General features: G+C 45.5%; 3 protein-coding genes across 6 annotated transcripts in view; 2 read left to right on the top strand and 1 right to left on the bottom strand.

Annotated features, from left to right (window-relative positions):
- The window catches only part of LOC139048728 (uncharacterized), a 1,701-nt gene extending 1,039 nt beyond the window's left edge, over positions 1 to 662 (top strand). Inside the window, exon 1 of the mRNA XM_070523263.1 lies at positions 1 to 662. This exon is cut by the window's left edge and continues 1,039 nt beyond it. Within this exon, the coding sequence (XP_070379364.1) occupies positions 1 to 662 (662 nt within the window).
- Positions 663 to 29,837: 29,175 nt separating this feature from the next.
- On the top strand, positions 29,838 to 42,995 carry LOC135900160 (uncharacterized). Of its 4 annotated transcripts, none has more exons than XR_011507825.1 (7): positions 29,838 to 30,681; positions 30,743 to 30,812; positions 31,229 to 31,340; positions 31,649 to 31,781; positions 34,539 to 34,663; positions 37,956 to 42,376; positions 42,588 to 42,995. XR_011507825.1 is itself a non-coding variant. In XM_070523045.1 (6 exons), exons 1-6 carry the CDS (start codon positions 30,264 to 30,266, stop codon positions 38,109 to 38,111), a joined length of 1,014 nt encoding a protein of 337 aa, XP_070379146.1. In that variant the 5' UTR covers positions 29,838 to 30,263; the 3' UTR covers positions 38,112 to 42,565. The 4 variants fall into 4 exon arrangements, 2 of the variants coding, with proteins under 2 accessions (XP_070379146.1, XP_070379147.1); XR_011507826.1 differs by lacking the exon at positions 42,588 to 42,995 and adding an exon at positions 42,483 to 42,534; XM_070523045.1 differs by lacking the exon at positions 42,588 to 42,995 and having other exon boundaries at positions 37,956 to 42,565.
- A 1,562-nt stretch (positions 42,996 to 44,557) lies between these two features.
- Positions 44,558 to 44,995, bottom strand: LOC139046751 (putative nuclease HARBI1). Its single transcript, XM_070523262.1, has one exon. The coding sequence runs from the start codon at positions 44,993 to 44,995 to the stop codon at positions 44,558 to 44,560; it is 438 nt and encodes a 145-aa protein (XP_070379363.1).
- Positions 44,996 to 70,483: the final 25,488 nt, after the last annotated feature.

Here is a 70,483-nt window from a genome sequence, read left to right as displayed (position 1 = left end):
GTTGTTGCAAGAGAAGCCTCAGCAGGAAAACGTCACCAACACGTGAGCGAGTGAACTGGGTCGACGCAGCGAAAGGAAACAACATAAGGAACGTGCAGAAAATCACCGAAACCACGAAGAAAAAAGATATTAATAAGGTCCGGGTGGCAAATGAGCTCCCTAGACAGGAAAACGCGGCGTTGCGAGCGACCATCAACAACCTTACGAAAGAGATCGCCGAGATTCGTCAGTTGCTGCTACGCAACAACGAGCCTCTACAGAGACCCACGCCAAGCACAAGCAAGACCGAGGAAACGACAACGAACATCCAGGAGAAAGCCATAGAGGAACCGGCATCAAAGAAGCGAGCCATCGAGGCCACGCGCACGCAAACAGAAAACGATCGCATCGACAGCCTCGAAGCGAAATTCGAAGCGACATTCAGCAAACTCGAACAGCTAATCACGACAAACATCGCAGCAGTGACAGCACTGAAACAAACAATGGAGACCTACCAAGCCGATAACACGAACAGATTCGCCTACATCGAAAGGACCCTACAGCCGATGGTAGGCCACCCGACGTTTGCGCCCCTCTTCGCGCATCATCCACCCAACCAGGGAGCCCCGTACACGGCAACGCAATCATGGCCGCCAAAGCAACACCAGCAGCAGCACGTGTAACCGCGTGGCAGTGGAACTGTCGCGGCTTCGGAAGGAAGAAGGCAGTCATCCAACAGCACAACGTACATGCCGCGCGCGAGCCAGACGTTATAGTACTACAAGAGACACTAACCGACGCACCGTCCCTCCCCAGCTACAGGGTGAACAAGGGACCGCCCGACGGCAGAGGCCTGTGCACCCTAGTCAGGAAGGGACTCACGTTCGTCGAACATGAGCTGCAAAGCAATATCAAGATCGAGCACACACTCACCAAAATCATCGCGGGCAAGAAGAGAAAAGGAAGCATATTTCTGCTGAACGTCTACAACAACCCATCTCAAAGAAAATAGAGACTCAAGACATTACTGCACAGAGCCAGCACCGCAGCGGGCCGTAACACGCTGATCGGGTGCGGAGACTTCAACGCGATGAACCCTGCCTGGGGCTACAACAAGTATACAGCAAAGGGCCGCGACCTGCACCAAGACGCCACGGAACTCGACTTCACCCTCATAATGGACCCGACACATCCGACGAGAATTGGTAGCTCCGTGTCCCGGGACACCACTCCGGACCTCACGTTCGTCAAGAACAACATCCGGGGCGCGATCACCTGGAGAAACACGGGGATCGACCTAGGCAGCGACCACACCATCGTAGGTAACTGCTACAAAGGGAACGCCTGTGGGTTCCTCGAAAGAAAAACTTCGCACTTGAAGAAAAATTCGACCTGCCCGGCACTCGAACTCAGGCCACCGCCTTTCCGGGGACGCCGCTATGCCATCTAAGCCAACCAGGCGGCTAGCAGATGGCTGGGTAAAGTCGAATTTAATAACAACTCAAAGCAAAAGCAAGAGTTTGACGTAATAGTTCTGCGGGAGCCCGTAAGGTTGATAGAAGTAATTGATAAAGGGAAAATGAGACATCCACCCAAATGAAGGTAACTGCTACAAAGCGAACCCCTACGGATTCCTCGAAAGGAAAGCGTCGCATTTGAAGAAACATTCTTCCTAGCCCGGCACTCGAACAAGGGACCATCGCCTTTCCGGGGCAGCCACTCTACCATGTGAGCTAACGAAACAGGCAATAGATGGGGGCGAAACCAAATTTATCAACAACTCGTAGCAAAGGCAAGAGCATGACAGAATAGTTCGGCGGAAGTCCGCAAGGTGGACATAACTAATTAAAGAGAAAATGAGACATCCACGCAAACTTTTTTGAGGAAACCCTTGCGGGTTCCTCAAAAAAGCAGACAGCGGAGTCTTGAGAATGAAAAAAATTACAGAGACGTATAAAATTACTAAAATTAAAAAAAATTATGACATACCTCAATAAATCAAGCCGGCTAGGTGGTTGTTTATCATCGCCGCGGTTTAAACGGGAAGCCAAATAATCGTCATCAATATCATGAACATTACCTTCATTAGCAACATATCATGCCACTTGACATGCTATGGGAGATACATGCCGCGTAGCGTCGATACCCGCACAATTTGTATTGCAGTTCCGTATTATTACACGAGGTGGTACGCCATGCAGCAGTTGCACGTGTTTTTCTCTTCTTTAACTTAGCTAGGACATTAGGCAGTATATTAGGAAGATATTGGTGGCGCAACCCGCCACCCCTTTCCGAAGGAGACGCTCATAGCATCCATCCGTCCATCCATACATCCAGTATAGGTAATTGTACAACGTAGATAGAGAAGGAATGCGGAAGAAAAACCAGATTCAGGAGATGTATACAAAAGTGCTAGAACGAAAGACATGTATAGCTTACCTAATTGAATGAGGCAGGCTAGGTGATTATTTGTCAGCGTGCGGTACCAAAGGGAATGTCAATAATGCATATTCAATGTCGTCATTAGCATAGTGTCGTGCAACAGGTCAAGCAATGCGACACGTGCGCCGTGTAGTCTGGATTCCTGTGTTTACTTGTCAGTGGACGTTATGGCGCCTCCTCGCAGGATACAAACCGCTGCTGAAGAGGTGAATCGTAGAGCTACGTGCACGACTGCAATGAGGTTACATCTAGGTCCGCAGACCAACTACGTGAACAGCGATATCAACCATAAAGTTACACCAAGATAACGAAATGAAAACAATCCCAACACATACATCAGGAAACACAAGAAAACCTAAATCTCATATCGCAAGTGCGGTCGGCCTTCATGCCTTGCGCAATTTACCTAACTTGCGCGCGGACAGTGATAGCGACGACGCAGACATGAGCAGGAAGCAGCACAAGTGACATCTCGCCGTCGACGCCGGGAGGACAGTTCAGATCGTTGTCGTAAACACGAGGAAAAGAAGCTTCCCCGCGAAGAACCTTTAGTGCGTTGTGCCGAAAATGGTGCTGCGACGATGCGGTTCCTGCAGCTTACGCTGTGACTGTGCGGCGCGTGCTGCGCCGACCTAGGACATTTTTTTATGAGGTGTAGCTCAACACGACGGCGCCCGATTGCCACACAAGTTTTCTGTCTTGGGTAAAAAAGTGGTAAATCATGTAATGTCAAGGGTAAATAAAGTCTTCTATGCCGGGATGTTCCGTCAATATCGACAGAAGAAAAAAAGCTACAAGCGTGTTTGTTGTAATGCAAGAAAACCCGCCGTACAAGTATAGACACGCGATTATACGGGGCTATTTCGTGCCGAGTGCTTAAGCCAAGGTATTACACTTTTTACAGATTTCAATAATCATACTTCACTGGCCATTTGAGCTTTCTTTTCGCAAGGCAGAAGCAAGCTTTGAAAGACATGGCTCCATGATTTTACCTCAGGCCGTACACATGCGAACGAGTGGAGCATGAACGCCACGCACATGCTTATTATCATTGCGGTGGCACTCAGGCACATATGCGCAGTTGGGTCTGGACCCTTTCGGCTCGAGCTCCCTGCGGCGAACGTCTTGCACAGACGCAAAAATGGCAGGTTTGTTTAATGTGGCGTTAGCAGTACATGCAGCACCTGCGCCCGGGTCCTGTACCGACAAAAATTAACTGCAAATGCGTAGGCATTTCCATGCCTACCCACGAGGAAGCGCGTACGTCCATCCGTCCATCCGTCACGTAAGACGTTCGTGTTCAAGATAGGGCCTGCAGCAGCAAGCGAATTCCCCTTCGTGCTTCGTCTCCCTTCAACGCGAATCGTATGGCGAGAACACAGTGCACATCAAACTATCAGCACTCGGCGCACTATGTCCCCGTCGCAGATCACTTTCGAGATAGGGCCCGCGTGGCCGCGCCATACGCGGGTTAATCTGGGTAATACTGGTTCGTCGCAGATGGGTGAGGCGCTGAAGAGCGACAACGGCTTATAATGATTGGGAACATTATCAGCGCACCTGATGCTGTCACCCGCAGTAGTTTATAGACGGGGGTGGCGATATGGGCTTGTTGGTCGGTCATCAGTGAAAGGTATCTGGATAGCGCAACAAAGCAGGGACTTAAGAAACGAAGATGAAGACAAGCGTGCAAAACTATCAACGCAGTGAGGAAGAAAAGGCTCGTGTGTGATAAGGACCACAAAAATCCGTTCGTAGGATGCGAGGTAGGAGTGCTCTATCACATTCCGCTGTCATGTTGTAGATGCTACATCGGCGAAATCGGAAGATGCATTAATGAGTGCTTAAGAGAGCTCAGAAATAGGTGTCCGATTGTATCAGGCGATAGTTTCTTGCTTTCCATTGCAACCGGCGTCCAGGTCGGCCATGTCACCCACTGCTGGAAGATATGCCACTATTACAGATATGGATAAGTGCGAGTGTGTAATAATAATAATAGAAACTGAGAAAATTATCTTGGCCGCTGACGAATGCCTCAGCAAAACGTCGCTATCACTGTCCGCGCGCAAGTTAGGTAAATTGCGCAAGGCATGAAGGCCGACCGCACTTGCGATATGAGATTTAGGTTTTCTTGTGTTTCCTGATGTATGTGTTGGGATTGTTTTCATTTAGTTATCTTGGTGTAACTTTATGGTTGATATCGCTGTTCACGTAGTTGTTTGTGTGTATGAGTACGACCCATCCGAAAGTAAATTTTCGTTGATAGTTAGCGCTTGTCTTCGTCTTCGTTTTTTCTTGTGGCCTTGTTTTGTTGCGCTGTCCATATACTTTTCAAAGCAGTAGTTTGCTTGCGCTATGAACTCACCTTGTGCCGCCATCCGCAGGATGGCGGCACAGTCCCTGTTATTTATACTGGTTGGATCAGCTTTCATAACAATAATAATAGCACTGAGATGCTTGGAGACGAGCAAGTGGCACAATGCTTAGGTGTACCTATGCGAATCCCATAGAAGTTTCTGCGTGAAATTTTTCCTACGCTTTAAATTCAAAATCAACCAAAATTTCAATCGGCATTTCATTTTGATCCCCTGCAATACGAAAAAGTTTCAATGATGTTTCTCCGTAATATGGAAAGTTGGGTGATTTTGTTATAATTATGATGGCGTGCTGGGGAAGCAGGGCACTGATGAGGGCAAGCCGGAGAGACACAAGAATACACTTGCTGCCCCCAGGACTACTTTTTTTAGAACAAACACTTCATATTTTTTATACCTGCGCATCCTGAGATGTGAAAGATACGCAAGGCAAGAATAAAGGCCTTTCAAGTTCCTTTGCCAGCGCATACTCGCGCTTCAAGGATAGGCAACATGTAAATAATTGTGTGCAATCCTATCGTATTTGTTGCAAAATTTAAGCATCGCACTTGTGCACGTCTAACACTACAAGATGCGAATTATTCAGTATAGATGTACAGCATTTGTATTACAACAAGCCGCATGGTCCCTGCATTGGCATCGTATGGTGGAAGACAACGATGAGATGTAATTTGTCAACAAATGTGGCTTACCACTTAAAACCTTTCTTGAACTTTCTAACTTGCGTCCACTTTTGTACTGTGTAATAATGCTGTGTACAGACAAAAGTCTGGTTTGTTTGTTGCTCCGGTACTTAGCACAATTTCACTCGGTAACATTGACAAAGCAATTGATTCAAGCATTATTGCCCTTGCAGTAATGGTGTTCCGTTTTGTAGATGATATTTTGGCTATAGTATAACATTGTTTTGGAGAGAATAGTGGAAGAGGTAATAAAAGTGTTCAAGGGTTGCATCAGTCAGCCACCTGTTCTTCTAAGCCATCATGAGGTCGCTTTTTTGGAAGGACACTAGAAAAAATTGTAATAAAAGCTCAGTGCCATTTCGCTCTGTTAAGAAGGATGACCAGCGAAGCTACATATGTGGGCCCCTTAATGGCGAGCTGCAACTCCGCCGTGGGTCCAACCTGCATTGCACTATCTTCGGGATCGCCTCGCGCATGGGGAGTGTTTAACGCCTGCTGCACCTCCGCACACGGGTCCGCCCATCATTGCACTATGTTCGGGGATTTGATTCTCCACGCGGACACGATAGTGGGGAAAGTAGCCCTTAACAGCTTCGCTGTACAATTTTTTAAGGGTGCAACAAATAGGACAGATTGCACGCCATAATGTATACGTTGCCTATATTTGACGCCCTAGTATGCTCGGGTAAGTGGATTTGGAAGTGCTTTCAATCTTGCCTTACTTATCTTTGACGTCTGAGGTTGCGCAACTATATAAGTATGAAGTGTTTGTTCGAAAACCAAGTGCTTGCGAGTGCAGTGAGTGTCCTGTATTCTTGTGCCTTTCCGCCTTGTCCGGGTCATTGCGCTGCTTCACCAGCACGATATTACATTTCTTCGTGAACGCGAGTTACGCACGAGCAAATGGTCATTGTTCTAGAGTTCCCAAGCTTTGTCGTCTTGCCTGACACACCCTCATTGTCGCAATGCGCCGAGCACGTTCTTCGCGAGTCTCCTGGGCATGAATAGCCTGTGTCTTTTGCCTGTCTTGTACAGCTTGTGAGCGGCGCTCGCTGATGACTGCCGGGCCCATCAACTCGCGCTCAGCCTCTCGATCACGAGACGAACCCGGAGCATCCATTCCGCACCCGAAATCCATAGTAACTGCTAGAGGAGGTGAGCCCAGTGCGCCTCCACCTACCCTTCTCTCTGCGAAACTCCTTCTCCTCTCTCCCCTGCACGGCTGCAGCGGGCTCCTCCCTACGTTCCCGTCGCGCTATCCTCCTTTCTACCTCCTCCTCCGGTGCTCGTTTCTGTCTTCCAGATCCGCGGCCTCCGACTGAAGCTAGCCGATTATAGACATGGGGTGTGCACGCCTACGCGTAACACTCTACCAGCCCGTGTTTTCTAATATTTAACTGCACTCGTCGTACCTCACTCAAGCTTAGTGAAGAACATATCCTTGTCTTGGCAACTCTCTGCAGTTTGCGAATTATCAAGTGACAATTTGTTTTAGTACACCAGGGACCAAAATCAAAAAGAAAATGCCAGGAACTGCTCGCGTACTTGCTTACAAAAAGTTTTCGCATATATGCAGGCATTGTTCCTGCAATTGTCCCCTAAGCTATGTGGTATAACAAGCAGGCGTCGTTTTCTGCAAGTACTCATTGCCAGAGAGTTGTGTACCACGTGTGCAGTGTTCCACCTCTTCTCCACTTTTCTACAAACCATGCTTATCTGTTCTTCGCTGTGTAAAGTTCGATATTTACATTAAAAAGTGCTGCTTTTCTTCCCCCACGCTTTGTTAGAAATCTACCTTGTATCTGTCTCCAATACTACGTCGAACGCGAAGCTCTACGGACAGCACAGAGCCAGCTGAAGTGTAGGCGAATTTCGGCAACGAATATCCTTGGAGCATGGGCGTACGCGTCGATGTCACAAAAAGCCACAAAAGCGCTCTTGAAATACTGCTAGTCACTGGACTTGAAAAACTGCTAGTCATTACGTCAGTTTTTAGCGAGTTCCAGGCGGCGGCACTCTTTTATAACAGCATCCACCGTCACTACGTTGTTGCAAACGAGCAAGTTAAAGGCGTCATCGGCAATGCCTTTGAGGATGTGGGCAACCTTGTCGGACTCAGTGATGTGGGTGTCAACTTTGCGGCACAGAGCCAAGACGTCCTGAATGAACGTGACATAAGGCTCTGTTGACGTCTGCACACGGCTGGAAAGCGCCTTCTGCGCGGCAAGTTGGTGACCGTAGGGGTTGCCGTGGTGACCGTAGTCTCGAAGCTGTGTCCTAAGTGAATCCCAACTGGTGAGCTCATCTTCGTGCATGCGATACCAAACTCTAGGTGTGCTACCGAGGTTAAAATACTACGTTGGCGAGCATAATAGTAGGTTCCCGCTGGTTAGTGCGGCTGACGTGTTCATACAGGCTGATCCAGTAATCGACGTCTTCCCCATCTTTGCCCGAGAATACGCGCGGATCACGGGGAGCGGGGAGCGTGATGTAAGTCGTCGAGGTGGCAGCAGGTGTCGGAGCCGGCGGAGTCGGGTTGTCGTCGCCGGGAGCCATGAAGGAAGGCTCGACGTACCGTCCACTGCGAAGCTCCGTGACGAGGTACAGGGAACGTCCACCTCAACCAGATATGTTACGGAGGAAGACGCAGACGAAAAGCTATGTACAAGTATATTTACAAGAAAATACGCTGCGTTTGGCCAAGAGGCAACAGCCCGCGCTAGCTTCTAATCATCATCGTCATCTTCTTACTGCTCTCCTCTTCGTCATTGGAAATACTATCCCGTAGCAACACTAAAAGGAAATTGTCTGTGATAGCAAGAGAAAAATAGTCTGGGGAAGCTTTCACATGTCACATCCGAAATTTGCGTGGCATAAACATCCGCGTTGTCCATGCTTCCTGATTCGGCACGGAAATTTTCTAACGTATTCAGCTTAACCGCTTGTATTAAGGTATCAGTAGCAGTTGCTCGTTGACATCTGGGGTACAGATTCAGAAATATGGGCACAAGGCCGCTAAGGTCGCCGGAAAACACCCCCGATTTAACCTAATTTAATGCAATGTTTGTAATGAATGCGGCGATATACGTAGATGTATATGAATAGTTTTGGCAGATGCTGGTATGATATTGAAGCTACCATAGGCGTGTTTAATTGCGTCAAATATTCACTTCCAAGTATTGTCGGGCATCATATTGATATTGAAATCACGCAACACGAGTTTAAATTGGAATCCAAACACACACAAAAAAGGAACTTTTCAAGAAACTGCCAGAAATGATCTAAATTACTGCTTGGTGGATGGCAGAAAACTGAGTGGACAGGTCGAGCATTCAGAACTGATAGGACTTAACAGTTATCAGTAATAGAGCGAAATTCATTGATGCACTTTGCATCAATGTTATCATGAACACCACCTCAGCGCGACGTTTCTCTGTTTTAGGTAAAGCATTCATGTTTAGGAAGTTGCCTTACGACTGAGTGCTGGTCATGCTAAGTTTCAGACAGCATGATGAAATCAAACTGAAAGGTCAAGCTGCAGAAGCAAGGCAGAGCTTGCCATGCTTGTTCCGCACTGACTGGCCACTGAGATGGAAGTATGGAGTAGATTTCTTATGGTCTGGTCCAACAGAATAGAAAAAGTCAGACGGGGATAAAGAGTCAACAGAAGCCATGTCAAAACTGGAAAACGTGCGGACAGCACTCCAGTATCACAATTTCAGCTTTCCCAGATCACTGTCGGTCTTGATTACATGAACATTGGCATGTTCTTCTTTCTGGAACAAAATTCTTCCATTACCATGCTACACAAATCTGAAATTGTTTACGAAGGTTCATTCCCTTGAAACCTTTGGCAACGACATATTATACCCGGTTAGGTTTGCGGATATGAAGGTATCAGATTCTAGTCTTCATATAGCCTTCGTTTTTTCGAGCCACTTGTCTTTCATCGAGTGTTGCGTGAAGCTAACAAAGACGGCTGGTGTACTATCTTTTTGTGAAGAAAGACGGTGAGTGGCGAAGATGGTCTGATCGTTTAGAGGATCAAGTTCAGGTTCTTCGGCGAGCACTTTTATTTTGATCATGAAGCATTCATTATAATGTTTCCCCAGCCCATGAATTTCAAGGTTCAGTTTTCGAATGAGGGATTCAAGGTCACTTACAGCATGTCTACGCCTCTACATCCAGTCATGATGACCAGGAATTCGAAAGCTCCTATGAAGACGCGGAATCGGCGATGGGTAGAGTAAAAACAAATACACTAAACTGATGGGCGACTTCAATGCCAAGGTAGGCAACAAGCAGGCTGGAGAGAAGGCAGTGGGGGAAAATGGCATAGGCACTAGGAATAGCAGGGCAGAGTTATTAGTAGAGTTTGCGGAACAGAATAATATGCGGATAATGAATACCTTCTTCCGCAAGCGGGATAGCCGAAAAGGGACGTGGAGGAGCCCCAATGGCGAGACTAGAAATGAAATAGACTTCATACTCTGCACTAACCCTAGCATCATACAAGATGTTCAGGTGCTCAGGAAGGTGCGCTGCAGTGAGCATAGGATGTTAAGAACTCGAATTAGCCTAGACCTGAAGAGGGAACGGAAGAAACTGGTAAATAAGAAGCTGATCAATGAGTTAGAGGTAAGAGGTAAAATAGAGGAATTCCAGATGAAGCTGCATAACAGGTATTCGGCTTTAACCCAGGAACAGGACCTAGGTGTTGAAGCAATGAACGACAATCATGTGGGCATCATTAAGGAGTGTGCAATAGAAGTCGGTGGTAACACCGTTAGACATGATACCAGTAAGCTATTGCAGGAGACGAAAAATCTGATCAAGAAACGCCAATGTATGAAAGCCTCTAACCATACAGCTAGAATAGAACTGGCAGAGCTTTCGAAGTTAATCAACAAGCGTAAGACAGCTGACATAAAGAAGTATAATATGGATAAAATTAAACCTGCTCTCAGGAACAGAGGAAGCTTAAAAGCAATGAAGAAGAAACTAGGAATCGGCAAGAACCAGATGTATGCGTTAAGAGACAAAGTCGGCAATATTATTACTAATACGGATGAGATAGTCCAAGTGGCTGAGGAGTTCTATAGAGATTTATACAGTACCAGTGGCACCCACGACGATAATGGAAGAGAGAATAGTCTAGAGGATTTCGAAATCCCACAGGTAACGCCGGAAGAAGTAAGGAAAGCCTTGGGAGCTATGCAAAGGGTGAAGGCAGCTAGGGAGGATCAGGTAACAGCAGATTTGTTGAAGGATGGCGGGCAGATTTATTTATTTATTTATTTATTTATTTTAAATACTTTCAAGGCCCGTAGGCGCTACAGAAAGGAGTGGTACATATACATAGAGAAAAAAAATGCAGATGAATGAATAAAACATTTGTTAGATGGCATGGAGAACAGCAGTCTTGAACCCCGATGAGTCTATAATAGTAGCGACCGATGCGGGGAGGTGGTTCCAGTCATTGCAGGTGCGAGGTAAAAAAGAGTAATAGTACGCGTTCGTGCGACAAGATGGCACGAAAACTTTATGAAGGTGATCGCTGCGGGATGAAAAGTAGGAAGGACGAGTAAGAAGTTTTGCTTTTAATACCGGGTTGTGGTAAATCTTGTGGAAAAGGCAGAGGCGACTGTATGCACGACGTACTGAAAGTTCCGGTATGTTAAGGGTTTGCTTCATGAGTGTTACGCTAGCATGACGAGAGTAATTAGATAGAATAAAGCGGCATGCGCGGTTCTGAATGGCTTCGAGGGAGAGGGTTAGTGATATTGAGAGTGATATTTGAGGGGGCCAGAGAAACTGGCCACCCTGTATACGCAATGCCTCATGACCTCGAGCGTACCGGAATCTTGGAAGAACGCAAACATAATCCTAATCCATAAGAAAGGGGACGCCAAAGACTTGAAAAAATATAGACCGATTAGCTTTCTGCCAGTTGCCTACAAACTATTTACTAAAGTAATCGCAAATAGCATCAGGGACACCTTAGACTTCTGCTAAGCAGAGGAGCAGGCAGGATTCCGTAAAAGCTACTCAACAATAGACCATATTCACACTATCAATCAGGTGATAGAGAAATCTGCGGAATATAACCAACCCTTATATATAGCTTTCATTGATTACGAGAAAGCGCTTGATTCTGTCGAAACCTCAGCAGTCATTGAGGCATAACGGAATCAGGGTGTAGACGAACCGTACGTAAAAATACTGAAACATATCTATAGCGGCTCCACAGCCACCATAGTCCTCTATAAAGAAAGCAATGAAATCCCAATAAAGAAAGGCGTCAGGAAGGGAGATATAATCTCTCCAATGCTATTCACAGCGTGTTTACAGGAGGTATTCAGAGACCTGGATTGGAAGAATTGGGGATAAAAGGTAATGGAGAATACCTTAGTAACTTGCGATTCGCTGATAATATTGCCTTGCTTAGTAACTCAGGGGAACAATTGCAATACATGCTCACGGACCTGGAGAGGCAAAGCAGAAGAGTGGGTCTAAAAATTAATATGCAGAAAACTGAAGTAATATTTAACAGTCGGAAGAGAAGAGCAATTTACAATAGGCAGCGAAGCACCGGAAGTGGTAACGGAGTACATCTACTTAGGGCAGGTAGTGACGGCGGATCCGAATCATGAGACGCAAATAATCAGAAGAATAAGAATGGGCTGGGGTGCCTTTGGCAGGCATTCTCAGATCATGATCAGCAGGTTGCCATTATCCCTCAAGAGAAAAGTGCATAATAGCTTTGTCTTACCAGTACTCACCTGCGCGGCAGACACCTGGATGCTTACGAAAAGGGTTCTACTTAAATTGAGGACGGCGCAATGAGCTATGGAAAGTAGAATGATCGGTGTAACGTTGAGGGATAAGAAAAGAGCAGATTGGGTGAGGGAACAAACGCGAGTTAATGACATCTTATTTGAAATCAAGAAAAAGAAATGGGCATGGGCAGGACATGTGATGAGGAGGGAAGATCACCGATGGTCATTAAGGGTTACGGACTGGATTCCAAGGGAAGGGAATTGTAGCAGTGAGTGGCAGAAAGTTAGGTGGGCGGATAAGTTTAAGAGGTTTGCAGGAACAACATGGCCACACTTAGTACATGACCGGCATTGTTGAAGAAGTATGGGAGGGGCCTTTGTCCTGCAGTGGGCGTAACCAGGCTGATGATGATGATAATGATGATGATGACGATGATGATGATGATGATGATTACAGCAGCAGACACTCTCCTGAGTTCAGCGTCTGTTCAACTGAGTTCCTGAATTCAGCGCTTGAGTTCAACTTCCTTAAATTTTGAAACTGTTCTTTTGTAGTTTCGCCTGAGTGCGCTGCAACGGAGGCGAGTACCGTGTCATACTGGGCCTACATGCGCTTCAATAAAGCCTCTATGTCAATAACAGTGTTCCTAGAGAAAGCAGCTGATTTAGTTTTCGGTTAATGTTGAGCGGAAACACCGTGCCAGTGCTATCATCGGATTCCCTAGAACTGCTCACAGTAGTGTTGGTTTTGCGGCACGCTGTACGTTTCCAAACTACTTATAGTGCTGCTTGTAAGATTTATATGTACATTCCGATACGCCAGTACAGGAACCTAGATGACGCTGCCCAAGACAGTCACTGCATGTTAACGATTGACGGTCAGCTTCTCTATCCTTTTCACAATTTGCACAATCGGTTCCACTGAAATCACTCACGATAGATTACGTCCGCCAGCACTTCAACGCAAACAAAAAGTAATATAGTGGTCATTTTACAGAAAAAAGAGAAAAAAATAGGAACCTAAAAGGCATAGAAAAAGTATCAAGAATTACAACAAAGCATTAGTGAATGAACAGCAAGAGTGGCAGCAGCTGCAGTGAAAGTCGTCTACCAATACGTAGAGGACAGAAAGGTGGCTGGCGTTAACCAACCTGCAAAATACCAGAAAGAAGCGTTGGAAGGCGCCTGCGTTCCACACCGCGGCAGCCAATTGAAGAAGGGATCCGCAGTGCTTTCTTCTTCTATAGCTGTCGGTGGCGCCCCGGTATTTGAACGATGTCGCAACCAAGGTAGCCGTTACGATCGCATGCAGCAGCGATTAGAGAGTCAGCACGTGCAGCGACGAAGTCCGATGTTTCCTTGCGCAGCAGGATGCCGCCGTTCCAAGTTCATCATCATCGTCATCATTTATTTACCCTTAAAGGCCCTTGGCTTAGGGCATTACACAAGGGGAGGGGGAGGGAGCAGCTAGTCGTTACATATACAATGGTCGGTAACAACAAAAAAGCAATACAAAGTACAGGGTTCAAGTTCGCCGAAATGCAAAATTCCAGAAAGAAGTGTTGGAAGGCGTCTGCCTTCCACGGGCCGGTGCTGACAATTGTCTGAAGAGGGACCATTGAAGAACAAGAATTGTGCGATTTATTATAATAAGGCAGTACTGTTTTATTAAGAAGGTACGCACCAAAGTTCACGGAAGTTTTCTATGAACCGACCTGTCATTTCGCGTCCTGAATCGCCCCACATCGTGTTCTGAGCGTTAAAATCTATCTTTAGATTATCTTTATTTCTGGAAGCGAATCATTGACGTTATAAAAGTTTGCTTTGCCGGTGTGAGTAGGGGCAAATACGTGATACATACGGCTACCAACTTGTGAAAGAACTGCATAAACTGACACTGCATCAACGGACGTCTGAACGGCGGCATGTTGACACGTAACACAATTAACTACCACTATTTTCGCACTTCTAGACAAATAAACAGGATGGTCACGGTCTTTCCGGAAGATAGCATGTTGTCTGAAGACGCTTGTTTGTGATAGCTTTACATGGGTTTCTTGGATGGGCTCCCTTTGTCCACTGTGTTACGGGGTTTCTCTTTCTTGGAGCGATCGCGAGAATCTCACCGCTCTTTAGCCGCTGACGGCGCCATTTGGCTGATTGTTACGTCCGTCTCCTCTTGCGAGGCGTTGGACACTCTTATGCGAGCTGTTAGTTTGATGCGCCACTTCAGCAAAGCTGTTCTTTAGCAGGTAGGATACCCGACTGCATGCATCTGTGAATTAAACGTTTTCTTTGAATTTAACTGTAACTATTTCCTTCACTTTCTTTCACGACAGTCAGTACCACGAATGGATAGCATGCTCCCCGTTGCAGTTTGCACAATGTGGTCTGTTTTCACAACATTCAGATGAATACTCGTGGGCACTACGTCCAATCGAACACTTCCCCACATTTACACATTTCCCACCAGGCTATACAAAATTTGTCCTTGCAAATACAGCAACAAATGCCCGTGATGCGAAGGAACACCGATAGTGGAACAGATAACGTTCCTGTGCACGTTACGCCCGACGGCTGCCGTCTCGCCGCTCCTAGACAACACTCACCATAACTGGTCGTGCGATGCACCGTTCTCGGAAGTGGAATTGGGAAGCCAACTGGCGACACTTGACCAGGCCCGGCGAGCCACTGTAACCATTGGGGCTCTGGAAGAGGAGCTCCACCCACCATAACCTACCAGCCTACAGTAAACGCTTTTCTCTCTCTCCAGCAGGCATGAGCACTTGGCCAGCAGCAGTCCTTATATGGGGTGCCGTGCTGAACGTTTTTACTTTCTTGAAGGGACCGGTTAGTCCTTCACTCGTTATGCAATAATTGGCACCAGTGTCGACTAGTACTGTCACTTGCTGTCCGTCAACTGAAACAAGGTTTGCGCTGACAATTTCGTTGGTATCAGAGCTTGTCGGTTTCACGGCATGCTGTAGCGGGGTTATTGGGGTTTTTCATCGTCTTGTTGTCGGCCCGTTACCTTACGCCCAGTGGTCATCGCTGTTAGTTTCCCCAGCGTCGGCTGAGCGACGCTCTTCCCCGGAGGCCAGCAAAAGGACGTCCATTCGCTGAAGATGAATGAGCAGGGGACGGAGAACGGGACTGTCTGCCAAAATCGGCCTGGTGATCAGGTAGAGAGTCTTCGCTCAAAGCGCATGTTACAGCAGGACCTTGAAAAGCAGCATAGTCGCGTCGTAGCATGTAGTCATCGCTGACATCGTCAATTCTGGTCTGACATTCGAAACTGAGAGAAGCGTCGCGGTACCAGTGAAGGCGGCAAATATGGCCAATGCCTCCGCAGTTATAGCAGAGGGAGAGCCTAACGACAGTGCACCATTGGTCCGTTTTTCGAACTTGTGGGAGGCCTCGAAGTCTCGTCTTGGGGCGGTGACCAGAATGCAGCTGACGGCGGCTGGCCGTAGGACGGGATCGGCGCAACAGGCGGATGTCTCAGTCTTTTCTCTGGTGATGAAGACCAAGGTGAGGCCCTTGCCGGCTCATGGTGCGACCGTATGGGCCTAAGAGCGAGTTGGTGTCGGACAGCGTCGGCGTAGCTTATGGGGCGCTGCTTCTCACAAGAAGCGCCTGCAGAGAACGCTTGCCTAATTTCATCACGGATGACTTCAGCGACTGGTGCCACTGGCGGTGTCCAGAGCTTCTGAAGTTCTGCGCGATGAAGTTCTCCAGTTAAGTCATGGAGGGAGTTTTGATTCTTAGTAGTCGTTGCGGCGGCGTTGACAGGAGTGCTGGTGGGCAAGCGATCGCGCTGCCTGCACCTTAGAGGGAGTACTCGTTCAATACCAGTGGCTCCTTTATTAGATCAACCAGGGTACTCGTGGATTGCGCACAAGTCCGGCGGACTGTTCGTTTTTACCACTACGCATAAGGTATCGCAACTTCTTTTCCCCAGGCATGTTCGGGTTGGCTCTACCACGCAGGCGGCTTACGTCTTCGGCAAACATAGCTACGATCTCGTTCGGTGTCTGAATGCGCAAATCCATTAGCTGTTGGCCACAGTCCCGTCGATTAACACTCGCAAAGTTTCACTGAGCTGGCGCTGGGCGTAATTCCATGTAGCGATGCTGGCCTCACGGTTTTAAAGCCACGTGCCAGCACTACCGTCAAGGGCGAAATGCACGTGGAAGAGATTCTGTTGAGCAGTTCACGCATTGACATTGGCAGCACGTTAATACTGGTCAAGTCGGTCTATAAAGTAGTCATGTGCAACACCATGAAAGCGATGGGGAGCCAGTGGTTACAGGAGAATTACCTGGGACGAACTGTTAGTAGAATTGTCTTGTGGAGTCGTAGAACCTATGGCGGGCTGACCGTCCTCGTTGGCAGAGGTACACAGTGCCCGGACGAACGTTCCTGTAGGGGGTGGAACGCGGGAGCAAGGCCTAGCAACAGCCGACTTAATCGATGTACGCGAGTTGTTTTAGAGACGGCCAGAATCAACGGCTCCCAGGAGTAGTCCTGAGCACCAGGCAGGGTGGTGTACCCAGCACCTTCACCAGTGTTGTGGTTCAACGTGAAGAAGGCGGAACCGTCTGTTGAAATCCCACCAGAACAAAACCCCTTTTTCGTCTCTGATTTCCCCCTGCCCCACTACACGGAGTTCCATTTCACAGTCTGTGTCATCACGCACCATTAGGAATGTGGTGTCTCTAGGTGGTGTAATCTTCCTTCGTTTAATTGTCGTATACTTCGCTATCACTAATACTGCTTCGCCTTTCCGGAGGAACTGCAGCATCTCTCTTTTTCCTTTTGTGAGTCCGATGAGAAGCGCTGCAGCGCATGACTGCTGTTGATTCTGATTTCGAGTGAATCCGGTTTCGACTCATTTCGGTTACTGAGTGAATTATACATGGTGTCCCGACTATCATGCAACAAGACCTAACAAAAAAGCAATTGCGTTTATCGAAGAAAACCCAGTTTATGTTGTTTACCGTACAGTGAGTTGGCGTAAGTAATTTTTCGTTACTGAGATTTAATTCAGCGATGGCGAATAATTATTTCGTGAAGTATTGTGCTAATTATCAAAGTGTCAATGACGTATCTGTAGGTACTCCCAAATAACGTATAAATGAGGGGTTTTCAGCGACGTAGTAATTGCGGTTTCATTATGGAAGTAGGAGCGCACTCAAGTAGTATTCTCCATACTTCGCGGTGTTTCTTTATAAGTCAGTAAAAATTCGTACGCAATTAGTACGCCGCTCAAAATACTGCAATGTGATGTCTCTTGGCTGTGTCCATAAATGCCTTATTGACAATTTCCTAATTAGGATGGTATGTCTCTATTTAGGTAATTTGTTACAACTACTTAGTTAAATCGCAGTAGCTAAAAAATTACTGTCGACTGCTCCACTGCACTGCAAATATTATGCAGTATAAGTTTTCTTCGAGTAACGCATTTTGTTTTTTGCAAATTCTTCCTGCATGAAAGCTAATTGGGACACTCTGCACATGTTCTTGACTTGAATGATGCCTGTTTCCAGCGTAATAAATGTAAGTTGTTATATTTATTTTTTCATGAGTCGTTAGAACCAATACTCAGACCCATATCATTCACGTGCATTTCACAGACCATTGAGAAAAGACTTTGCCAACGGGGTCACTGAAGTCTACAGGTTTGTTTCAATGTCAAGAAAGCACGCAAACCAATTTGAGGCGAGGTTAACGTAGAGCAACACATTCATTCTCTAGGTATCATCATCATCATCATCATCAGCCTGGTTACGCCCACTGCAGGGCAAAGGCATCTCCCATATTTCTCCAACAACCCCGGTCAAATAACCCCGGTCCTCTAGGTATAACCCCCGGTCGTCCTCTAGGTATAAACTATCCTTACTTTTAGGCGGAATCGTTAACTCCTTTTCTTGAAAGATATAATAAACTTGCTCCTGCGTGTATTTCTATGCTTTCTATGCTAACCGGACCAGTGGTCGCGGTGGTGGTGTATGCATCTTGGTAAAAAATACTTTCTCGTATGAGTTACTTCAGGCGTTCTGCGTAAGCACAAGCGACTATGAGTTTATTTCGCTGAAATTGCAAAGGATTGTAATCGCTGTTGTCTATCGACCTCCGTTCGGAATGATGACACCATTTTTAGAATACCTAGAAGGTTTTTTTTGCGTTTGTAAATGATTACCATTTCGATCTCATTTTTGGTGGTGATGTGAATATTAACATGTTGAGCAGTGTTCCGTCATAGGTTAAGCTGGATGTCCTATTAAAATCCAATGGCCTTACAAATGTTATTAATCTTCCAGCAAGAGTGACACTGAATACGTCGACATTGATTGATATTTGTGTTACAAATGTAATGCCGGAGAGAATAAGAGCTAGAGTTATCGCGGCTGAGTTGAGTGATCATTTGCCTATTTTTTATGCTTTACTAAAAAGGTGAACATGAAACAAAATTCGCCTGCAAATTTAATACGGCGTATTACGCCGCAAAATCTTTCCTCATTTGTAGACAAACTTTCGTTGGTACCGTGGGACACTGTGTATAATATTACAGATGCTTGCGCAGCTTACGAAGAATTCCTTAAAATCCTTAAACCTATATATACAGAGAACTTTCCTTTTGTACGCTTAAAACAAAAGAGAAAAATTCGTAAGCCCTGGATAACCTCTTACCTGGCAGCGAAAATTCGGGAGAAAAATACAATGTTTAGCAAATTTATTAAGAACAGAGATCCAGACGCACTGAAGAAGTTTAAAACTATCCGTAACTGTTTAAACAAAGAGTTAAAAAGAGCAAGAAAACATCATTTTAATAATTTATTTATTTTCCTTTCTGGCTGCTCAAATGCTCTCTGGAAGAAGTTGAACTCAGTGTTGCAATATAATTTCAAAAACCAATCAGTTCATGAAATAAAACACAATGGCAACGAGTTGTCAGAGAAGGCGTTAGCCAATGCTTTCAATGAGCATATTGTGAAATCCGCGGGTCAAATGGCAGCAACGAGTGATTTAAAAAATGTTTACTACAATAACAGTTCAGTGTTCCTTGACCCTGTCACTGAAGCTGAAGTGACAGAGGTAATAATAAGCCTAAATAACAGCAGTGCGTTGGATGTTGACGGGATGCAAGCGAAGCCTTTGAAACATGCTGCCTGCATACGGTACATATTTAACTTATGCCTCGAGCAAGCGATATTTCCACCCCTAATGCAAGTTGCTCGTGTTAAGGTACTCTATAAGAAGGGTGACAAGAACGATATGGGCAATCACCTGCCTGTTTCTATATTGCCCGGGTTTTCAAAGGCCTTTGAAAAGGCAATCCTCAAGAGACTGAAAAAATTCGAACTGAAACACAACATCTTGATTGACTGCCGGTATGGTTTCCGTGAAGGTTTGAGCAGTGAATCGGCACTTCTTGCACAAAAAGAGTATATACTAGATCAAATATAAAAATAAAATGTAATACTGGGCGTTTTTATCGATTTTTCAAGGGCATTTGACCTTATTAATCATGAACTGCTCATTAGGAAGCTAGAACGATACGGTATGCGAGGTGTTGCTGCCTCTCTAATCTATTCATATTTAAGAAATAGGCAACAAATTGTAGACATAGAAGGCTTTCACTCGGATCCATTAGCAGTTTCTTGTGGTGTGCCTCAAGGCAGCATCTTGGGACCATTTCTTTTCAATCTCTATCTAAATGATATTGTAAGTATATGTCCAGAAGTAAAATTCGTCATTTATGCAGACGATACTAGTATATTTTTGTCAGCAAAAGAAACCAACCAAATAGTTCGCAACGCCAACGAAATCCTGGGCAAGCTTGAAAAGTGGACAGAAGAAAATGCCTTAAAAATAAATGTAGAGAAAACAAAGGCAGTTTTGTTTCACGCTAGAAACAAGAAGATAACATTAAATCAAAAGTTTCTGCTTAACTCAACTCCAATTGATATAGTGCCTTCTATTAAAACACTGGGTGTTGTCTTCCACAATACCTTGTCTTGGGACGAGCACATAGATCAGTTAACAACAAAACTCTCCCAAGTAATCGGCCTCATATATCGGAACGCAGGCATACTACCACGCAGTGTAATGATGCTAATCTACAATACTTTATTTTGTTGCAGACTTAATTATTGTCACCTAGTTTGGGCCTCTACGACGCAAACCAATCTGCAAAAAAATCCATGTTTTGCAAAAAAAGTTTCTGCGAGTTATTGCGGATGTACCCAGGTACTATCCATCTGAGCCCTTATTTCGCAGCTACAACATAATGCCAGTAACAAATATTTATGATTATTGCCTGTACAAGCGATATAAACAACAGATAAAAATAATACTTGTTGCTTGCGTCAGTTAGCGAAGTTGAAATATCACTCTACTACATATAATACGCGAAATTTTGAAACATGGGCAATAGGTACTTGTAGGACAACATATGGCTTACAAATGTTAAGAAACCGGCTGCCAAGGTTATTGAACACCCTACAGACACAAAATATAGAGCCTGACAAAATTACTTTTGCGGACCTTCAAAAATACTTTAGTGCGTAGAAGAAGAAAACAAAAAAAGGAAAAAAAAGAATGGTATAGTTAGTGTATAATTTTGTTGCACTTTTACCGCGGAGTTATCTGCGCTTTCTGCGGTTCATTTTGTGCCTTGAAAGCTGAATGTTTGCACTTCATAATTGTATAACTTCAAATTGTATTGTATTACTTGTATTATATGTATCGCAATTGTAATTGTAATAATTGTATAACTTCAAATTGTATAACATAATTTGTATAACGATGTCTGACTATGGAATGAGTTTTATCTTTTTGTATGTATGGATTTCAGTGAGTGCTGATTGTAACTCACATATATTTTTTTTATAATTTGCTGACTGCTACGTGAAGTTGCCAGTGCGGGGGCCTGCGGCCTTGTCAAGCTGCAATGCGACAGCTTTTTCTGCAGGCCTCCGGCATCGTGTATTTCGGATGCAAATAAAGTTATTATTATATTTGAATATATTGTTTATTGTGGGATGCGGGATAATATATTGCGGGATGTTTAAAGTGCCAATTCAAAGAATTTTCATGGGAGAAAATACGCCTGAGGCAGCCACCGCTGGTACTTCTAATGCGCTTGTTTTCCTATTGTCAGGATTTGCAAAAATAGAGCAACGCATGTATTAAAATCCGCACACGTCCGTGCCGACAGTGATGTAGTAAGCTAGTAGCCACAATAAAATTTTAAGTGAAAGGACGAGGCAAGTCAAAAGAAAGCTCAAATGCTGTGGGTGACAAAACCCGTGTGATGACACTATAGGTTTGGAGGATATGATTTGGCATCGCAAGAGGGGGGCTCTGCCGCACCCCCCCCCCCCGCCGAAATACAGCGGAGGGGGCTCGCGACCCAGAGCTCCAGCTTTGTCGGCCCCTAAATTGGTATGCGAACTACTTGGTATGCGTGAACTTCGGATAACACCCGCATTCCTTGCGATGTGTGACTATCATGCTGCCCAAAGGCATTCTTGGCATTATGTCTGGGCTGCTGCGCCCGCCCGTAAAAAGCATTGACCAGTCGGCATTTCCTACGTTCGCCAACAGCTAAGTGGGCTGAGACACACTCGATAAAAGTAGCATGTGTCGTATCGCATGGCTTCTTTTTACTGTGGCTTATCATGGTAATTTACTGAAGAAAATTTCAATGTTAAAGATGGGTTGGAGCGCGTATCAGGCATTATCAGGCATTATCAAATTCTGACTAGGAGCTTACCATTGTCGTTGATGAGCCAATATATAGCAGAATTTTGGAGGTTAACAAAGAACACAAGAACGCACAATGGGTGATGGAACGTGGAATGAATGCATGACGTCAAGAAACATCAAGCGGGAGGAGTGGAGCAGAGTGTAAGCGGGGATAGCCCATGTCAAGGTGGACATTAAGCGGAATAATGTAGCTGGGCCGGCCATGGAAAGCGGAGGCTAGATGACCAGTGGACCAATAGAGTTACAAAACTGGTGCCAAGGGAAGGGAAGAGCAGCCGCGGACGGTAGAAAATTAGGTGGGGCGATGAAATAAGGAAATTTGCGGCCGAAGTTAAATTTGATAGCGCAAGCCAGCGGTACTTCGAAAACGCAGGGAAAGGCCTTCGTGCTGCAGTGGACATAAATGTAGGCTGATGATCGTGATGACAGTAGGAATGTTTACAATTTAGAAGGCGCTTGTTTGACAATGCTAAAATTATGATGAGAGGCTGTTTCTTTAATGTTGCTAGACAACGCGTAAATTCATCGTGTATGAGGCATTGGTCCTATCTTGAGTGAATGATGAGACGTCGTTACAAAATAAGAAATGAAAAATAAAATAAAATAAAATGGCTTCAGGACGTAGGTTGTGGGCATGGCGGACCGAGCATAGGCATGTGGCATAACACGCGTTTCTTCTGCTTTACGCAGGTTTTTTTTTGGTAGTCTTTCCAGAATGCCATCTCAGCAACATGACTCCACGAACGACGCAAGCCTGGTGGCCTCATCTGTATCAGTGACGCCCTGTTGCTGCTCTCCTGTGATTCGCGTCATTAATAGCCTAGAACCATCTACCGGAGGCGTTACGTCATCAAACACTCCAATAAAAGGCTGTCCACAAGCCTTCGAGTTCAGTGGGCATGGTGGACCGAGCATAGGCATGTGGCCTAACACGCGTTTCCTCTGCTTCACGCAGGTCAGTGATTATTACTCCGCAATTGTGAGCGATTGCCGCTGTCTCTTGATTCTGCCGTGCCCACGTCAGTGCATTTCTATTGTTCGTGAAGTGTTTAGTGCGTACAAGCTCATGCTCTCCGGGGACGTTCAGTTAAATCCCGGTCCGAATATGGGAGACCCCAGTGCAAAAGATCTACTAAGGAAGTTAGTTGCCGGCTGCCAGAATAAACTTACAGATGACGTTGCAGCTTTTCGGGTACAACAGGCAAACTTGGAAAAACTGATGTCTGATTTCAACTACAAGTTTGCCGCCTTGAAAAGCCAAGTAGCAAGAATAGAGGGCATTGCAGTAACATTAAATAAACTTCTGGCGAAAGTCGTCAGTTTAGAGGACAGAAGCAGGTGCTCGAACTTGATGGTTTAGGTTTGTTCGAAGACGCGGGTGAAACTGTGTTGGAACTAAAGCAAAAAGTTGCCGATACATTTGCTGAAAAGCTTAGCATCGCCTGCGAATCAATTGCAAGAATTGAACGGGTTGGAAAACCTGAAAAGCAAAGACCAGTTATAATTTTCTTCCAAAACTGCAATAAAAAAAGGAAATTATGAAAAACGCTTACAAGCCTAAAGGAACGACTTATTGGTTCAGCGCAATTACTCAGGCGAGATGCTCCACAAGAGAAAGCTTCTTTGGGCTAGTGTCAAACGGGAGAAAAAAGACGGAAGGAAAATAATGTTGATAAACGATAAGCCGAAAGTGGACAGTGAAATTTACGCTTTGGACGACGCCCCATGTGCGAGGGTCAAACTGCCCCGACGTCAGTCCAGTTCAGGAAGTGAGTAACGTCCGGATTCCAGTGATAAGGAGCTAGAACTACTGAACCTTAATGCCCGTAGTATTGCTAATAAAAGCGACCAACCCTAAGCTCTAATCTTATATTATAATCTGCATATTGTGGTAATCACCGAAACTTGGCTCAAAGATGAAACAAGTGAAGAATACGTTTTTTTATCCAATCTATAACGCGTTTTGTTGAGACAGACAATCATGGGGTGGCGCTGTAGTTGTGTTGGCCAAGCAGGGTATCCAAGCTCTTCTTTTACTGCACCTTGTTCATCACGAGACCATCTCGTTAAATGCGGGCTCCTGGGGCCGGTCTTTGCTTTTATTTGCGGTTTACCTATCTCAGGATTCACCACAAGCGTTTTTTCCCGACTTGTATGATCACATGTCTAAGTACAATAACAATAAAATAATTCTTGCTTACGATTTCAACCTAGCTGGATTGGTTTGGAATTGTTTTGTTTCTGGTTCTGCCCCTGATACTCATTACATTTTCGATATTATGTTACAACATAACCTTCAACAGGAAGCTACAAAATCCAAGCGTGTCCACGGTACTTGTGCTTCCATACTTGACCTGGTGTTTATCAGCTGATTGATAGAAAATTTTCGTGTCTCGGTGGAAAACGGCCTCTGCGATCACAATATCATGTATTTTTCATGCAGCATCAAAATCCCAACAACTCTCCACCTACAAATCCTGTCTATGTAAGAGACTTTTCGCCTGCCAGGGACGAAAGCGTGTTTGATTACCTTGATCTATGCCTGAACGATTTTAAAGGAAATTATGTGCATATACTATGGGATAAGCTTAGAGAAATGTGCACGTACTGCGCAAAACATTTTATTCCCGATAGAATAAAGAAAACGCACAAAATAAGGCCTTGGATCCTGCCTAGGGTCTTGCATTTAAACCGAAAGCTAAAGCGATTAAAACGCACACGTGTCTGCCAAAACGCTATAGAAGCTGCATGACTTGCAGTGCGTCAAGCTCCGCAGAAATTTCAAAGCATTCCGCAGAAGGTTTGGAGACACTTGTCTGGAAAAAACAAGCCTATCGCCCAAATTATGGACAATGACGTTCTGGTCACCGATAAGGCATGCATTGCGCAACATTTTAATACATAATTTTTCAGTGTTTGTTTTTTTTAAATCCAACTCCCAAATACGACAAACAACTCCATCATGTTCTCCCAAACCAAGCATTGTATCGTCTGCAGCCGTGTTATCGATGTCGTTAAATTTGAAAACAAAAGTGCTCCTGGTTTTGGCAGGATTCCAAATATGTTCTAGCAGCATTATAGTGAAACAATATCCAAATTTCTTGTCATAAATTTGCGTGCAAGCCTATCAACTAGCAGTGTTCCTTCGGATTGAAGAGTTGCTCGGATTTTGCCAATACTTAAGAAAGGTACCGCATCATCCGTTACAAATTTTCGTCCAATATCGCTTACATCTCCTTCTTATAAACTTCTCGAGCACATTGTTGCCCCTTATACAAGTACCTTTCTAAATGACAGAGACATTCTATCTCCATTTCAACACGGATTTAGAAACGGACTTTCAACAGTCACCTAACTAACATCTGTAGTTCATAGCTTTGCTGATAAACTAAATGGGTCCGGGCAGATGGACGTTATTTTTCTAGATTTTAAGAAAGCGTTTGACCTTGTTCCACATGAAAAACTAATATGTAAGCTTGACTCTACTGGGCTTCCTTCTCTCAAAATTAACTGGGTGTCTGCTTACCTTTCAAACCGCCCACAGTTCGTCAGCATTGATTCGGATTGTTCCAGCCACCTCCCAGTCACTTCTGGCATACCGCAGGGAAGTGTGCTGGGACAATTGTTCTTCTTAATATACATAAATGACATTGCTTATATGATTAGTGAACCAGTGCAGATTAGGCTTTTTGCCGATGACTATGTATTGTTTAATGACATTAGGTCTTTTGAAGATCAAGTTATTGTTAATTCTAACCTTCGGAACATTCACTCTTGGTGCAATCAATGGGACATGAAGCTTAACAATTACAAAACAGCCTTCATGAAAGTTACCAATAAGAAGTGTCGCCTATCATTTTAATATAACCTTCCATCTCACCCGCTCTAGCAAGTTAATGACTACACTTACCTAGGTGTTACTATAAGCATTTTTCTTAGTTGCAATAAACATACCTCAAACATATGCACGTCAGTTTTCAAGGAACCTAGCCTCCTCAGGCACAACTGAAAAGCTGCCCCTACTAAGCGCAAAGCTCTTAGCCTACACCTCAATTAACACACCTAAACTCGAATAAGCATGCACCGTCTGGGACCCTTACACAAAACATGACATTGAGGTGTTGGAAATGATCAAACGAAAATCTGTTTAATTTACCTTTAACAAATACTGCTCTACTGACTGCCCCACCACTCTCATGGCACAACATAACATACAGACACTCGAAATACGAGGGAAAGTTCAAAGCTTGAAGTTACTTTTCTTAATAAAAAAGAAACTCTCCATGAGTCCTGGCTCCATTTATTAAGTCCACCACAACATGCCTAACAAGAAATCATCATGCGGAATTCCTAACACCGTACAACGGTAGAGTCAATGTTCTTATTTGCTCTTTCTTTCCGTGCACAATCACTAAATGGAATTTACTCCCGACTGATCTACTAACCAGTAACCAGCGTTTGACGAAATTACGTATTGTCAGTGGCAGAGTTATCGCTTTCTGTTCCTGCTATGTGTCATTGTTTATATATTCTCTTTACTGCAATGTAATTTGCTGTGCCTTTTGCACTTGTTACTGTCCTTTTCTTTCTATTTTCCCCTCCTGCTAGGATCCATTAAGGGAGGTCCTTTAGCGCGCGAAAAGGGACGAGAGACAATGGCAAGACGCCTCTTGCCACTGTCTCTTTCCCTTTTCGTGCGCTAAAAAACTTCAGACATGGAATACCAACACGCCTTAACCTACGCTCTTTCAAGATCCATTTAGGGTCAGCAGTATGTTGTACAAAAATAAAAAATTTAATGGATTTAGAGAGGTACTTTTCACGAAACTGTATACGTTCTACGTTCGTGCCTGTCTTGCCCCGTCTATGTTAAGTATAACACACCAACTAGCTGAAAGCGAGATTCTGCTTTATATTATGCCACGCTTTTTTAGGACTTTATTCTCCATGGCCGTAAACACTCCTTCGTCAAAAAAAGTGATAAAAAACTTTCATTTTGGTTCCATGTGGATTCCTGTTTGCACGTTTTCTTAGGATCTGCCTACTGGTCTATTTACTCACTCTTCTCACGTAATTTAACAACTACCACTTTGATGAGCCTCATATTCTTGGCCCTAAATCTGCGTCGAGCGTTATTCGGGTAATATCCGCACGCAGGAGTACAACTTCTGAAAATGTGACTCACGCGCACGTATGATTTTGACGTACACTCGAAACTATCGGAAATGTGTAGTGGTACCATGCACATTACCATTGTAAGAACCTACCACAGAAACTTATTGGGCATTTGAAATAAAAGAAAATAATGTACAGTAAGGTAACAGAAAACATGTGGATGCAGTCGCAGCTCTCCCTAGTTTTTGTCGAATTTTCGTTTAAACTAAAAAAACACATATCAAATGGATTTCGAAAAGTTTGATTAAGGGGTAGTGGATACGCACCCGGACTCCGTAGCTATATATATTGCGACCAGTGCAACCTCCAATTTTAAAATGAAGTCTGACGGGGCGAGCGTGTGCGGGCTTGGTCTAATTGGAGTTCCGCCACAAAGTCAAACACAGGCATGTTTGAACACGGCGTAATACAGCTCCGCGCGGGGATCGTTCGCGGCGTATCGACCGACGTGCGCCTTTTGTTCGCGGCCGTGCGCCAGTCAATATAGTCCCCGCTTGTCAGGGACAACGATGTTGCTTCTTGCTGCATGGGTGCAGCTGTACACCAAGAGTTGCATTACTTTGCATGGTGGTCCGAATTCCTGCTGCTGACTACAGTCTAGCTATGCAGCGTGCCTTGTTTGCGGGTCCTTTGCCGATCTTTAATTTTTTTTTTATATTGGCACACTGAAATTGAAGAGACCCCACTTGGGATCTCGGTAAGCCGTGTGGTGTACACGTTGGTTCATAGCTGGCCGAGCTGAAGCCAAGCCTTGGAATAGGAACTTCAAGATGACCAACAATATATGCCTTCCAAAGAGGGGCCGAGTTCATAAAGTTTTTTGTTCTCTGGTACTGGGTCTCTATTGGCCGTCTCCTCCGCCTATTAATATGTTAAAATTGCCGTCATGGAATGCTTGCCCTGATAAGTGTTCAGATGCTTGGGCAAAACTCACCAAACGTCTCGTTCGTGAGTGTCGTCTGCAAGTGGTCTGTCGCCATTGCTAATATGTACAGCTTCGGTACAGGCTTGAATTTTCTCTTAGGAACAATATTATTGTAATAGCGTTTTGTGAATGCAGCTCTATATGTTTTAAAGCAGGCCTCCGTTCAAACGTGTCTGAGTACGCTCACTCGATGAATACTTTTGTTGTTGGCTGCTATATTGTTCAATACAGGGTTAACATGATATCCATTGATAAAAAACTAATGAGATAATTATTGATTCCCAGGTATATCTTTCAAATTTGTTCAGACACATTTCGGAGAGTCTCCCTTTAGTTGAGCCGTATGGTATTCTAAATTGTTCACGAGACGTTCATAGTGGTGGGCCCATTCCTGAGAGATCATGGTAGTGGAAAATCGCACGAAGAAGTAATTATCATAGTGACTCAATTGGTTTAGCAGTTATCCGAAAGACAAGCGGCCCTACATCCCGCTCGACAAACGGTTACATCTCTTCAAGACATGTCTGCTCGTTGCACTGGTTTCCTGCAGCCTAGTGCACGCAAGATAAACTCGTGTCAGTATAATATAAAGGTTAATCTCACTCAGTTTCAATGCGAAAGATTATATGCTCCATTGCGGAAAAATCCCTCGTCGTCGGTGGCTTTCAGAATGATGGTACCGAAAATGCCGGCTGGTGCGAAGAGTAAAGACGCGTTCAAGAATGCTCGGATTGATGCAAGATTTCTGAGGAAAATTTATCAACATTTGATAAATGTTGGTCCACGTGGGAATCGTACCGAGGTCTCCTGGCTGCGAGACGGATGTGCTTTCGCGGTGCCGCGGCGGCTCCGCTGTTCTGGTAGGACAGAGGTGTGCGCAGCGCCTGCGTCATTGCACATCAAGTAACGTCGCAGCCATGTCGCTGACTAAACGTGTGGCCTGGTGCTTGCGTCGTTCGGCACGTGACGACGAAACAAATTTGGAAGAGGTGGCACACGTCATCAGTCTAAAAATAAATAGCATTATTGTTCAATTCAACACCCCTCAGCGGTCCTTCCAGTTAGGAAACCGTCGCGAGCTAGCCAGCGCGTTGATGTACTTGGCGCGTTTTGGGTTGGCCATACCGAGGCGCAGTTAGAATGCAGGGGAGAGCTTGCGCGGACAAGGAATGCGTCGAAAAAAACATTCCGCTAAAGGGACCATAATGCTATCGCATTCATACACGTAAGCAGCCCTAAGTATATATGACGAATTTGTTTTATTATCTTTTTGTATGCAACGCACACTCACTGTGGTGATAACTAGGAAGGATCGCGGCTTGAAGCAGTGATGATGCGTGGGAAGGAATAGTATTAGAACAAAACCACTGCATTACAATATACGCGCACTAGTGTGTGCACACGACCTGTTACTTGTAATGTGTTCGCCAAGCCTGAAATTTCACTTCATTAAAATGAGCCAAGAAATGCTCGAAGTACCTTGCAATTAATGAGCTGCCAAACGCTATTGTATCTGAAAAATACATTGGTGTTTATGACTTGCTGCCTGTGAAATTATTACAGCACGGGGCGGGGCGCAGCGACCTAAAGCGACACTATTAGCGGACATACCGGGACGACCATTTGTAAGGTCCTTGAGTCCTTGGCGTGCGAGGGAAGCAATACCTGCGGTTCTAATGAGTGCTGGGGGGATATTCTGCAAGAGTCCACCTAGTGGACTGTCCACTTCGGCCTGACGTCATCAGATGCGCGTTCTGTTGTTCTGAACTTCAGCGAGTGCTGACGTCATCAAAAGGGAATCCGAACTTGCACTAAAATGCAGTGGAAGACCGCGTACCCGAAGAGCGTAGTGCCCGGGGCGCCCTAGAACTCACCTGTGACAACGTAAATCGAATGAAATGCCGTTTAGCCATTTGCTATTAGTTTCGGTTGTGATTTGCCGAGTGAAGATATGAGACGAGCTTGGCCGCGTGACTGGTAACAACATAATGTGTCTCAAAATTTTATTTTCATCATCTTTTTGTACGGTATAGCGGCGTTTCACTTTTTTCTGGCATTGTAAACTGCAATTGCTAGTTTGCCACCAGAGGGCCACGTATCAAACCGAAACTCAAGATGGCAGCTGTTTGAAATGAATGAAACAGCTGACCACAAACCGTCGCTTACCGAGCATCCCCGTAAACTGACGGCAGCACAGTATGCCTTGTTGGTAGTTGCTGTCTTGGTGCTTTCGCTGACACTAGTGTTGGAACTGAAGCGCAAATATGACTGCGTCTACGCTTGCAGCGAATGGTGGACGCACGATCGTCGGCCACTGAGCGTGGGTAATCCCTGTAAAGTAGCGGTGGCAGTATGTCGTGTTGATGGTTGCTGTCTCGGAGAACTCTCCCATGGTACTGTTGAAATCGTTGTCAATGGGCGCGCACCAGACAGTGTATGCCTGGTCGTCACGACTGCAATGCTTCGAAAGAACTTGCAACTCGAATCGCCTCTAGTACCACACCGACAAATGTATCGTCTGCTGCGTCGACGAAATATGACGTTCAACGGTAAGTCGCGGCATTGAACAGACGGCAGTGATGTTGACTGCGCATAATAATCTTCATGCAGGCCCACAAGTTCAAGAAGAGTGTACTGCAAAGCGTTTATTCATGATGCTGAATAAAAGAGTCCAGTGGCGGTCTGTACGTTTTCCTGAATATTTTCTACCCCTCTGCAGTCAAGCTTCCAGACGACAGTGTTTGTCCATCACAGCGCCATGGCACCACGGGACATTGGCCCTCACATAAACCATCGGCAACAAGAAATTATAATTAACTTTATGGAGCGAAATCCCCGTTTAGTGAAATCAGGAGATCTGGACCCAAAATTCACAGCTCAGAGAAGAAAAGAAATGTGGGAGGAGCTCGCGAAATTGTTAAACGATGCCGGCCCTCCCACAAAGCCCGTGGTGCAGTGGCGTTGTTGGTGGAACCGATTTGTGAGTCGGGCCAGGGCGGACGCAGGAAACCTATCCGCCGAGATGAAGTAAGTAAACCAGGCGCGTATGCTTTAGGGTAACGTCTGTTTCGAGTGTTTACGCAAACCACATTGGAGGTCTACCGGCGGTGGACTCCTTGGGGGAGCGAAGGGCCGAGTGCTCGCCCTACTCGGGCCTGCGAGTACAGTACCGGTGCGGCCTGCGCCTTTCTTGAGCAGTCAATGCGAAGTGAGAATCTCCCTTTATATTTGTATTCCTTTAGAAAAGCCAGGATTGGCAGTTAGAAACCTTCACCTATCCTGTTGCCTTGTTTAACTAAGCAGTAAGGAAGGGCATAATGAGATTTTGTAAATAAAACTAGTAGGCAATAAACAATGCTGGAGCACAAGTTTCCATTACAAATGAAGGCCTTGGAGGCAAGCTGTACCTAAATAGAGCAAAGCCTACTGGATTGCACAATATGCTTCACCTTTTGTAACTATTGTGACCAGTGTCTGCATCTCTTAAGCTTAACAATTAGTTTTTCTTCAATGCAGAGCGACTCCCAGCAACAGCAGCCAAACACCTCAGCTGTGACTGAGGTGTCACAGCCAGGCGACACCTCAGCACCTCGGCAGCAACCACCATCGGCAAGCACCGGCGTCACGGGCGGAAGGTGTACTGCCAGCCGTAAGTGTGTGGTGTATGAACGTGTATGAAAGTGTGTGGTGTGTGAACGTAATTGCGACCTCGCGCCAAAAATGTGTGCATTGAATGTCACCATAGCTGTAATAGTGATATAGAAGTTCCTTGTACTGGTCACTGAAGATGAAAGGCACCTTGCAGTACTTTATGCATGTGAGACAAACATGTCCAGTGAAGACAGGAAACCACAAAGAGAAGGTATACTCACGAGAGGTACTACAACCAATTGATTTTATTGCTGCTTGGTCAGTACCAGTGTACACACAGAGGCACAGCAAGGCAAAAAAGAAAGTAAGCACAAAAACCCTGAGCATGTGTTGGTGGGCTAATTCGTTAAGCATGATTACAAAGACGGCGCCGAATAAAACAACACACGAAGAAGGGGGACGTGCTGTCTTACGTGTCCCCCCTCTTCGTGTGTTGTTTTATTCGGCGCCGTCTTTGTAATCGAAAACCCTGTAGATCACCAAATAAGTTAACGTGGCGTTTGCTTGTTGCGTGCACATGTTGACATTTATTTTTCTAGCGAGGAACCTATACCTCATGAGAAAATTAAATTACGCAAAGGTTCTATGTGTACTGTGTGTGCGCAGTATATGTGTACTGGTTAGTGGTATGTCGAAAAATTGCAGTAACCTTCATAGCGGTGTTGCGATGAAGAGACTACGCAAAACCTATTGTTTTTTTAAATTCGGGACACGATAGATTGAATGTAATGCCCTGAAATAAAAGATGCAATCGTTACAAACATGAGAAAGGAAGACGCACTTTTCACATGTGTATAATGTTGCTTGTCCCCGTCTGCCACGGTGTTGTCATACATTACTTACCGATATGGCCAGTTATACACGCTTCATAGCAAGTGTTTAAATGTGAAAGGCACGTAAAGCTTATTTGTCCACGTGGCGTATTGGTTAATAGGAAAACTGAAGGCATACAAGGAACACTTGTTCGGACAGCACTGTAACCTAGTGGAACTGCTCATGAACGCTATACACACAGACATCGAAACAGCACTGAGGAAAAGGTGTGTCAGCAAGGCATGCCATACATTTTTTGGACGTATATTTGCTATTGCTATCCTGAAGCAGTAAGATGTGCACCTACTTGTAACTATGCATATGTGGTACGTCGTTATGCTGCAATCTCAGAATCATACAGCATGGCAGTGATTTGATAACCTATCGTTTTTTGCGTTTTGGGGGATCAACTTTATGGAACAGGACATGTAGTAACGCACCACTGTAAACTCGTTGACCACTAGATGCTTGGTAAAGGACCAAGCATTCGCATTGACAAGGCAGTTATGTGTGGAAATGTCACCTCGAGCCACACATGCTTTTTTCATTTCATGTAATTTCCTTACAGACCGCAGAGTCGGAATATTACATAAAGGGCAATAACATTTGAACAAAACAAGCCTGCTCATATGTGAATATGCGATGCGAGGAGCCCAAGTGGATGTAAAATGCAAATAGGTGAAGCGTTTGAGTAATGCGTGTAAGAGTCTTGGTCATTAGTGGGTATGAAAGATGCTATGCGTGTGCTTGAGGCAACTTCATGTTTCAACCAACTCTCAGCTGTGCAGCAGATTGTTTAGCATTCAGCTTTAATTGGAGTGGTGAAGAGTCGAACGAACTGAACGCATACTTCATGGATACTCTGTTATTGAATGTTAACGCTACGTATGTTGTACATAATAAGTGCAAATGGATGCTGTATGGTTCAGGTTGTTTGGATATTTAGTAATGAGGCAATGCATGAATAAAGAATTTGTCCAGAAAGGTCTTTAAATGTGAGCAGAACAAGGGCAATGTGAAAAACCGCTTCGAATGTATGTAGTATTATTGGTGGGCAGACAAACCTAACACATGGGAGATGCCCACAAAAAGGTAAAAAAAATTGAATGAACGCAACAACTACAGCACTCTGTGAATGCACACCTGCATGCTATGTATTCGTTGTATGTTTGAGAAAATATTGCACACTTTCAGTCATGCATGTGCGATTACCTAGTGGCTTGCTAACAAAGCTCGCCTATGCATGAAGCTAGGAGTGTAATCTGGGGGGTCTATGTCACTTCTGTTAACTGGCAGAGCTTCATATGGAAAAGTAATTTTGCACAACTTGCACAAATCAGAAGTGAAATTGTCAAGACTGAAATGCAACAAATGTAATTATGCAAATGCCATGCCACACAACACATACATACAGTCCAGCCAAATGAACACTTGCATGACACCGTGTAATGTGGTTGCCGGCTGAGCACTCGCAAATGGCTGTTTCTCTCTATGAGGGGTACGGAAAAGAAAGATTAAGAAAGAACGAGAAACTTCCTAGGTACCTGAACTGCGCATACTATTATCGACTGCCGGGGAATAGGATTTTGTGGGAAGTCGATATATTACAAGAAAGGTTAAATGCACAATGCAAACACTGTACTACACATAAAAGAAACGATGAGCTGCATTAGTTGTGTGGCTGTAAAAGCAACTGTAATTTCCATTTTAACATGCTTCTATTACAATTGCAAGGTTTATGCTCCTCACGTGAGACAATGAAGTATTCGTGTTTCAGGTATGAAGTGTATGCACAGTCAAGTCAAGTACAACGTGAAACATGGTGCAGATGAATACTTGTTTTGCTAATGCTGCCATAATTGCACTGCTCTTCCTTAAACAGCGTAGTTACATTTTTTTTGTCGCGCAGCTTAAAAGCTAGTGTGCTTCCGAAATTATGCAGGGCCTCCAAGAGCTGCATCAAGAGGCCGCTTGCTGCAGCAGGCTGTGGGGGACACCTCAAGAAGGGTAGCCCTCGCAGCCGCAAGAAACGAGGTGGCTGAAAAATTATTGGAAGAGTCCCGCAAGGTGAGATGGCAGTGCTGATAGAGTGTGTACGTGTAATTCAACCCGAGCGAATGAATTTTCGCCGCAGCCAAGTGCAGATGTGTAGTTGGTGAATAGAAATGAAAACAGGGAAAAAGTTCCTACAATTCAGCACGTTAAGCAAACTAGTAACTCAAATGCAGAGACAAGGAATGTATGGTACGAATGTATGAATCTTCATTATGTATGTAACATTTGACATGAGAAGTATTGACTATTGTCTAGGGGATTCTGGAATGTGTTGCGCTTTTCTAGACGGTATGAACATAACTTAATGTGCAAAACAAAGTTGCGCATCACATGCAAGTTTATGCCCAGAAAAGTGAATTGAAGTCTTGTAACGAGCAGCTTGTAGTGCTTAGGCAGCCGCAATACCTTTTGTCACATGTAGTGCTGTTCAATACATTGTTATTCATGTGCGCATAGCTAGCATAAAATGCACTGATTTCTGCAATACAAAGTGATGAACCCTTTTATTGTTGTTTTCCTTTCGGGCATGAAACACCCCCAGCGGTTTTTATTTCTCAGATATTGCAAACGAAATGCCAGTTTCTTTTTGTTTGTACAGAAAGAAAAAAATATGATGCCACCTGCAATGGCAAATGCTACCTTTCTGTAGTCCTCAAATCACTGACACACAAAAGCAATGTCAAAGAAACGCAGAAACACATCAGTGTGTCGACGGCACTGAAAGGGTTCAGGTGATAGCTTATCAGGACCTCGCGGCCTCCAGTATGAGTTTTATACACACTTCTGTAATCAGTTGAAAAGCACTGTGATGCAGCTACATGACATTTGCCAGGCATATGGATAAGTGTAGCGAATCGAAACAGGGCGATGTTTATGTGAATTTGAGACACCTCATAATTTTCACCAATTCTTTCCCCCCCCCCCCTGACCCCCTTTGGCATACGTGAGAACCTTTCGTTATGAATAGCAATGTTGCACTTGCAATGGCCAAAATGCGAGATACTTTCTCCTGGTGTCAGGGGCCACATCATGCCTGCGACAACAGCAGTATTTCTAGTGGTTGTGCTTCCAAACATTGAAGCGTTATTACTGGCACATTCATTTAGAAAACATACATACATTTGACAGAAAATGCATGATGTGCAAGTGGAACAATACAAAACTGTTTTAACTAGCTGTTAGTTGCATACCAATGTGAGCATAAGCAACCCTACATATCACAATGTTGCTTTGAAATTGAGTGCAATTGTTGCTTACCTATCGCCACAAGATAGGCACACTCTTGAGTGTGGTAACATTGCATTGTTTTACACTGCACATTTGTCATTCTGTGGTGTTGACCTAACATGTTTTGTACATGTGACATTTCATTGATGTTTGCCTGCTTGCAGCATTTTCCTGGGTCTTGCACTGACCATGCAGTCCTGCTTGTATATGCACTCTGTGAACTTTTCCCGGGTCAAGCATTCTGTTGTCAGTCGCCCCTGAGATTGTGTCTCATTTCAAATGTTCTCAACAAATTTTGCTCTGCTCGCAAATGCATCAAGATGCCATGCATATCGCTGAACATCTGCACCCAAGCATGCTTTTCATTTATCTATAACGGCCGCTATAACTGTGCTGTAACCACACATCTGGCAATATCTGAATCTCGTGTGAGAGTCCATAAGGTCAAGCAGCCATTGTTGATTGCTTTGTAGCACTTAATGCTTTTATTATGTTATTTGTGACGTCACATGTGTCCGTAGCAGCACACAGCACATGTAAAAGATTTATGCCAATTATGATGACAGAAATCAGCATGGAGCGACATATGATTGCATCAGACAGTTTTACAAACATGGCGCTGACAAGAACTGAAAAAAAACCGGCAATGCTACATAACAACAGAGACGGACGACCAGCACAAGACAATGCGAGGTACAGCTGTAGTTTTTATGAAACGAGACACCCGAGCGCGTTGCTAGTAAGGCAAATGAATAGCACTAACAATATCAATACAAATAAACATGTCAGTTGCAAAGCAGTGACGGGACAATTAGTAACATATGTGAGTAAGTACAAAACGCGCACTGTTAATGAATAAGTCCATTACAACTCATCACTGTTACCTGTAGAAATGGGAGGAAATTACACGACATCTGACTATCAATGCAATACATGCTTGCAGGTTTCACACAGAACTTCGCTAGCACAGGAACATGCATTCCATTTTAATTGTGGATCGAGAGCTATAGTGCAGTAGCAGAAAGAGTTGCACCAAAACCTTTAGGTGAAAGGTGAATAGTACAGAGCAGCGAAACGAAGCTACGAAAGCTTTGTTTCGCAGAACAGGCTTGCATATGTCCTGGGTCGTGAGGTTGACATTACATAGAGTGCATTGTTCGCTTGTCTATGTATTTAACAATCAGACATGTTGCAGTGCCTACCCAACAGTACCCCCTCAGAAAACAATACGTTGGTTCGTCCTTGCAGTGATGCAAGCAGTATTGAGATTGAGAGTGCACACATGCAAGTAGAAGTCACAGTAGGCAAGCACTAGCAAGTTGACGTGATGTGCTGCCATTGCAACACTTCACCCAAATGCGGATGCAAACATCATTCGGCAACGTCACCATGACGAAACAGCACTGGATGAAATCTATACAAGAGCAAAGTTGCGCTCGACCTACCATTAGGCATGCAGGCCATTTCTGCAGTATGTGAAACTAGCTGTTGTTCTGCTGACCCAGAGGCACAGGCCAGACTTCCATGCCTGTCAAGTCACACCTGCACCACGCCAGATGATCAATCACCGAGACCATATGCAAACGCTGCATTAGCCTGTCCTGGCTGGGCCGCAATAGACAAATTAGTCACATGCGAATTGCCACCTGTGCAAAAAGCACAGTTTTGTGCCGGTGAAGGCTAGCCATGTTCACTTACAATACGTGGTTCAAGTGACAACCCTACTAATCGTTCATTAGATTGTCTACACGTTTCGCATGCCTGGCTTTGACCCAACCGTACTCTTGTGTTCCCAGTGCAATTGCATCCAGTGCTGCTGCATGCTGGTAGAGTGAAAGTAGTAGCCTCGTTCTGTCCGTTACATTTTCGCAAGATTTAATGACAGCAGGTCAGAACGTGGCAGCACATTTGTTAGGCGGATGTGTACGAAAGAGCCCAAGTTTGGATGAATGTGTCGGTGCTTGTGGCACTGCATGTGCATGTGTTTCCCCGTCGAAGACGACTGCATGTTCAGCAAAACTCTGCCTTTCACAGTAACATGTATAGAAGCATTGCTGATGAAAGATTTTTATTGCAGCAAACTGCTGAGCTGCGGGTGCTGAACAACCAAGTCGGCAGGCTGGCCGACGCCATGGAGCGGCAGGCCGACGCCCTGGAGCGGCAACTGAGGCCAATATCCGAGTTGGCCACAGTCCTGGCCTCATTTCTAACAAATTACACACCACAAGTTTAGTGGTTATATTTAACGAATGTGTACGTATTAAAAGTTCTTAAAAATACCAGCATATGTTTCAAGGTTTACTAGTAATGTAGTGTGGCAATGTCACAGGTGAAACTGCCCCAAATTATTTTTCAGCAATTCTTGGAGCAAGTAACATTGCGTGTTAGAGCAGTCTGGAGCAGACATATTTGTATTTTGGATCAATTTGGGGCACAAAATATTCATTTTGATGCAATTTGGGGCAGGCCAATGTCAATTTTGGTGGAATAATGGAATTTATAGGGCACTTCGAAAGCACATAGGTACATTAAAGACCAACACGAAAACAACATTACAGTATGTAAAGAGGCAGCATTGTGCATGTTTTTCTGCATAAAGGCAAGAGCATTTGTGGCACTATCATCTAACTGCACATTCTCGTGCCATAGCTGATAACTGCAATGTTATTAAATCATGTGGCGCAATCAACGCGGTCACACAGCTTCTAGTTCACGATATGTCACTGCAGACGCAGAGAGCCGTGACCAACTCCGGGCTGGTGAAACTTCTAGCTATTCCAATCTGTTTTTGCCGCAATAGCAATTATGTGGACGCTGTAGGCGCATTTCCGCCGTCGCTGTAGCCATGATGTTCCAGATTAATTCCAGGGGCGATAACGACGTTGGCGTGTACTGTATGCTGTAAAGTATGTGCGAGTGAAAGCGTGTGAGGATGGGTCGACGATGCCATTTGACGAACTCAACATTTAATGAAGTACATTCTAATTACAACCTCCCAAGTGTACGTACATGCGCCGGCCACTAGCGTGAAGCGCTGAAAAGTCTGCTGTTGTGAGCGAAAAAATTCATGTGGGAGGCTCGTTGGCTAGGTGTGCAGCATGTGAACAGCTGTTCCCCCCTTTTTTTATATAGAATTCCCTCCCTGTTCATGGCACAGTATGGAACAGGAATTCACCTTTCTGTCAAGATGGTGCAATTGACAAGGGAGTTCCAGCTTTGCAATAATGTTGTGAGGTACCATGCACTTCCAGTGCTTTTCAAGTATGGATAGGCACCGCACATCTTTGTTGTGCCATTGGAGTATAGAAAAAAGCCGATTTTAAGCTAATTCTTGCACCCTCACTGCCAACACAACATCACGTATACTTCGTGTAGCTTACACAAATGCATGCCAAAGCTATGAATTACATGGATTAGTAGTTTGCGTCCGAGCCGCTAACTGATGTCACCATTTCTTCCTACGCTCATGCTGAAAGGAAATACTAATAAAGTGTTACGCACGCACACTTCTTTGCAGTACAAACGAGCATAACTTGTCGGTTTAAGTAAACCGCTCCTCGATGATGGGACACAAATCTGTGTCCGCCTCAGACAGAGGAAAAATCTCGTCATGTTAACGACTTCCAGCATAAATAACTCTCGATGTGTGTCACAATGTAACACACGTAGGAAACACTATGGAAGTATTCAACAACAAACTGAAGGGAACATGATGAATACGGCCAATCATTCAAAGAGGTCAAATTCTATTAAAAGAATTGTCGCACGACACCATTTGAGCAAGCACAGTAACAGCACAGTCCACATAGCATGTCTTCCAGTGCATACAGAACAACAAACTGTTGCCACAAAAGTTTGAGTGCGTTCCTTAACAGCTTATGCTATCGAAACCTAAGCTGCATGCATTTCTTGGTTTCGTTCATGAGTGAACATGACCTCGTAGGGGCACATGGAAATACCCGGTAATAAGAAGCTTGTCTTTGTCAGCCATGCAACAAAACTCGGACTTTCTCAGTCACAGCAATACAGGCGACACATTGAGATACACATGATAATGCAACATAGATCGTAACGTATCATTTAACCAAATAATGTGACCAGCGAATTTTGAAACGCACCTAAAAACAAAAAACTTCGTATGATGAGCCCCACACTGCTTTTAACACAATGCTTAGTTTCCGTTGTAAATTTATTTTCAAAGTTGTGCAACACAATAGAAGGGAATGAAATTTAAATTTTGTCAGCCACTCAAACGAGGAACAATTGCGCAAGTTGCACTTTTTAACATGAACCGCATAGTTCGAGTTCGCAAAGGTGTTGCAAATATGCTGCCAATTTAATATTGTACATCATCAAGCGTACTTAATGTGCAGCAATGCTACGTAAGCTGTACCACGTTTGAAGGTCATTGTTGGGTGTCATTCACACTCAGGTACATATAATCGTGTTATGTTACACGTCGTGGCGACCTTCTTTCATTAAGCTTTCCGAAATTACCTGTTAGCGGATTTGTAGTAAAATTTGCCCCTATGTTACGCACAGGTGCCATTTTTCTTGTAATACCGCAATTTTTATTTCTTCTTAGGGTTCAACACATTTCAATGCGATTGCTGTGATGGTGATGTTACGCAAGCGACTTGTACAGTTTGGATACACTTTAAATGGAACCTCTGGTGTTTGTGTACATTAGGATGTTTTAATATCCAAATGCCGCTGACATTACTGTTACCAGTGGAATGGCATAATTGGCTTAGAAGCTCATCCGTAATTTCAAATTGCCAATAAACCTTCGATTGCTCAGACACAGTCAGCACTGCAGCATCGATATTTTTTGAGCCCACTGTGCAAGGCAGCTGACATGCCCAAACACAACACCGTGTGCTGCAGGTAGACAAAGAAAAGCATCGGTTGTGACGTATCTCACAATGATGATTGCTGGCCATCGACTCGTGCAAAAGGGTCCTAGCTTCGTCGTTTGTGGTCTAGGTGGTCGTGTAGTGTACGACATCACAAACACGGGAAGCCAAGTGCAGAGTTATACATGCGTGGGCATGGCCCGGGAGCATGCAACCAATATTTGAGGTTCGTGATAAGGAAAACTAATTCATGTTTAGTCACATCGTTTGGCATGAACAATTAAAGTGCAAAAGGGAACGTATACTCAACATTTCTATTTCAAGGCCAGAGGACATAGAAAAATTTCCCACGTTGCCCTTTCAGTGACCATTTTCAATTGGCTGTGAGAATGACCTCCCTATTAGATATATGGTGGAGGCTACAAAATGCTTCAACTATTTAAAAAAAAGGTAGTACGCAGCACTTTCACATGTTTAGAAACTTCTGCAACATTGCAGGTTACGAAAGTATTACACATTCACCTCGAAGTGACGCTTTTGTGTTATAAGAAGCAATCACGTGCGATTACACCCATAAAAAAATACTGCTCCTCCACATACGGTGAAGGTATCAGTCCCACTTTCATTGAGCAAAAATTGTTCTTGCAGCCTCCATGCATTACAATTGCTTCACGCAAACCTTTCGTGTATGTGTTTGAAGAAAGCTGTTGCTCCTCGAAGATTAGCAATTGCACACTACATGGCTCATACGAACACTTGCAGTAGACATCCTTGCTCTACAGTGGTGCAACAGAGTTGATACCAAGTTGAGAAGATTCTGCCGAGGGAAATGCGAGACTGGACCCACTACCACGTCACAGCTATGATACTAACGGAATTTCACAAGGCCGACAGTACAGCAACAATTGAACAACAGTTCTGGATGACGCATTATTGACAACAAAGTAGCGACACGATGCACACGATGGTGTGGTGATGACGGCGTTACGGCCACTGAACGTCAACCATGAAATGTTGAAGCTGTGTAGGAAATATGATGACAATGGCCTAACACACACACAGCGAGATGACATGATGCTGGAATTCATGAACCTGGTATGCTGACAAAAACAGGATGACAATGGTGTCATCACAAGGTCAAAGCCAATGATGGAGATGGTATTGTGCGATTCTGACTCAGAGATGCGGGCACAATGAATGCAACGGCATGCCTGATGTAGGGTAGCAAAGTGGACTCAGTCTGGTTAAATTCCCTGCCTTTCCTTCTTCCCTTTGTCTCTCTCTGTCTTATTGAATAATAACAGCTGATTTCACGGTATGACGACAACGGCATAGGCAGCAGCACGATATGCAATGGAAAGGCGGTGAGAGTGATACTGAAAATGACACAAATACGATGAAGTGACAAGAAAGAAATCACAACAGCATTAGGGGGATGAAGTAATGGTAACATCGCAACTGCATGCTATAATGCCATTACGCTATGATGCTGGGATGTTGCAATGATGTGCAACCATTCTTACTGCTCTTCTTTTCTCACTGTTCATGCAAGATGCACGGTGCATTACATTCATGACTGTCAACAGAAAGCGAGAACACCACAGCTACACATACCCACACTGCACGACACACAGCCACACAGGTGTCGCGTCTCGGAAGCAGTAAACTGCTAGCTTCAGCCAAAAACACAGCACACAAGCTAAACTGCGAGTACGTGTACCCACACTGCACGACACACAGCCACACAGGTGTCGCGTCTCAGAGGCAGTAAACTGCTAGCTTCAGCCAAAACACAGCACACAAGTTAAACTGCGAGTACGTGTACCCACACTGCACGACACACAGCCACACAGGAGTCGCGTCTCAGAGGCAGTAAACTGCTAGCTTCAGCCAAAACACAGCACACAAGTTAAACTGCGAGTACGTGTACCCACACTGCACGACACACAGCCACACAGGTGTCGCGTCTCAGAGGCAGTAAACTGCTAGCTTCAGCCAAAACACAGCACACAAGTTAAACTGCGAGTACGTGTACCCACACTGCACGACACACAGCCACACAGGTGTCGCGTCTCAGAGGCAGTAAACTGCTAGCTTCAGCCAAAACACAGCACACAAGTTAAACTGCGAGTACGTGTACCCACACTGCACGACACACAGCCACACAGGTGTCGCGTCTCAGAGGCAGTAAACTGCTAGCTTCAGCCAAAACACAGCACACAAGTTAAACTGCGAGTACGTGTACCCACACTGCACGACACACAGCCACACAGGAGTCGCGTCTCAGAGGCAGTAAACTGCTAGCTTCAGCCAAAACACAGCACACAAGTTAAACTGCGAGTACGTGTACCCACACTGCACGACACACAGCCACACAGGTGTCGCGTCTCAGAGGCAGTAAACTGCTAGCTTCAGCCAAAACACAGCACACAAGTTAAACTGCGAGTATGTGTACCCACACTGCACGACACACAGCCACACAGGTGTCGCGTCTCAGAGGCAGTAAACTGCTAGCTTCAGCCAAAACACAGCACACAAGTTAAACTGCGAGTACGTGTACCCACACTGCACGACACACAGCCACACAGGTGTCGCGTCTCAGAGGCAGTAAACTGCTAGCTTCAGCCAAAACACAGCACACAAGCTAAACTGCGAGTACGTGTACCCACACTGCACGACACACAGCCACACAGGTGTCGCGTCTCAGAGGCAGTAAACTGCTAGCTTCAGCCAAAACACAGCACACAAGCTAAACTGCGAGTACGTGTACCCACACTGCACGACACACAGCCACACAGGTGTCGCGTCTCGGAGGCAGTAAACTGCTAGCTCCAGCCCAAAACACAGCACACAAGCAAAACTGCGAGTACGTGTACCCACACTGCACGACACACAGGTGTTGCGTCTCAGAGGCAGTAAACTGCTTGCTGCAGCCCAAACACAGTGAAGGAGAAAAATTGCGAGTAACTGTAGTCCCACCACACGGAGCACAGTGACGCACATGTGGCGCCGTGCCGGAAGCAAGCTCATTGTGCATAACTTTCTAGCTGTCCAGTGCGTGACGTTGCGCTCGACGGCGAGCTCGCTGAATGTGCAGCAAATGTGCATTGCGGCTGATGCCATACAGTGCAATTTGCCTGTCCCGTGTGGCCTTTCCCCTTGCGTACAGCGTTCTGCCGCCACGGGTCGGACCGCCGTCATCACTTGGCAAGGCGTCGTCCTCGTCGTCGTCGTCATCCTCACCGGCAATGTTGCTGTCGTCGTCAAGAAGCGGCTCGCTGGCGTCGAGACATAAGTTATGCAGCGCTGCACAAGCCGCGACAATCTTTTCCGCTACAGCGGGGCAGTACTGCAGCGCACGATAACGCTGCAAGCAGCGGAACCGACTCTTCATAAGGCCGATGCAGCGCTCCACCACAGACCTCATCGACGCGTGAGCTTGATTAAAACGGCCCTCCGGAGACGATAGCGCGGGATGTCCCGGAACCGGCGTGATGAGCCATGGCTCCAGTGGGTATGCACTGTCGCCTGCAGAATAAATGTAGCGCAGGAATTGCGCCGAATTCATTATAGACATTGGCTGCGGTTCACAAGCGCGTTTATATGCATTTCTGTACTCACCAAGGAGAAACTCTCCTCTGTGGACGATTTCGGTGTCGGCGAAAATGCTCCGAAGGGCTGAGCCACGCCATACGTATGCGTCGTGACACGAGCCGGCGAAGCGAGGGTCGATGGCCAGCACTCGCATGTTCGAGTCACACACCTGTGAATTGCAGTATATCAGTAAATTAAGTTGTTGTCGCGCGTTGGGATTTCGTATATATCATGAGTACATTAGGTAGAGCGTGCTTACCACCATGGTGTTCAGCGCGTAGTATCCCTTCCGACACCAGTACGTCTGCTTCTCGGCTGGGGGCAGGTCCGGGCCGGCTATAGCGATGTAGGTGCCGTCCACGCATCCCACGACGTCAGAGATGTTGCCGCTCCGCAAGAAACCTTGCTTGACGAGCGCTATCTCCGATCTCGTACGCGGAAACGACACCCAGCGCTGTTCGGTGCCGACACGGACGATCGCTTCCGATACCGCGCGAACGCAGCGGCTGACAGACGGCTGGGACAGCGATACGGTGGCTTCGCTACCGACAGCCGTTTGGAAGCCACCGGTAGCATAAAACCGAAGGGCGCAAATCACCTGATCTTGAACGGTGAGCCCTTCTCTCTCGCGCGCCAGGTCGTCCGATAACTGCTCGCACAGCCACATCGCCGTCGTTTTCGAAAGGCGAAAGTGCCGCCGAAAAGACTCGTCGGACATGGCGAACGGGTCCCGTTGTTCTCGAAGTCGCCTCTCTCCTCCGTGATCAAAAAGCAAAAAAAGCAGGCTCGCATCCATCGTTGTGCTGCGGTCTACTCCAAACAAAGGAATCGCAGAAAGATCCGTTGATGCGCGGTGACTGTTTGAATCACGTGAACGCGCCGAAGCATGTTCAGTTATCACACAAAACGTGAAGAGTAAGTGCAACACCACTGACGTCAGTCTGACGTTTCAGAAAGGAACCGGAAGCTAGGAGCGCTGGTCGGCATCGTCATTTGTAGACCTACAGCCAATCAGCGGCGGCCGAAGTGGACAGTCCACTAGGTGGACTCTTGCAGAATAGCCCCCCTGGAGAACGAAATGGAGAACGGAATGAGTTCCAGGAGAACGAAGTTTGTTGTAGCACGCTGTCCGAGATTTACGGCATCATCCCTCCCTATTAGGCGAATGCACTTTTACAGCCAAGCTGTATACCTGCACCGTCCCAGGAAATTTCCGTGTCCTTGGCGTGGGTCGATACCGGGGACAGTGCAATGCCGGGTCGATCAGCGGCAATGGTGAAGCAGGCGTTGAACCCTCCGAATGAGTGGGTGCCGAGGATAGCGCAATACCGGCCAGGCCTGTGGTGAAAGTGAAATAGGCATTAAGCACTCCCCATACATGGGCCAATGCCGAAGATAGGGAAATGCCGGGCCGATCTGTGGCAAAGGTGAAGCAGGTGCGAAGCCCTCCCCATACGTCAGCCGAACCCGAAGATAGTGCGATACCGGGCCGACCCGCGGCGGTGGTGAAGCAGGCGTTAAACACTCCCCATAAATGAGCCGATCCCGAAAATACTGCAGTACTGGCCCGGTCTGCGGTGTAGGGGAAGCAAGCACTAAGCACTCCCCATACGTCGGCCGTTCTCGAAGATAGTGTAATGCCGGGCCGACCGGTGGCAGAGTTGCAGTTCGCCATTAAGGGGCCCAGATACACAGCTTCGCTGGTCATCCTTCTTCACATAGTGCAAGGGCTCTGATATTTTTTAACAGGTCATGTGCCCTAAAGCGTCCCCATCCTCGAATATTTACTCCAATGTATGGGAGTGATAGAACAATACAATTCCCTCATTTCATTCCGTTGGCTAGCTGTGGCAGGATTCTTCTGTGAAAACTCCGACAGGGAGTTTTAAAAAACTCCCCCCGCCGAAACAAGTTGGTCACGTGGCGCTTCCCATGAGGCTGTGTGCCACGCCAGTGACCTGCCACGTTCGGCGGAGTCGGCAGTGGCCCTGGCTGACGGTTTGCTTACATCTGCCAAGTGGCATTCCGTAACAGCTCTTCATAAATTTCAGTTCAGCTCAGTTCAATTTATTTCCAACACAATAATGGGGGTCATCCAGCCACAAAAGCTGTCAAAGACAACTTGAGGGGACCTGGGGACTATACAGACAGCAGAGAAAGTGATACATTCACAAAAGAAGAATTTGAAAGACTTTACATCACAGGGCAGCAGCAGATTTCTTGAAGGGGTGTGGGCAGATTGTTCTAGAAAAACGGGCCAACCTGTTACGCAATGCCTCATGACTTCGAGTGTACCGGAATCTTGGAAGAACTCTAACATAACCCTAATCCATAAGAATGGGAACGCCAAAAACTTGAAAAATTATAGACCGATCAGCTTACTGTCCGCCGCCTACAAAGTATTTACTAAGGTTATCGCAAATATAATCAGGAACACCTTAGACTTCTGTCAACCAAGGGACCAGGCAAGATTCTGTAGACTACTCAACAAAAGACCATATTCACACTATCAATCAGGTTACAGATAAATGTGCTGAATATAACCAACCCTTATACATAACTTTCATTGATTACGAGAAGGCGTTTGATTCAGTCGAAAGCTCAGCAGTCATGGAGGCATTACGGAATCAGGGGGTACACTAGCCATATGTAAAAATACCGAGATAGCTATAGCGGCTCCACAGCCACCGTATTCCTCCATAAAGAAAGCAACAACATCCCAATAAAGGAAGGCGTCAGGCAGGGAGATACAATCTCTCCAATACTATTCACAGCGTGTTTACAGAAGGTATTCAGAGACCTGGATTGGGCAGAATTGGGGATAAGAGTTAACGCAGAATACCTTAGTAACTTGCGATTCGCTGATGGTATTGCCCTGCTTAGTAACTCAGGGGACAATTTTCAATGCATGCTCACTGACCTGGGGAGGCAAAGCAGAAGGGTGGGTCAAAAAATATTCTGCAGAAAACTAAAGTTATGTTTACAGTCTCGGAAGAGAACAGCAGTTTACGATGGGTAGCGAGGCAATGGAAGTGGTTAGGGAATACATCTACTTTGGACAGGTAATGACTGCGGATGCGGATCATGAGACTGAAATAATCAGAAGAATAAGAATGGGTTGGGGTGAGAAAAATGTACAACTGCTGTGTCTTACCAGTACTCACGTACGGGGCAAAAGCCTGGAGGCTTACGAAAAGGGTTCTACTTAAATTGAGGACGACACAACCAGCTATGAAAAGAAGAATGATGGGTGTAACGCTACGGGATCAGAAAAGATCAGATTGGGTGAAGAAGCAAACGAGAGTTAACGACACCTTAGTTGAAATCGAGCAAAAGAAATGGGCATGGGTAGGACATGTAATGAGTTGGGAAGATAACCGGTGGTCATTAAGGGTTACGGACTGGATACCAAGGGCAGGGTAGCGTAGCAGGAGGCGGCAGTAAGTTAGGTGGACGGATGAGATTAAGAAGTTTGCAGGGACAACAAGGCCCCAATATCAGTACATGACCGGGGTAGTTAGAGAAGTATGGGAGAGGCCTTTGCCCTGCAGTGGGCGTAACCAGGTATATGATGACATCACAGGGTGTTCTTAAATAGTGAAAATAATATACAATGCAAGATAAAATTAAAGAGAGATAGGGCAACTACGATCGTACAATGAAAACAAACATGAAAAAATAAACAGGCACTTGTGTTAAAGCGTTCTTGGCTCATTCAACGAAAAACATATTATTTGCCACTTGAATTTACAGAGTTCCACGCTGAAATTTATTTGTGAATTGACACGCTTAATTAGTGCCGGTACTTGATAAGCGGGAGCCGTCCTTCATAATTTGTACGTGTTTCTGGTGTTATCCGTTCGTTGCACAGTGAACAATGAGCTGACGTTGTGTGTGCTGAATGTAACAGGTTATGTTTATGTATGTGTAGGCGAAGTTTGTAGTCTGTTCCCCTATTTCCTTCCAGAAAGGGTTATAAGAGTTCCAGAAAGCTCACTGTATCTCAGCTTCAAGTAGGTTAGCTGTGACCACTTTGCTGTCAACGATGAAACCAAGAGCAACGTTTTCATGTGCGGAAAAAGGCTAAAACATACCTTGAACCTGCTCATTGACTCGTGATGTCGGCACAAGTTTGTGACTATTTTTTCGTGCTGCGTGACCGTGGCTTGTGTTCTTCAGTAGGTGAAATGCGGCTTTTATGTCCTTGTGGGTACATGCTGACAACGTCCGATGTAATGTTTGAAAGGACCGCGTAGCAATGGCAACAGCAGCCTCTGTTCGAGCGACGGCGTCTGTGCTACTCGCACATGAATGGGATACTCCAAGTTAGTTGGGGTGCTGTGTTGTCAGTGAGAAAGACCGTTATGCAAGCAACTATTTTAATCTATCTGTCTGGGATATCATCGCAAAAGAAAAGTTGTGGGACATAAGTATGCATACAGTATATAAAGTTTCTTACTGGGCGATGTGAATTGAATTGTTATCGTGCATTTCGGATTTGGTCATGTTGTTGCTTCTGATAATGCAATACCATTATGTTCCATCCCAGACACTGATTTATAAGCATGCCTATTCTCTCCGAGTGTGAGGATTCGCTCGACAGGTAAGGGATGTAGCGCCTTTTCTCGATCGAGAGAGATTGCTTGCACTCTCAGCAAGTATTGTGGTCTAGAAAATGTATTACTGCGCATTTTTCATTGTTGCGTTGGCTGCTGCGCATCATGCTCACACGTATTGAATTCTTGCTACGCTGCAGCCATCTTGAGGAGGGTGATGGCCTCCAGAGACGTGCAATGTGTTTGGCTGCGAAAAGAACGATGGCCAGTGGACGCACCATCACGCTCTGCTAAAATGACTCTATTGGAGCACGGCCGCTCTATAAAAATTGTGATTGAACTTTGTGAAAATGTGAAGCCAAAAACCGCCTCGTCTTGCATGCTTAGCAGCAGCCTCTCTTTTACCAATCCTGCATACCCAGAACCTCTACCTCACAAGAGAGCCGCATGTTCTTCTCGTCGGGCCGCTGCCACCGCTACATCTGTGGCCATTTCCTGCCAACGGACGTTTCCAAGAGTGCCATTTCGAGCTGCTCTAGCGTCTTCCGCTGTAGCATAATTTCTAGGTTTTCCCTGCTCACGAACAGGGCCTAGTCCATCGTCACTGATAGCGATGTGGAATAAATGTCTGGGCGCGCGCAGGGACGTATATTTAGGACGCGTGAAGAGGAGGGACAAAAGTCGCACTTTCGTGTGGAAGGCGAAGCGTCGATTGCGATAGAAAATTAGTGGATAGCTATACAAAGTAAGGCTAGTGGTTTTATTGGCTGTATAAACCTGTAAATATAGTCACACTAACTAACTTAACAAACATGGTGTCACGCGTGCTCAAGCAAGCCTTAAAACATCTGACTCAATGACCGTGGAAACTCGCTGCCACAACGCTGGCGTGAAGAAACGCGGCAGCAGCAGCGAGCGAAGTGACAATCGTGTTGTCGTCGCTCCAACGAATTGTGAGCACTGAGAATACACAGCGCCACAAAACTACGAACTGCCGCCGCCCTACACCCTGCCCCTAACGCAGACCGCTGTCGAGATACGGCTGGGCGGCCGCGCGGAGCCAGTACATGTGCAGTTGCGGATGGAAAAGAACGTTACCCCGTCTCTTCCCTCCCCCTCGGTGTCTCGCAACGTTGGGCGCCCCGCGCACAAAGGAATACTGCGCGATTATTGCCCGCTCTTGTCACTTTCGCGCGGGCGAGGCAGAAGCGCCATTGTCGGGTGCCCTCGCGTGCCTTTACTTGCACATACAGCGTAGGGTGTGATGCGACGGTGTTATCGCTGTTGGTCTTCATACGGAACCTCATGGCGACGATGACGTCCACGCTGAGGGCGCAAAATCGGTTGGAGAATTCCTGTAATTGCTATTATGTCAAGTGCATCAATGACCACTTGCGCGACACTCAAACGAGCTTCAAAAACAAGCTAGAGATAGTCATTTGTCACTGCATTGCCATGAATGCGGCTGCAAGCCGACTGTTAAAAAAGTAACCTTGCCAAATGGCCACGATGAACACACAAGTCTTTTTGAAGCCTTTCGCATTCCTAATAGCTGTGACGCATGTGTAAGCATCCCCTTCATTTCACTCATTGTGAAGGAGACAGCTCTCATATATCTTTGATCACGATTTATTTGCCCAGCGCATGCTGATTTCTGTTCCTTCGTTTGTGCATCACAATAACGGTAGAGTACACACGAACACACACACACACACACACACACACACACACACACACACACACACACACATATATATATATATATATATATATATATATATATATACAGTGAAGTAGACGCGCGTATGAAGCGGATTATTGACGTTTCGGCCGGGGTCCGGCCTTCATCAGATTACATAGCATGGTGTCAGTACGGTTAATATACGTGTGCCTATCAACCAAATGAAGATACGTTTACATGAAAAACGAATAAGATGAGCGAGCAAAATGCATCCGAATCGTTCAAAGGATAGCTGACAAGTGTATAGACCGATGGTGATTGCAAACATATCATCTAAAATGCAAAACATAAGAACGCACCGAAATGAATTGTAAAATCTTGTGCTAACCCAAACTGCGTCAGTCTGAAGTGTTTCGCATGTATTAAAGAAACACCACAATATTACAATGCAAAGTGAACGCCTCAAAAACATATTCTCTGATCCTCCTAAAGCAGTATACCGTAAAGCTAGAAATATTCGAGATATACTAGCATCATCATCTAAGACTGACTGCCCTGATGCCATCGGATGCCATCGTTGTCGAAAACCCCGATGTAAAGTATGCCCCTACATGGTCACATCGCAACAGGTTACTAGTACGTCTTCAAACTTTTGTTTAAAAATCAAAGGCGATTTCGACTGCGACACAAAAAACATAATATACATGCTTGAATGCACGCTCTGCAAAAAACAGTACATCGGACAAACAGAAGGGCCTTTCAGATTCCGCTTTAACAATCATAAATCCCACGCTAACACGTTGCCCAACCTGCCCATCTCAAGACACGTGCATCTTCCTGACCACTCATTTGATAAACTGAGAGTCACATTGCTTGAATCTGGATTTCGTTCAAATTATGATAGAGAAGCCCGCGAATCCTTCCTTATATATAAGTTTGATACCGTCGCGTGTGGTATGAATGAATGTGTAGGAAAATTGAGTTGCCTGTCTTTGTAGCCCGTCACTTGTCCCTTCTGCTTCTAGTACGTCGCTATCCCCCTTTTTCTTTGTCTGTGTTTTCTTGATAACATAGCACATATTGAGCACATATTGACGTTTTTTGTCACGTGGCGATTGGTTTTTGCAATTCATTTCGGTGCGTTCTTATGTTTTGCATTTTAGATGATATGTTTGCAATCGCCATCGGTCTATATACACGTGTCAGCTATCTTTTGAACGATTCGGATGCATTTTGTTCGCTCATCATATTCGTTTTTCATGTAAACGTATCTTCATTTGGTTGATAGGCACATGTATATCAACCGTACTGACACCATGCTATGTATTCTGATGAAGGCCGGACCCCGGCCGAAACGTCAATAATCCGCTTCATACGCGCGTCTACTTCACTGTGAATATTTACCCGGACCCACAACTGCTTTGTTTCTGGTATATATATATATATATATATATATATATATATATATATATATATATATATATATATATATATATATATATATATATATATATATATTAATATTTGGGGTTTTACGTGCCAAAACCACTTTCTGATTATGAGGCACGCCGTAGTGGAGGACTCCGGAAATTTCGACCACCTGGGGTTCTTTAACGTGCACCTAAATCTAAGCACACGGGTGTTTTCGCATTTCGCCCCCATCGAAATGCGGCCGCCGTGGCCGGGATTCGATCCCGCGACCTCGTGCTCAGAAGCCCAACACCATAGCCACTGAGCAACCACGGCGGGTTTATATATATATATATATATATATATATATATATATGAAGCGGTCTGCGCTGGACGCATGAAAGAAGACGAAGGAAGGTGCTAGGGGAGAAGTGAGAAGGAAGAAGTTGGAATAAAATGGCGGACGACACCCGTCTCACTTAGATGATGTCATTTCTGTTGCCGTTCTAGTTAGGAACGCTACATTTTGGCGCAGCCGACAGTTTTCGAAGACCAGCGATGCGGGTGACGTTTTTCGTCGACCAGGCGTCATCAGAGTCTGTTGTGTTCACCCGATACCAAGTGCACGGTGAGCCAGCGACGGACCTTCCTCTTGAAGTTAGTTCTACCGCGCTGATCAACGTGGTACTGCAACAAGCTGCAATCAGCCGCCAAGCCCTCGTGCAAACAGGATCGGTGACAGTGAATCTACAACTGCAGACACTGAGCGAACTCGTTCTGGAACCCATACGACGTGGCACCCTCAAAGAGGAAACGCCTGCCGGGAAGGTGAGCCTAGACTTGAGTGTTATGGAACTGCAAAGGAACATTATACAACAGATCGAAATAATGAGAACTTTCGTCCAAGCGCTTAGTCGAGAGCAGTCAGCACGAAGTATTGTTGAACCAGATGTTTTTGAAGGAAAATCGCAAAATGCACACCACTGGCTGTGTTTTTTCGAGTACGCCTGTGACAAGAATCTGTGGCACTCCGACGACACAAAGATTTTGCATATGCGCCGCTATTTGGGCGGTATAGCCAGAAAATGGTATGACGTGCAACTCATGGATTATGGAACAACATGTTGGGAACTGTGGAAAAGCAACTTTTTAGGGGCTTTCGAAGGCAACGCAGTAGAAAGATGGGATGCGGCACTGCGGTTCAGTTATACAGGTGGCTCTCTGCTTGAGTACTGTCTTGAGAAGCGTCGCCTGTTGTATTCTGCAGAACCGAAGCTGCCGTCTTCTGCTGTTGTAGCTTTGATAACGCAAGGGTTGTGTATCGAGATCCGTTGTCATGTCCAGCTCAAAGGTCCAAGAACGTTTGATGACCTTCTGAACTTTCTAGAGACCTCAGTGCCAAGAGTTACACCGAGAAGACAGCCAGATGGTAGAACAGAGCAACTTGATTCCAATCTAGAGTCGTTGCCGTCAACTGAATGTGAACACAGCTTCATAAACAAATCTCTGGGAAGCGTAAATCATGACTGTGAGGATGGTGAAGAACCAATTACCGCAGTTCACGGCAACCTACTTCCACATAATCTGTCTAGCGTGCATCACAAGCCCCAGAAAAAGAGCTTCAGTGAGACAGTATATTTGGTGTCGTCAAGCTTATTGTACGCCCCCATTAAGGTAGATGGCATTGAAGTGAAGGCTCTCGTTGACAGTGGAGCTTCGGTATCTATTATCAACAAGACTCGAGTGGATGCCAGTCGTCTGCACGCTGGTAGAACATTGCGTGTCCAAGCCTACGATGGGTCAGTGACCATGCATAGCGAATGGGTAACCCTGGCTATTGAATTTCAAGGAAATGCTATTACCAGTGACGTATTGGCCATTCCCAATGTCACCTACGATTTTCTTTTGTCCCGTCCAGACATGAAAAAACTTAAGATGAACCTCTATTGGGATGACAAGGTAATGGCCGAAGACACGATAAGAACAGAAGACCCTGGTGAAGAACCTAGTGTATCAAGGCTAATTTTTCACCACGAAGACATCAAGACTAAGTACCCAGAGCTTATATGCATAGGAAGCTACCCTCCAGCAATGAAATCCCATGTCGTTCCTTTCGAGCTCGCAGATAAAACAGTGGTTCGTAGAACCCCCTATAATATGTCCAGAGATAAAAAGGTGTGGCTGAAAAAGGAGTTGCAAGAAATGTTAGACGCAGGTATCATCCGGCCTTCTGTATCCCCATTTGCTTCTCCTATCACTATTGCACCTAAAGAAGACGGGACATTCCGCCTCTGCACAGACTACCGGGCTCTCAATCGTCAAACTGAATTGATACCTTATCCAATGCCGAGAATCGACGACATCATTGACGAAACCGGTGGTTGCCATTGGTTTTCACGGATAGATCTCTGCAAGGGCTTTTGGCAGATTCCACTAAGTGAAGAAACGAAGAAGTACACCGCGTTCATAACCCCATTTGACTTGTTTGAGTACAACCGCCTACCATTTGGTTGGAAAAACTCCCCTGCGTGGTTTCAGAAGATTATGACGGACATTCTGAAACCTTACCTGGGCACATTTTGCAATGTGTACATCGACGACATCATCATCTACTCAAAGACAAAGGATGAACACCGTAGTCATCTTTCAAAAGTTCTTCATGCCCTCAGTCTTGCCCAACTCAAAGTCAACTTCAAGAAAAGTGCGTTCTTTCAAGATACCGTAGTATTTCTTGGCAGGGTGTTTGATGGACAGACTAAAAGCACCAAGCAAGAATCGGTAGAGAGAATCTCCAAGCTGGTAAAGCCTTATGATGTGCACTCCCTGCGCGTTTTTCTTGGCCTTTCAGGACACTTCCGGGCGTTTATCAAAGACTACGCACTGAGAACAAGGTGCCTCACACGTTTAACTCAGAAAGACGTGCCTTTTCATTGGGACGAGAAGTGCGAAGCTGTCTATCGTGAGCTCGTAAAACTAATATCGTCGGACCCCATCTTGCGAATACCGGATTTTTCCTTGCCTTTCGTGCTGAACACGGACGCATCACATTATGCTACCGGTGCAGTTCTATACCAGAAGCCATCCAAACAAGCTGATCAAACCAAACACTACGTCGTGGGGTACTACAGCTATACCCTGAAACCCGCCGAAATCAATTACTGTACCACAGAAAAGGAAGCTCTGGCCGTCTTAAAAGCTGTGCAGTACTTTCGTACTTACCTGGAAGGTGCCAAATTCATACTTTTCACGGACCATCAAGCATTCACTCAACTTCTGAGCATGGCCCAGCCAAGAGGCCGCATTGCTAGATGGGTGAACTATCTGCAACAATTTGATTGCGTAATTTCGCACCGTCCTGGCCCACTCCTCACTTACGCTGACGCACTATCAAGATTACTTGTACAGGAATCAAGCAATAATCCAGATACAATCAATCATATTAAGCTATGGGAAGGTACAGAAGAGCTCCAGTTTATCAATGGAAGGTATCACGTACCACCAACTATGATTCCAAGGATTCTTCATCTATACCACGACACCCCTGAATCGGGTGGACATGATGGCTTCTGGCGCACTTATAAGAAATTGCTCATGAGATTCACATGGCCGGGCATGAAAAACGACATCAGCCATTACATCCGCACATGCCACCTCTGCCAGGTGAACAAAGTTAAATTCAAGCAATCGACAGACGTTATGACAAACCCTGAATATTCAAGCATCCCGTTCGAAGTAATTCATTTGGACTTCGCGGAGCTCAAAAAGAAGGGGGAAGGAGTCAAGCGAACGCAAGCTTTCTTGCTCTCCATAGATGAGTGCACACGGACGATTGCGGCTAAAGCTGGCAAAGAAGACGCAAACAGCGTAATAGACCTCCTCAAAGCTGAGTGTTTTAAACACACAAAGACGCTCGTCTGCGACAACGGGCCGGCTTTCCGGAGTGCCAAATTATCAAAGTGGGCCCAGGAGCACGGCATCATGATAAAGTATTCTTCTCCATACCACCCGGCAGCAAACGGCCTAGCGGAACGTGCCATACGAGACATCAAACAGTATCTGAAGATGTATCCAGACTTTGCCGGTGGCTGGAAGTGCTGTCTCGAGGCCGCTGTGAAGCATCACAACAGATCATACACCACGAGTTTAGGCTGCAGCCCTCATTTTGTAACTTCAGGTACAGCGCCCATACTTCCTGCAGATCGTGAGCTAGGTCTCCTAGAGAACCTCGAACTTGTGGAAGTAAGGAAAACTGTCAAAGAACAGGAGATCTACAAGCGCCGCATGAAGCGAAACTTTGATAAAAGGCACAGTAGCGAGATACCGGACATACAGCCTGGAGACTATGTCCTTGTAAGGAAAGGAGCTGTGCCCTCAAATTCAAAATATTGCGGACCATTTCAAGTTATTAAGACTGCATGCCAGCATGGAATATTGAAGAATGTCTGGTACGCCGGAGCCTCGGGCCAAACGGAGTGCGCCGCTATTGGAAACGTATTCAAGTATTACCCCAGGAGGTGTAATTAAAAGAAATCCGGAAGAGTGAAGCGGTCTGCGCTGGACGCATGAAAGAAGACGAAGGAAGGTGCTAGGGGAGAAGTGAGAAGGAAGAAGTTGGAATAAAATGGCGGACGACACCCGTCTCACTTAGATGATGTCATTTCTGTTGCCGTTCTAGTTAGGAACACTACAATATATTTATATATATATATATATATATATATATATATATATATATATATATATATATATATATATATATATATGCTGCTTGAAACCATAGAGACTCTTGGTTGTTATTCAGCGCTGTGGTCTGTGTAGCTCTCAATGTCATCCTGTATAGCGCTGTTTTCTGCTAATGACACACAAAGTATTCTAATAGGACGGATCAACATAGTATACTACGCCAGTGCTGAAAGACAAGTGAAAAATTTATTTGTTGTTCTATTTTGCGCAATGCGCATAGACATACCATAGCGATGTACACCTTTTTGTTTTCATGAAATGACAACAAGGAATAGTTCTTTCGAAGAGTAACGTTCTTTAGTCGGAACACTTCTGTATAGGGCTTTATTCGCCATCTTAAAGGAGCGTCGTAAACTTCATATATTTTCTTATAGATATATTTTTCACGTTAGCTAGATCGACGTATTGGCAAAATATAGCGCTCTGCATTGGTTTTACAGCGAACCGTTTCATAGAAGTAAGAGAAATCAGTTTTACAAAGCGCTGTAAAGTTTCTCCACCGCTATAGACGTCCGTATTTCTCGCGGAATACGTTCCTGTGATCGATAGCGTTTTAACCAAATATTTACAATAGCGCATTCGAGAAGGTTTTTTTATGAACAAAAAATGCAACGTGAAACTTTATAGAAAACATAACATAAGCAAGCGCTGCGAATGCAGGCGTTCGTCTTGGACTCATCACTTGATGCCCTTTTTTAGGTCATGACATTTATTATAATAGCCCCAGCTGGAACGCAACAAAGAAATTGAAAAGAAGAACGTGAGTGTTCGACTGCGGCGAAGCGTCACCTTCCACACGCGACATTGATGACTGGCAGCGCAAGTTAGAGCGCCAAATCTGCCATATTGAATCATCACGGACCAGCTGCGGCTTGACATTTACTTCTTTATTGTTTTGCCTGCTGCAGCGATTCGATCGATTCGACTGTTACCCGCACATGCCACGCAATATAGGGCGCAACGGCAGTAGCAGCAGGCCATGCTATTAACTGCGGGGACGCCGGGTTATATCCTCAATTTCTTTCTCCTTGTGATCGGCAAGGGTACTTCCGGTATATGGTGTATTCGAAATGTAAAGTCTATGCCCGTTTATATTTGCTTTCTATGCCTCGAAGATAACATGAAGAAAGGACAAAAACAAGTAGCTCAATTGGTGGATGCCGCCCCAGAAGAAGCTCAGGAAGCGTATTTGTATATAATGTTGCTGGCCATGTGTTGTAAATGGCACCGCAGCGAGCTGCGCCCTTTGACATCAGCGGTGAGACTCATTTTCTCCATATTCTACAGTAGGTGTGCATTTCCATTTAGAGTTGTTTATTGCCCCTCTAATTGCGCACGATTAGCACGCTCAAATTACTGAACTTGGTCTTGAAAAAGACAAGTCCAATTGTCGAAACGTTGGCTCCTGCTTTCTCCTTGCACTCGTTTTGCTCGTGAACTTGGCAATAGAATACTTATACGACCACAAAGGTCACCATTATTGATCTGCCATCCATGAAGCTATAGCTCATGCGGCGACAGAGCCCGATAGCAATCTGAAACCATCGCTAAACGTCGCTTTTTTTACTTTGGATGCCAACTGCATCATAAATTTACTCTAGCTTAACTCAATGGGAATACGTCTATATAAGAGGGTGAAGCAATCCTGACAGAGCTACGGTGCTAGAATTCTAGCATCTTTTTTTTTTAAATATAAGTTGTTTGGTGTAGTACCCGACAAGCGGTTTCCTCACATGCGCATGCCCCCAGACAGCCTTTAGCATCTTCACTTGTGTAATAAACATGAGTAACTCTATAAAACAAGTCTGACGCTCATTCCGACAACAGTTTTCGAGTCCCACTTAAGGAAATAATGTGTGAACCTGCTGTTTAGCGTACCTATGCGACACAAATTCACAAATTCGAAGGCATGACCTCCGAGATTTTTAGGACAGCGCGAGCGCTCCCCAGTACTGATGGTCTGCCCCTGTATCGAGCTAATTCTCCCCTTGTTGTAGTCTGCATCATTAGCGATTAGTGGTAACGAAGGTATTTTATTCAAGTTTCATATTGAAACATCTATTTGTGGGATCTTTCCGTGACTTTTTGTACTTTCGTGAGCGTTTTGTACTTCCAGCGTAATTTTGCGGTGCTGTATAGCGTATCCACAACATAACATTTAGCTTCCTTCATCAAAACCCCGTTTCAGACCAATATCCTTGCATAGAAGTGCTACATAAGTTCCTTTAATTACAATCGCAAACCACTTCAGGACCACATTACTACGCCTATCTTACTTTAATTTGGTAGCGGTCAATGCTGTTTAAAAAAGGAAAGAAAACAGCGTTTCCTGCATATTCAAAATGTCTTAGCAAGTGCGTATATCGAGCTGATCAACATGCGTCTTTATCCGATTTAATATGGCCAAGGTCGGCGAACGGTAGTGAGCCGTCTGCCAATCTCCTTTTTATATTTCTTATCGAGCGACAGTATATTTAGCATATACAAAGCAACCTATATGTACTGCGTTTCTCCTTTAAAGCGATTGATGTGTAACCAAACATAAGCACTACATCTCCGTTAAAATATCGAAAGAGAGAGAGAAAATAATGCAGAGAAAGGCAGGGAGGTTGACCAGAGGAAGTTCCGGATGGCTACCCTGCGCAGGGGGAAGGGTTAAAGGGGATAAAAAGAGAAATAGAGTGGAAGTGCAGATAGAGAGAAAGGAAGACAAGCACGAACAAAGCACGTACACTACAGAGCGGTAGCGGGCGGCATTCTTAGAGTCTGTCGTGAAGCCCCGTAGACCGCAAGAACCTTAATAGCGCGAGTAAGGCCTTCCACGCGGATGTTCTTTCGGAGCATTGGCCTAAAGCCTTAATTCTGAAAGTGGACGATTGTCCAACTGGTCCAGTACTCTGAGCATCAATTGTCTTTCAGCAATGTATCGCGGGCAGACAGACAATGTGTGCGAGCGTCTCGTCGATGTTACATGTGTCGCACGTGGGGCGGTTGGCCATTCATATGAGGAAGGCATATGAGTTTGTAAAGGCAACGCCTAGCCACAGACAGTAGAGCATGATCTGTACTCGTCGCGGTAATCCAGGCGGGAGGTGCATCCGTATGACCGGAGACAGCGAACGCAACCGACACGTGGTGAAAAAATTTGAGTCCCACAGGGGCAAACTACACTCACGGGACATCAATCGCAGCTCAGCCGCAGCGTCTGTTCGCGAAAGCGGAATGAAGACTCGTTGTCCACTTTCATGTGCAGATCGGGCGGCTTCGTCGGCGTGGTCATTCCCGCTGATGTTACAATGTCCTGGAAGATACTGAAAGGTTATGTTGTGTCCCTTGTCATAGGTTTGATGATATATGTGCCGAATTTCTGAGGCCAGTTGTTCCATGGGTCCGTAGCGTATTGGGCTTCGTATGCACTAAAGACTGGAGTCACTAAAGACTGTCCATTGTTGCGGTGGCTTCTGCTTAATGCAATCAAGTGCAGCACGGAGCGCCGCTAGTTCTGCACCTATCGATGTGGTCACACATGAAGTTCTTAATTTGATTTCCTGAGCGTGTAACGGGATGATGACTGCAGCAGCAGAGCTGTTGAGTTTTACTGAACCATCTGGGTATACATGTTGCCTAATCTGCGCACGTTGTGAATGTGCTCCAAAGTTGCTTGTTTCAAAGCTTGCAATGGCGTTCCAGCTTTCTTTCTCATTCCTGGAATTATCAGTTGCACTTGCGGCCGGTGCAGACACCACAATGGATCTGACAATCGTGTCTGATGGCAAGTACGATTGATGTCTTACCATAGTTTTAGCAAAAGTTGAAAGTCACCTTTTGGCTTGCAAGCAAGCAAGATGGCGTGAGGGAATCCGAGTCAGATGTCGGATGTGCGCTCTTAGGACATCTGTATCAATGTATACTGTCAAAGTAGCGTCTCTGGCTACGGCCACTGTCGCAATCGATGATATAGTTTTGGAAAGACCGAGACAAGTCTTGAGTGCTTGGGCTTGCACGCTCTGGAGTTTGCGAATATTCGTAGTGCAAGTATTCCCTAGTACAGGTAAGCTGTACCACAGGAAGCCCAAAAACAGTACTTTATATAGTTGCAACATTGACGGAACTGTCGCTCCCCAGAACTTCCCGCCGAGAAACGCAAGAAGGTCCCGAATAGTGGCCAAACGCTTTGTCATGTACGAGATTTGAGGGCCCTAAGACAGGTCTCTGTCAATGACGACGCCAAGAAATCGGTGAGTTGGTCTCCATCGTATAATATTGTCATAATTCCACAAAGCATATGGGGCCATCGATATGCGAGTAAAAGCAACGAGTGCTCATGTCTCAGGGCAAAGCTCCAGGCCTTGTGGCATGCTGACACAGCCGTTGACGCTTTCTGAAGTCGTGCGCGGACTTGCACACGTGTCATGCCTGACGCCCATATGCAAATGTGGTCTGCATATATGGAGAGCTGAGCGGTTTGCGGTAACGAATCAGCGAGACCAACGAGCGCCAGGTTGAAAAGGGTAGGGCTGAGTACTCCGCCATGCTGTACAACATGACTGGTATAGCTAGATGGCGTTGGTCCGTCTTCAGTCAAAATACAGAAAGATCTTCCATTCAAATAGTTGCATATCCAGCGAAAGGTGCGTCCACCAATCCCTACAGCTTCTAAGGCGTCCAGAATTGCATAATGATCTACATTGTCGTACGCACCTTTAACATCAAGGAATAGGGCCGCAGTGATTCGTTTCAGTTGTTTTTGGTGTTGTACGTGTGTTACCAGGTCGATAAAGCTATCTATTTACGAGCGGCCACGTCGCGAACCAGCCATTACCTCTGGATATACGTTGTAAAATTCCAAGTAGCATTCTAACCGTGTAAGGATCATTCTCTCCATTACCTTGCCAGTGCTATTGGACGGTAAGATGGCAATTCCAACGAGGATTTGCCAGCTTTGAGGAGTGGAACAAGCCAACTGGATTTCCGCGTTCTAGGGACCAGGCTGTCTTGCCATGATGCGTTGTGTAGACTAAGAAGGGCATCTCTGGCCTCTTGACCAAGGTTTGCAAAGCGCAGAGTATGTGATGCTATCGTGTCCTGGTGACGAAGATCACCTGCACCCAGCAAGCGCGGCCTCCAGTTCTTCGATGAAGAAAGCAACGTCCATACGAGGATCTCGGGAGCAAGGGGGCACAATGGAAATAGGTGCGCAAGGTGACTACGTGAGCGCCGGACTCGCGATCCTTGCGCCGTAATCTTCGGCTATCTCGACTTCTCGGCGTCCTTGATGTAGGGCTCGAGACTTAAACGGACGATGTTGTTGAGGAGCTGTTCGAAGTCCACGGATTGCTCTCCAGACAACCGACAAAGGTTTACGCGGGTCGAGAAACTCACAAAACGATTTCCAGCATCGATTTTGCAGTAGAGCAAGGCAACGCTGAATTTTCTTTTGAATGCGTCTGGCCTCTGTAAGGTCGTAGAATGATCTAGCCCGTCTGTACCGTCGCTCCGCTCGCCGGTGGATTGCACGGAGGCGCTGTACTTCCGAATCAATATCTGTGTATTTCTCTAATGGCCGAAATGAACGCATAGCATCCTGCATAGCCTTGGCGATCTCAAATTCTAGTGTGGATGAAATGCCCTCATGGCATGCGTCTTCCATAAGTGATTTAAACATGGGCCAATATATTGTTTCTTTAAAATTTGATGGAACGGATTTCGTGAGGCCTTCTATCTTCAGGTAGGTAGGAATGAGGTCGCTTCCGCATGTTTCTATATCTGCGAACCAATGGACGCAGCGAGTGTGGCATCGCGAAACAAATGCTAAATCTAAACAACTACTGCACAGAAGTATAACTGCGAGTCGGCCTAGTTGGAACATATTCATATTTATACTTTTTGTGTGCAAAACAAGCAGGGACGAAGAATAGGGGCAACACAAGGGAAAGGGCTCGTCCTTGTGTGGCCCCTATTCTTCGACCGTGTTTGTTTGCGCAGAAAAAGTATAACTACTGCACGTCCAGCCATGCAGAAACGTGGGACTGCCATCATTTAGACAACGAAATTCATTGTCGCAAGCAAAGGACACGAGGTTTCTTCCTTTGGAATTTATCTTGTTGCTTCCCCAACGTGAATGATGCGCGTTGAAGTCCCCAACAACAATCCATGGACCAGATGTCACATCTATAATGTCACTCAGTCTCTGCCTATCGAAACTACTTGATGGAGACAGGTAAGCGCCCACTAATGTAAACGCAAGTTTTTGTTTTCCACGGTCAAACACACATACTGATTAGCGTCATGTGGCCGCACTGGATGAAAAACGTAAATCAGTTGACACTGTAAGTAGATGATCATTTTGCTAATGTTACTACAAGTCGATGACACATGAGGTTCATAGCCTGAGATCCGGACGGGTTTCTGTAGCTTCAAGTAACAGGCGACAACAATGGGGAATGGATTGCTGAAAACCTAATGGCGCAGATCACTGCGGGATTTCAGGCCAGGGGCATTCCATTGCATAATAGATGCTTCATTGACTTGTCTAAAGAACGGCTGACGCGGTAGAGCCATTGTGCTTGCTACTCGAGGCTCGTAAGAACCGGATCCAGGCCGTCCAGCACTTCTAGTGCACCCCGAGCAGGTGGCGTCTGCATGTCATTTATCAACACGCGAATGACTTTCATTAGATAATTTATTATGGCGATTACTTGCTTGTCTTGGACCTCGCACGTGATCTGGGCCCGCGTTGGTTCATGGGTAGTCCACCGTCGACCTTTGTTGGGCTGGAGGACTTAATGTCGGAAGTGCAGGCCAGTCGTTTGCAGTAGAGGTATTCACTGCGTCATCAGACACCGTGTTGTTAGCGTCGCTGAGCGCCTTGGGAGCACCAGCTTCAGGAATCATCGTCTGTCCTGCGACGGTATAACTATTTCTAGTAGACGGAGATCGTCTACCGTGACGACGAACACTACGCCGTTGCACTTTGGCGGCGGCCTCTTTGTGAGTTGAGTTGTCTCTCACCATTTGTTTTGGGTGCAGGTGCAAGAGGTGCAGCGGTGGCGTAGAGGTAGAACACCCGCCTCACGTGGAAGAGGTCCGTGGATCGAATCCCCGTGCCGCTCAATTTTCCAGCGGATTTTAAAAAAAAATCCGCGTGCTGATAAAATTGCATAAACAGGCCTGGAGTGTGGTCGTATCCCGGTGACCATAACCGGTAACGCACTCCCTCACCAGAGCAGGATTGGCCACCCTGGTGCACTACTTGGCAACAGCCTCCTATATGAAGGCAACAATCAAACCCCGGCCCTCAGTCCCCAGCAGCTGCGGAGCAACTGACCACGGCGGCGGTCAGACCTGTGACGCAGCCGAGGGTGCTAAGAATCCCTGGATCCGGACAGGCCGCTATTGGAATCTGAACCTGGCACCGTTTAACGCTAGAACGTTATCTAGTGAGGCGAGTCTAGCAGTGCTATTGGAGGAATTAAAGGGCACTAAATCCGATATAATAGGGCTCAGTGAAGTTAGGAGGCCAAAATGAGCACATACAGTGCTAAACAGCGGGGAGGTCCTGTGCTACCGGGGTTTAGCGGAGAAACGAGAACTAGGAGTCGGATTCCTGATTATTAAGAACATAGCTGGTAACATAAAGGAATTCATAGCATTAACGAGAGGGGGCAGGTCTTGTTGTGAAACTTAATAAGAGGTACAAAATGAAGTTATACAGGTCTACGCCCCTACATCCAGTTATGATGACCAGGAAGTCGAAAGCTTCTATGAAGACGTGGAGTCGGCGATGGGTAAAGTCAAAACAAAATACACTATACTGATGGGCGACATCAATGCCAAGGTAGGCAAGAAGCAGGCTGGAGGCAAGGCAGTGGGGGAATATGGCATAGGCACTAGGAATAGCAGGGGAGAGTTATTAGTAGAGTTTGTGGAACAGAATAATATGCGGATAATGAATACCCTTTTCCGCAAGCGGGATAGCCGAAAGTGGACGTGGAGGAGTCCGAACGGCGAGACTAGAAATGAAACAGACTTTATACTCTGCGCTAACTTTGGAATCATACAAGATGTGGACGTGCTCACCAACGTGCGCTGCAGTAACCATAGGATGGTAAGAACTCGAATTAGCCTAGACCTGAGGAAGGAACGGAAGAAACTGATACATAAGAAGCCGATCAATGAGTTAGCGGTAAAAGGGAAAATAGAGGAATTCCAGATGAAGCTACAGAACAGGTATTCTTCTTTAACTCACGAAGGAGACCTTATTGTTGAAGCAATGAACGACAATCTTTGTGGCATCATTAAGGAGTGTGCAACAGAAGTCGGTGGTAACTCCGTTAGACAGGATACCAGTAAGCAATCACAGGAGACGAAAGATCTGATCAAGAAACGCCAATGTATGATAGCATCTAACCCTACAGCTAGAATAGAACTGGCAGAACTTTCGAAGTTAATCAGCAAGCGTAAGACAGCAGACATAAGGAAGTATAATATGGATAGAATTGAACATGCTGTCAGGAACGGAGGCAGCCTAAAAGCAGTGAAGAAAAAACTAGGAATTGGCAAGAATCAGATGTATGCCTTAAGAAGCAAAGGCGGCAATATTATTACTAATATGGATAACATAGTTCAAGTGGCTGAGGAGTTCCATAGATATTTATGCAGTACCAGTGGCATGCCCGACGATAATGGATGAGAGAATAGCCAAGAGGAATTCGAACTCCCACAGGTAACGCCGGAAGAAGTAAAGAAAGCCTTGGAAGCTATGCAAAGGCGGAAGGCAGCTGGGGAGGATCAGGTAACAGCAGATTTGTTGCAGAATGGTGGGCAGATTGTTCTAGAAAAACTGGCCACCCTGTATACGCAATGCCTCATGACTTCGAGCGTACCGGAAACTTGGAAAAATGCTAACATAATCCTAATCCATAAGAAAGGGGACGCCAAAGACTTGAAAAATTATAGACCGATTAGCTTTCTGTCCGCTGCCTACAAAGTATTTATTAAGGTAATTGCAAATAGAATCAGGAACACCTTAGACTTCCGTCAAACAAAGGACCAGGCAGGATTCCGTAAAGGCTACTCAACAATAGACCATATTCACACTATCAATCAGGTGATATAAAAATGTGTGGAATATAACCAACCTTTATATATAGCTTTCATTGATTACGAGAAAGCGTTTGATTCAGTCGAAACCTAAGCAGTCATGGAGGCATATCGGAATCAGGGTGTAGACGAGCTGTATGTAAAAATACTGAAAGATATCTATAGCGGCTCCACAGCCACCGTAGTCCTCCATTAAAAAGCAACAAAATCCCAATAAAGAAAGGCGCCAGGCAGGGAGATACGATCTCTCCAATGCTATTCACAGTGTGTTTACAGGAGGTATTCAGAGACCTGGATTGGGAAGAACTGGGGATAAGAGTTAATGGAGAATATCTTAATAACTTGCGATTCGCTGATGATATTGCCTTGCTAAATAACTCAGGGGACCAACTGCAATGCATGCTCACTGACCTGAAGAGGCAAAGCCGAAGGGTGGGTCTAAAAATTAATCTGTAGAAAACTAAAGTAATGTTTAACAGCCTCGGAAGAGAACAGCAGTTTACGATAGGTAGTGAGACACTGGAAGTGGTAAGGCAATACGTCTACTTAGGACAGGTAGTGACTGCGGATCCGGATCATGAGATGCGAATAATCAGAAGAATAAGAATGGGCTGGGATGCGTTTGGCAGGCATTCTCAGGTCATGAACAGCAGGTTGCTATTATCCCTCAAGAGAAAAGTTTATAACAGCTGTGTCTTACCAGTACTCACGTAAGGGGCAGAAACCTGGAGGCTTACGAAAAGGCTTCTACCTAAATTGAGGACGACGCAACGAGCTATGGAAAGAAGAATGACAGGTGTAACGTTAAGCGATAAGAAAAGGGCAGATTGGGTGAGGAAACTAACGCGAGTTATTGTCATCTTAGTTGAAATCAAGAAAAAGAAATTGGCATGGGCAGGACATGTAATGGGGAGGGAAGATAACCGATGGTCATTAAGGGTTACGGACTGAATTCCAAGGGAAGGGAAGCGTAGCAGAGGGCGGCAGAAAGTTGGGTGGGCGGGTGAGATGAAGTTTGCAGGGACAACATGGCCACAATTAGTACATGACCGTGGTAGTTGGAGGAGTATGGAAGAGGCATTTGCCTTGCAGTGGGCGTAACTACGCTGATGGTGATGATGATGATGATGATTTGTTTTTGGACTTTCCGCTCTTTCTTCTGTCTCGGGCAGTCTTTCGACGATGCTTCATGGCGACTGCAGCAATTGGCACATTTGAAGTGAGTCGCACGGCAATCATCAGCGCTGTGCTGCTCAGAACATCTTGCGCACACTGCCGAATTTTCGCATACGCCGCTGACATGCCCGATCACCAAACAATTACGGCACTAAAGTTGTCTTGGAACGAACGGTCGCACTGGATGACGAAAAACTCCATCTTTCACGTGGGACGGCAAGACACCTCGCTTGAAAGTTATCCTCACACAGCGTGAATCTCAAAGGCGACCGATTTCAATAACACTTACATCTGCTGTGGCGGGTTTGGCCAAAATAGGCAGATCGTTGTTGTCGTTTGACTCATCGCCATCATAAATCACATCTGATATAGTATTGCTGTCCTGTGGTATTATGGTGCGAACATTTCTCTTGCCCTGCATTTTCACTATAGTCAAGATATCCAATGCTGCTCTGTTCTTGGCATCAACCACGAGAATGTTCTTACGGGTGTTAATTCTCAAATCCATGATTTCATTTGGAACAAGAGCCTCTAGTATAACAGATATGGCTTGCCTGGTCAGCCGATTCAGGTTGTCGGTCGGCGTCTCGGGCAAGAAGGGGATGGTATGAGCCGTGTCATGAGCCTTTGCTGCCGCCGTTGTCCTTGTTGAAGACGAGTAGGCAGTGACGATTCTCCTGTTTCCTTTTGGCCTCACCACTGTCAAGTAGTCGCCGTCATCCGACAGATCTTCGTCTGAAGCAGAGTACTACAGCAAGGTGTCCTCGCTGCCTGTGTCGCTCATCAGGTGATTGCGCTTCCTCGGAGCGCTCGACGCTGTGACGTCGGTCTCCTCCGGACGTCCAGCTGACTCCGCTTCCATCGCAGAAGGTCTAGGAAGCGGCGCCTCCCGAAAACACGCAAAAATACTCGCAAAATGAGAGCAGTAGAAAATGGGGTTCCACATAAAAGCCACTTCTTCGTCTTCCTCCGTTAAACTATCGAAATTTGATGGCTAACACGTTACCTCCTCAATGAAGTGCTCATACTGGATTGAAAGTTTGCCCACATTTTTATGTCATCGTCTCAATGAATATTAATAATAAAAAAGAAAAACTAAGAAACGGAAGGCAACGTGTTCGGTCGCATTCATCACAGCTGAGCTTGTTGGGGTTTGCTAAATGCGTGAGTCTCGTCATGTTCATATACCAATGAGTCACACCCACGGGGACAACTCAAAATATAAGAAATACTAACGACGCAACAACATATCGAAATTTGCGATGTATTTGTAGCGCCAGGCCTCCTACAAAAGCAGCGCAAGTTAGTCCAGCATTATCAGATTGTGTTTACTAACTTACAGAAAAAGTGTGAGCTAGAGTGAATTATGGATGAGTTCAGCGACCTAACTTCTTTACGGCAACAGGTCCGGGAATGTTCTCCACGCAACCGCCATTATGGCACCCGGCCAACTAATTTGGTCAGCTTCAACACTAATTTTTGGACCCCAGGCCGAAGCATTATTCAAGGCGCTGAACATAGCACGAAGTTGAATTATTCAGGCATGCGGTACACCGCAACAGAAGCTCTGAGACTTGGTAATTAGCTCATCGTTTGCAATATATCGCTTTGCTGGAACTAACCTTCGTGTCGCCTAAGCTTTGCTGGAGTATACACCAAGAAATAAGCGCTGCGATGTCTTTCTTTTGCCACTGCTGTAACAACACAGAACTAAATTTTACAGACCTGGAAGTGACACACAATCTACATTGCCGTTTGCTTGTTGTACGAGGGCTGTTAGCCGTCGGCTGTACGACTACGATGCCGGGCTTACTTCCGACGTCCGACACCGAGGAGCAATATCGTGAGCGTGAGCGTCTCCTCCAAGAAGTCTCCGATTTATGCGGAACGCCGGCAACGTGCCGAGGATCTTGCCGCCGAAAGGAAAAAGGCATGGGGCCATGGCAACCTATAGTATCCGTGCCGTCGGCAACAGTTCGGCAACGCAGGGCTCGAGAGTCGACAGGGTCGATCACGGAATCAATGGCCACACGCGACAGGCGATGGACAGATAAAAATCAAGTGATGTGCAGTGGCACTGACATTTGCGGATAATCTGTTTTCGCACTGTGAAGTCGGTAAAGGGTTCTGAGTTTCCACAGATGCAATTACTATTTCGTTCCGATTTCAGGATCATGAAAAATGGCGCTCAATTTTGGCTAGTGCTTACGGAATGGCATATTTCAGGCCGGGTAGTGTGAGTACTTTCTAAGCTGATAACTTTCACTGCAACTATTGCATTCTTTCGTTGCACGCTGGTGATTGTGCGTCTACATTATGCGCAGTAGGACGTCTTCCGACCTTTATCTTGAACCCACATTGTTTTCTCTTGTACAAACTGCTGTGGAATCAGCCATATATATTATTATGCCTACAGAGAGATAGAAAGGATGTGGTTCAAACGTGATTCAAGACTAAAGTTTAGTTTGCTTCCTCATTAGGTTCACTAACCGCTTAAAAATAAATGACTGCTTTAAGAGACTGGCTACTGAACATAAACTTGTACTACGGAATTTCCGGTTCGAATATACCTTTGTACTGTTCATAAGAATGCTATAATTCATGTACTTTGTTTTCTTTTGTGTGGATAAGCAGTATACTACCGACTTGCCGCTTCCTATATATGACAGTAAGTGCACACAGCCGTCAGCTGCAGAAATAGATGTTTTGGGCTGACAGGCCCTACCCGGCACGAACGCTGCATTAGCATACCGAGCCAAGAACGAGCAGCCTTTCAGTAATGGATGCGCAAAGTACACTCAAAGCACAATAGTTCACTCATTCATTCAAAATGTTTACAACAGGCTATGTTAAACAGGGCGTTTCTTTTTATGCGCAGGCTACAAACACATCAGAAGCAAGTGTTATCTTGCAACTGCATTGTTTCTATTCCTGGAGGAGGTAATAATACTAGACAGGGCTTCCCACATGCCAGTGCTTGTGCATGTGCACAAAAAATTACCAGGGCGCTACACATGCTAAAGAATTTTTTTATTTATGTGGAAAGCTCAACACGTTATGGAATATGTTGAAATAATGCGTGAAAAAGAAACGCAATATATAAATCAAAATACAGACTAATGTACATGTTTACTAACTATGCAGTGAATTATTTATGTCTTTGTTGCACAGGTCACCACACAAGCAAAGGAGACAGGGATAAGGACCAGCTAGCTCAAGGAACCATCCACACGCGCAAAATGATAGTGCCAAATGCAAGTGCCCCAACAGGTATGCAAAATAGAACTTGCTAGTTCTGTTAAGTTTTATCTTCCGACGCCTAGTTGTCTTTGTATTAAGACAGTACTAGAAAATTACCGCATCTTTTGTGCAGTAGGTAGCTTGCGAATAACCATACAGTGTTGTTGAGGAGTCTGCCTAGTATGATTCTTCAGATGCACCTATTCTTCATACAACAAGGCTGGTTCAAGATATTCCATTAAATAAC

The sequence above is a fragment of the Dermacentor albipictus genome, chromosome 8 (assembly GCF_038994185.2).
Source record: "Dermacentor albipictus isolate Rhodes 1998 colony chromosome 8, USDA_Dalb.pri_finalv2, whole genome shotgun sequence".
Taxonomy (NCBI): Eukaryota; Metazoa; Arthropoda; class Arachnida; order Ixodida; family Ixodidae; genus Dermacentor; species Dermacentor albipictus.
Note: the sequence above shows the minus strand (reverse complement) of the source record. Positions and strands in the feature narration are given on the sequence as shown.

Bases quoted from the DNA above. Each gene is read 5' to 3' on its own strand.
- LOC135900160 (XM_070523045.1), top strand. From the start codon at position 30,264: ATGAATGAAACAGCTGACCACAAACCGTCGCTTACCGAGCATCCCCGT. The intron at 30,813-31,228 runs GTCTGTACGTTT...ACCACATTGGAG, and splicing joins AATAAAAGAGTCCAGTGGCG to GTCTACCGGCGGTGGACTCC. The intron at 31,341-31,648 runs GTGAGAATCTCC...TCTTCAATGCAG, and splicing joins TCTTGAGCAGTCAATGCGAA to AGCGACTCCCAGCAACAGCA.
- LOC139046751 (XM_070523262.1), bottom strand. From the start codon at position 44,995: ATGTGGCTGTGCGAGCAGTTATCGGACGACCTGGCGCGCGAGAGAGAA.